Source organism: Manihot esculenta, chromosome 14 (genome assembly GCF_001659605.2).
Source record: "Manihot esculenta cultivar AM560-2 chromosome 14, M.esculenta_v8, whole genome shotgun sequence".
In the NCBI taxonomy this organism is placed as follows: Eukaryota; Viridiplantae; Streptophyta; class Magnoliopsida; order Malpighiales; family Euphorbiaceae; genus Manihot; species Manihot esculenta.
Window position 1 is genome coordinate 16432052 of NC_035174.2, and position 72089 is coordinate 16504140.

Below are 72089 nucleotides of genomic sequence, written 5' to 3' on the forward strand. Positions count from 1 at the left end.
ATAATTTAGTAAGTAGAGTTATGCAGATGTCGTCTGTTTGTGTTCTATGTCAGTAAGGCCCGAAAACATTAGAGCATGCTCTTTTGGTACCTTTATGCTCGAATATCATCATTTTTAAGCTCTTGTTTCTATAAACCTGAGGTTGTGGTGATAAAGGACTATTTAGACTTTGTCAGGAGTTTTAACTAATATTACTTTCGTTAAGACGAAATAAGAGAAAAGATAGACTAGAAGACGAAAAGTCTTATTGAAATTTCTCAAAAATTGAAAAGTGAGTTTCTAATAGTCAAGGAGGCTATTTATAATAGAAACAAAAACCTAATATGCAAAATTATGAAAATATCCAAAATATCCAAATAAAATAATTAAAATGCAAAATTGACCCCCTAAAGGATGGAATTTCCATATTGAACTTTGTGACAGGCCTATGGCCCTTGTCACAATTTTGAAAGTCGTGCGTCTCGAAATTCTCTTTTCGAAAAGCTATCGTGGGTCTCTATCGGACATCGACAACAAAACTTAGGGCCGGTCTAAATCTGCCATAAAGTCCAAGACTAGTTGCTCCATGTCATGTGGGCTTTTCTAGATTTAAGCTTTGATGGATGAATGTATGGTATTTCTTTAGTACTTTGCCACATTGTGAATCCATTATGGCAATGATCATTGTGACATTATGGTATATTTAGAAACAAAGGTATTTTTGAACATGTTCAATCGGATCCTGTGGTAACCATTAACCAAATCAATAAGTGGTCTTTTGGAACTGCAGTATTGTCGACGTGTTTTTTGCTGATATTTCTAAGCCTTATCCTCATCGTGTCTCTGACTTAGTTGAGTAGAGTTCCCTTTCAGTTGACATTATTAAACTTAATTGCGATGTAATTTGGATGAGCCTTTTTTTTTTTGCATTGCTCTAGTTGCAAGAAATTATCTTGGAAACATTCTCACTAGCTAGGTTTGCACTGGATTAGGATTTTTACAATATCATTTATAAGACAGATTCGTCCATTCTACATTCTGCCCTTCTTCATTTTTCTAGTCTAACTTCATGAGATATCCGAGTTCATGTGATTGACATATAAGAGTTGGGATCAATCAAGATTATATCTTTTAATCTGATTAGGCGATTTGTGAATATTATAGCAAACTTTGTGGCAAAAACGTGCTTCAAAAATAACTTTTTTAGGATCAATTTTATTTATTTATGAGTCATTATTTGTTTAGTGAATTTTTATACTTCAATTGCACTTGTGCAACCATGTAATGTATTATTATGTAGTTTAAAAAAAAGAGTTTTTACATGAGAATAAAAAGTAACTTTTTCTTCTTTTTAACCAACAATAAATAGTTTTAAATAAATAATAAAGGTCGAACCCATTATTTCTAATTTTTAATGTCTAACTTTTTTTTTAAAAGTAAAACCACTAGTTGTATTAATAAAATTGCATAATAGATTCTTTAGCAAAAGTATGAGCAGTTAGAGTGGCATGACGACGAACTCATTTAATAGAAATATTAGTTCTAAAGTCTAAAAAAAATTTACAATCATTCAAAATCAAACCTAGTTAAAAAATATCTAAATGTGTAGACGAAAGGGTTTGAACTACTTACAAACAGTCTATGAGAATGCAGTCATTAAAAGACTAAAATTCTGTCGCAAAAAGCAAACAGTGACACAAAGAGCTAAAGTTTCAACAATTATCGGCGTACCATCAGTTTCTAAGAAATCAGAGACACCACGTTTAAATATATGAGTATAAAGTTTTAAATACTAGGAAAATTTAATTTTTAAGCTCTAACCATTGGATTCTTATGTTTGATAAATATAATATTTAGAATTTAACCTTTTTCAAACATTAAAATTCAGTATTGACTATTGATAGTTGATATGTTATTTTTTCAAAAAAAAAAAATGGGTAGTTTATTCATACAAATAAAAAAAAAAGTAATGCATACTTTATTAATAAATAAATAATATTTGGTTTAAAGAATTAAAAATTTCTGTTTAGAGCTCATCTGAATAAAAAATAATTATATTTTTTACTATAATATATTTATTTTCATTATAACATTAATTATAATCATGATTAAATATAAAAAAATTTATTTTTATTTAAATTATTTTAAAAATTAACTAAAATCATAATAAAATTCTAGAAACAGGATTTGTTATATAATTAAAATTAAAAAATTAAACTATAATTGTAAATAAAAGTAAAGTATGGATATAACTAGTAATTCTGATATAATATAGAGATAAATGTAAATTAAATTATTGGATATGATAACTTTATATCACCTTTTTTTTTATAATGATTCATTTTATTAAAAAATAAAATTAATTTTTATAAAATTATGTATAATTTGGTTCTTTTTAAAAGTTAAAAAATATTCTAAATAATAGATTGATAAACAAAATTGAATAATTGCTATTAAGAATAAAATTCAAATGAATTTTTATAATTTTAATTTTTTAAATAATTTTTTGTAGTTAAAAAAATATTTTAAATAAAATTAATAAAAATGATTGATTACAATTTTTTTAAAATTCTTATTTCAAACATGGCTTCACCTATTTGTAATAAAAACACTAATATAAAGGGTATAATAATTAGAAGAAAAAAAAAGAGTGGAATTTTTTTTTAATTTAAAAATTAATAATATAAAGATAATTTATGTACTAACGGATTAATGGTTTAAATTGAAAAAATCGATCGAATTAAATTAATTTAGAAATTCGATTTAGTTTTTTATTTATTTTGGTTCAGCTCGGTTTTTAATTTTAAAAATTTGATTATTTCAGTTCGGTTTGGTTTTGATTTTTTTATTCATTTTGATTCGATTCGATTTTTAATTTAAAAAATTTAAGTTATTTCAGTTCGATTCGATTTTAATTATAAAAAATCAAAAAAATCAAATCGAACTTATTAATGATAATAGTATATTATTTTCAGTGATACAGAGAGATAAATCATATTAAAGTTAAAATATTTCAATTAAATTTTAAAATATTAAAAATAAAGTGTAAAAAAAATTATTAAAAATTCAATCCGATCGAATCGAACCGAATCAGATCGATTTGATTTTTAATCAAAATCAATTCGATTCTCAATTAAAATCAATTCGATTCGATTTTTATAAATACTAAAATTTTAATATTTAATTTATTCGATTTAATTTGATTTTAAACAAAACCAACAAAATGTTCACCCCTATTACTAGAATGATTTAGATATTTTTTCTATTAATTAAATATCTCGAATTTAAATTTTAAATATAAAATATTTTTAAAAATTTTGAAATAAAATATTTTATTTTTTTAATTGATTTATCGAATACAGATCTAAATAAATTAAATTAATAAATTTCAAATATTAAATAATTTATAAAAGAAAATAATTAAACATCATTCATTGGAGTGAGAGGTATTATTTTTATTATAAAAGTAAAAAAACTGTAAAGCCTTTATAGCTTTATAAACCCGTCAATCTCAACCAATTTTCTGCTTTGCACACGCGAAAGGAAAAGGCATCGCACGGCCTTCAGCTTTTAACGTTAGCAGGAAGGGAAAAAAAAACTTTTCACACTAAAAAACGATTTCTTCTTTCTCTCTCTAACTTTACAATGAATGGTTCACTTCATCCACTGCTATTAGGACGAATAGTTTCGTAGTCTTTTCACACTTGTGTGCAATTTGGAATTCGATCTTTATAAATATTTTTAAAATTTAAAAATAATATTTATTTTTTTATTTAAAGGAAAATTAATATTTATGTTTTTATAGTATAAAAAATTTTTATTTTTAAAAAATATATTAAAATATTTTTTAAAATTAAAAAATCTATTAAGAGTTAAGACCGTTGGACTGTCAAATTAATAATGTGATGTTTAATATTAAAAAATGAAAGAGAAAATTTTCTCTCAAAATTATCCTTCTATTTGATAAGTGAATAATTAAAATATATGGAAAGTATTTTAAAATTTTCGCTATTTTTAAATGATTAAAATTAATTAATAAATTTTTAAAAATTTTTAAGAATGTGTGATATATTTTTAAAAATTAATTAATAAATTTTTTCATATTATATAAACTAATTAATAATTTTTTTAAATGGAATGAATTTTTATTTAGAATTTTTTTAATAATTAAATTCATCATTTAGTCTAAGATAATTAGGTATAAATCAACCAAACCAAATTAAATAGTCATCACAACTTTTTCAATCTATCAAAATTTAAGTTTGACCGACTTCAAATTCCTGAATATTAATAAGACGACTGTAGCAAACAAACTAAAATGAATAGAATTTTTATAAATTTAAATCTTAAATAATTTTTAAATAACACGATTTATTTATAAGTTTAAAGAGTTATAGTTTAGAAATTATAAGTTTAAAATTAAATTATTTTAATTAAATGAGTATATTCATATTTTAATTTTAATGAGCAGAATATATACAAACCCAGCTTGATTCATTTAGTAAATAAAATTAAAAATTAAGATGGAGCTTAACTAAAAAAATAAAAAATTGAGCTAAACTCAAACTTTTATTAAATCAAGCCTCACATAGCACAGGGCAGATCATAGTTGTAATGATAATTTGTTAGTTGAGCACTAAATAAATTTTTAAAAAATTATAAAAATTAAAATTTAATTATATTTAGAGCTTATTTGATTAGTGGTAACTTAACTTAAAAACTTTAAATTCTCAGAAAATATCAAAATTTTGTTTATTTAGTTATAAATATTTTTGTGACTTTCTATAAAGTTTGATACGAACAATTAGTTTTAAAATTTTTTTTTGTGACTTTCTAGAAAGTTTGACACGAACAATTAGTTTTAAATTTTACGGCAGCTTAGATCAAACTTAATTTTTACCGCCGACGTCCGATGGAGACCTACGATAACTTTTTGAAAAAAGAATTTTGAGACGCACGACTTTTAAAAATATTATGAGAAGTGAAAATTTTACCGTTTAGAGATCAATTTTATATTTTATTTATTTTATTAAATATTTTTATAATTTTATATATTAAAATTTTTTGTTATTATAAATAATCTTACTTTTTATTCTTTAAAGAATTTCAATAAAACTTTTCGGTTTTTAGTCTATTATTTCTTTTATATCGTCTTAACCAAATATATTAGTTAAAACTCCAAACGGAGTTTAATCCATCTTTTATCAAAGTTAGATGACTTTCTTTCTTTAATTCAGAGGAAATAAGGTATGATGCAATTAAATTATTTTTCAAGAAATTCACTTCTCAATAAATAATTTTTTAAATCAAACGAAGTTTTAGCAATAAATTATAATAAATTATAGGTTAACTTTATTAGAAAATATACAAAGATTATTTATTTTGAATGCATTATATTAGTATGAAGAAATATAATATTTAAGATGTTAGTTCGGTTGGAGTGAATAGTTTAAGGATTATAAATTTTCAACGAAAACTTTTTTTTTATTTAATTTTTACTATTAAAATAATTTTTTGAAAAATATAATAATTTATTTCGCTTCACTTGTACAAGAAAAATAACTTATTTAAATGATTTTTAATAAGTTGTATTTTCTAATTAAATTTTATATATGAATTTTACTTATTTATAATTTAATTTATCATGCTTATTTTGTATACTAAATATATACATTTTTATCATATATTTTAAGAAGTAAATTGTCTAAAAGTATTGATGTTATACAGCAACTATTCAAAATTAAATCATAAACTACCATATCGGACATGTCAAGAATTTAATAAATTGATCATTAAATTCGATTTTTCGTCAAAACTCACTTTTTTTTTAAGCAGGACGAGATTTCACGAAAAGTTACTATTAACAGTGCAATAGATTTTCGTTATACTTATAATCACAAAATCTTTTATCTATTAACTGGTACTAGTTAAATTTTTTGAAAATTTGATAATCAATTTCATTTTTTTACAGTATAGAAATGGATGAATATAGAAATTAAGGTATGTATTTTTATATAATTATTTTTGAATTTTAAGCAATTTATTACATTTATCTAGTTTCCTATTTACCGGCATGTGTCGAAGTAACGGTCATAAACGCCAATTACCTCATATTTTTTTACAGATTAGTTAATTAAAATCCAGCTTTATTTTAACCATATTAAATATAATTTGTTGAGAAATACACTTTTTACGAAATGGAGAATTTTGAATCAAACAAGATTTAAAAGCTAATTTAATAAAACAATAATCATAATTAACTGCTTCTTATATTTTTATTCACATTTTAAGAATGAATACTCATTAATAAGATATTCAGTCATTTGGAATAAAAAAATTATAAAAATTTAATTCAATTATTCTTTTTCATCGATTCTCATATTTATAATAAAATTTTTATTTTTTTTAATTTAAAAAAATCATACATAATTCTATAAATATTAATTTAAATTTTTATCTTATAAAATGAATTATTCCTGAGGGATGAATCCAAATATTGTATAGTAATTTTTGATGTGGGACTACAAAGTCTTCTATGTCCCAAAGTCTCAAGAGCTCTTCATAAAAAATTGATCATAGATGGACTCATGTAGGGATAAAAAGGTAATAGGCTCTCTTAAAATTTAAAATTTTGTAAGACAAAAAAGTAATTTCTCAAAAATAATTCATACTCTCAAATTTTGATTTACATTTGATCCCTTTGAGTATTTTAAAAATATAAATTTATAAGTAATTTTTTTAAAAAAACTCAAAATTCTTTAATAAAAAAAATGATACTAATAGTTAAATACAAATCATCTTATAAAAAAAAAAAAAAAAATCTTCTCAACTCATTGCTACTGCTGGAATTACTCTATTCCAAAAATTTCTTTAAACTGGAGTTAAAAAGGTTTTATTTTTTCAATGAAAACATTAGAAATTAGAACTATGTCATTTATTTTTACTTAATATAAATCAAATATATACTTGTATTCTTATATTATTTAGAATTAATCTATTTAACACGTAAACTGTTATCTATTTAATATCTAAATTTATAAAAATTATAATAATTAAATAAAAATTAATTATATTATCAATAATTTATTAAAAATAAAAAATTAATTATAAATATATGTATGGTTAACTGTATTTTAAATCTTATTATTCTTTAAATTTAAATAAAATGATAAAATTAAATGTTTATAATTTTATCATATAAAAATTGAGAATTTAATTAGTAAAATTTTAAGTATAGTTAATAATGTATTAAATTATTTGTTCTATTTTTTTTATAAATTATTAATAATATTACTATATTTTAATATTTAAATAATAATATTTAATAATTTAACGATAATTTAAAATCGTTATAAAAAATTTATTTTTTTATTATATGTAAAATATATTGTAATAAAAAAATTTATTTTATATTAAACTTAGTAGTAAACAAACTCACAACAACCCAACACACATCAGAAGAAGCTGGAAAGTTCAATCTTGCATGTTGCCATTAGCGCCACTACTGTCAAGACTAGACAAGGAAGACATCACATATTCAAACTGCCTAATAACCTGCAACGCATCGAGAAACTGCGCAGGACTCAGCATGCAAATTGCTTAACCCAGAAAACAGCCTAGGTAGCAAAAATCAAATGACTCCACAAACCTAGTTGCTTCAAATCTAGAGAAAACACAAACTCATATGCACCCTCTGCTCTACTAAAGCTTTCAGCACTCACTATTGACATCCACCGGAGAGAAAAGTTGGCGCATAGAATTTTCAGTTTAGTATAGTCCTCAAGTTATAATTAAGAGCCATATTTTGCTTTGACATCAAATACATCTGCTTTCAGCACTTGTATTAATAGATTATGGTCTGATTTTATACAGACTTCGCCGGTATTCGATTTAAATTAAAAAAATTAGTTAAATTTAATTAATTTAAAATTTTACTTTAATTTTTTATTTATTTCGATTTGATTTAATTTTTAATTTTAAAAATTTCAGTTATTTCAATTCATTTTAATTTTAATAAAAAAAATCAAATTGAACTAAAAATAAAATATAAAAAAATAAAAATCTATTAAAAAAACTAAAAAATTAAATTAAATTAAATCAAATTAAATTAAATAAATTCAATTTAATTTAATTTCTATTTAAAATTAATATAATTTAATTTTTATAAATACTAAAATTTTTAATTTTTAATTTATTAAATTCAATTTCTAGCACACCCCAACCCCTAAGCTAGATAGTTCTCGAGTACCCTGCACAGAAACCACAAACTAAACAACCTCTCTAGAAAGAAGTAGATCTAGAACGCAAAACTGAACACCGGCAAGTGAAGAGGACAAAATAAAATCAAAGCCGCCTCCTCACGGGCTATCAAAACTGCGGCAAGAAAATCCCTGCTTCTATTCCCTTTTGCTTCACTTTCTCCTTCTCTTTCTTTTGGCTAATTCAAAATAACTCAACCCTCCAAAATGAGTAAGGTATAAAATTATTTCAAAAAATAAAATAATTCTTTTAATTATTTAAAGTATTTACAATTATATATATATAAGATTATTTAGATGTAATTAAAAGCAAAAATAAATAATAATAATAATAATAATCGTGACTTATCTGTAGTATTATCATTAAATAAATAAGTTTTGGCAGCAAAACTTAATTTGTTTGAAAAAATTGTTTTATTACAAATAACATAAAAGTTGGATTCATTCGTTTATTGCAATTTACATGATTTTACATATAATTTCAGTATTATATAATCTAAATTCAATTTAATGTTAATTCAATTAGTAATTAAATATTTCAGTCACTCCATGAGGACTTACAGCTTTAAATTAAATAATAATAAAATCTTCTTAGAATTATAAGTCTCAAATTCAATTTCTAATTGGTTTTCATTAGAAAATTAAAAAAAATCAATTAAAAAATTTATTACTTAGTCATATAGAGTATATTTTAATTAATTTTTTTTTATACTACGTAAAGATTAAAATTAATTGAACTCATTAATAGAGTTTTTAAAATGTTTTGACATTTTAATGTATTTTTTAAAATTAAAAAATTAAAAAATTAAAAAATAAATTATTTTATAAAAATTAAATAATAAATAAATATATATATATAATTAATTCATAAATTTGGTAAAATTAAAATTAATAATTTTAATTATAATTAAAAAAATAAATTTAATTATAAAAATATGAAAATAAAAACAATAAAAAATAAGTACTTTATTTTGAAAAGTGGAAGGGAATCAACTATGGTGGATACATGGAAGTATGTAATGAAGAATGATTGGCAGTGATTGTTTTTTTTTTAAAAAAAAAAAAAAAGAAAGAAAATCGTGGCCTTCAAGTAAAGAAAACCACAATGTGAATTAATGAGTGAATCAACTGACCATCAATGCATCTTTTTGTCATCTCAAGATTCATTTTTTCATTTTTCTAATTTTCTTTTGTTCTTCAACTTTTGATTGATCAATGAATTGAAGGAGTTTGATTGATTAATAAATGATTTTTTTTTCTACAAAATAAAAGAAACTCGTAAAATTTTAAATTAAAAAAATATTTAAATTGATTATTTAATCAACTTTACACTTTATTTTATAATAATTTATTATTATTTCTGTCTCATAATAATATCTAATTTAAAAAATTTATTATTAATTATTATTTTCACATATATCCTTTTTTTTAAGTCATTTAATACTTAATATATATAAAAAAACATAATCATTTAAAGGTAATTTTAGATAAATTAATATAGTTTTTTTTAAATTAAGACTATTAATTAGTCTTATTGATTAGAAAAAAATTTAAACATAATCTATTAGTGATAATAATATATTATTTTTTATAATATTGAGAGATTAGTAATAATAGTATATTATTTTTTATTAAAAAATAGTGATAATAGTATATTATTTTTGATAATATATAGAGATTAGATCATAATTAAAGTTTAAATATTTTAATTAAATTCTAGCATATTAAAAATAAAGTGTAAAAAATAAAAAAATCAATTTAAAAAATTCAACCGATCAAATCGAACCGAATTGAATCCAATCGAATCAGACCAATTCAATTTAGTTTGATTTCTGTCTAAAATTAGTTCGATTTGATTTTTATAAATATAGAATTTCAGTTTTTAATTTATTCAGTTCAATTCAATTTTGAACTAAACCGACTGAATGTTCACCCCTGTCGCGAACAAAAAACCAAGAACAAGAAAATAAAATAGAAGTACTAAGAAGGCAATTCCGAATGATGAGTTCAAGAGAATTAAAGGGACATTTTGAGGCACATAGATGCTTATACACCTGAAGACTGTCTGAAATCATAGATTCTTATACACGAGAAGATGGTCAGTATATGGAATCACTCTTTCAAAACATAAATCCTTAGCTAAGTGGAAACCAAATGTAAAATCCATAACCTCTAAAACAATTATGCACTAAGCTCATTGGATCATTTTAGTTGCTGCCGCTAACACATGCCTATGAGCATCTCAAAAGACAATCCCTAAGCTAATCAAATCATGTCCTATGATTCCTACATTAGCATTTAATTTTACCATCCCATGCATAGGCCTCTCCCACATATCCCTCAACATTCCATATCAATTGAACAAAATTTTTTGAGTTCCTTCATAAATCTATTTATACTTATCAAAAGTGAGGAGTTTTACAAGTTAGTCAATAAGCAGATATAGCTAGGATTGTCTACACATATGTTCTGATAGTATAAATGAAAGTGACACAAGTATTTTTGTAGAAAGTGGCACAAAAATATTATTAGAACTCAAAATTGATGAAAACAACGTGAATAGTTCAACAAAGAAAAAAATGGCGAGTTTTGATTTATGATAGAAGAATCCTCTGATATAGAATTGAATTATGTCTACCGGATAACATAGGATTAAAGGGAGATATTATAAGAGAAGCTCATAATGCAAAGCACAATATTCATCCTAGAGCTACCAAGATGAATCAGGATATGAAAAATGTGTATTGATGGCCCTTCATAAAGAGAAATATTACATAATTGTGTTTGCTTGTAAAGTGTATCAAAGGGAGAAGTTAGAATATCAAAAGCCAATTAGGATTCTTAACTCATTATTGATTCTAGAATAGAAATAAGAGCATGTGGCAATGAATTTTGTAGCTAGATTACTAACAGCTTCTAATAGGTATGACTCAATAAGGGTGATATAATAGATATATTGAATAAGACAACTCACTTTATCCCTATTAGAAGCGACTACTTTAGAGATAAAATGATACAAATTTACATGGAGGAGATCATTAAGTTTTGTGGAGCTCTAATGTCTATAATATCATATAGGAGACTCCAATTCATCTCTAGCTTTTGAAGAGTCTATAGAATGCTATCGGCATAAGGTTAGATTTCAACATTGCTTTCCATTCCCAAACTATGGACAACAAAAAAGGACTATCTAGACCATAAAGGATATGTTGAAAATATATATGCTAGATTTTGATGGCTCTTGAAAGTGATAACTAACACTAGTAGAGTTTACTTACAACAATATTTATCATGTCAGCACTGGGATTGCACCTAATAAAGTTTTATATGAAAGGAAATGTAGAGCACTTATATATATTAAGAGGAGGCAGGTGAAAAGACCTTAGCAGGGCCAAAGATAATAGAAATCACTAATATAGTAGTGCCTATAATCAAAGATAGGCTAAAAATAGTAACCATTAGACAAAAAAATTATGCAAATGTTCACATGAGAGAAATAGTTTTCCGAAAGAGACAAGGTATTTCTTAAGGTTATTATAATGAGAAGAGTAAATCCTCTTGAAAAGAAAAATAAATTAGCTTCAAGATATATAGGATCCTTTAAGATCTTGCAAAAGTTTAGGAATATATCTTACAAGCTAAATTTAGATGCTTAAATGAAAAGGATCCATTCAGCTTTTCATGTTGAGAAAGTTCATATTTGATCCAATCAAAATTCATAAGAAACCTGATGTGGAAATCTTGGAAGATCTTACTTATATAGAATAAATAATATGGATTTTAGATGACCATATTAACAGATTGAGGAATAAAAAAATCCCGATAAAGTTTTTATGAACAATCACTATGATTTGAAAGATTGTAACCTAGGAAACCAAGGAATTCATAAATTAAGCAATAGCCTCATCTACTTTGAGTTACATTTGTTACACTGCTAATTTGGTATATGGTGTGTCCACGTGTGCAACCATATGTTAATGTGAATACTATGCTATATGTTTTTTTTTCTATTTTTGATCGAACATTTTAGAATGAATATTCTAAAGGGAGAAAGAATGAAATACCCATCTAAATTTTAGTATCGAAATTTTAAATTTTCAACAAAATCTTTGTTGAAATAATTGAGACTGAAGATTTTAGAAAAAAGTAAAATCATTTTTTTTTAGAAAATACTTTCATTAAAAAAAAAGAGATAATTACAAAAAAGCTTACCCTGTGGTTTCATACCATTTTCAAATAAGGTCTTATAATTTAATTTGTTGTAAAAAAATCATGTGGTTTTATTTTATTAGCAAAATAAAATTTTATGAATAATATCGATGTGGCATTAAAAATTAATTAAAAATAATTTTTAATTATAGTAAATTATATTTTAACCTTTAAAATTTTTATAAAATATATAATGTAGTCCATATATTTCTAAATTTAGTTATAAAATTTTATTTTATAATAATATAGTCTCTTTAGTTATGGTTCATCTCTATATCTTACAAAGTTATCCCTAAATATTATAATTACTTACAAATAAGTACTTAGAATTTTTTACAAACTAATCTCCTATGTTTATTAAATTTAATATCTTACAATTGGCAAAAAATAATAAAATAGAAATTAAATTAAGCATCTCTGTACCATATACATATATTCAAGGCTAAAAAAAATTTTTTTACTCCAACTTTTCCTTTCTTAATAATTTATTTTTTATTTGATTAGGACAAAAAAAGAAATAACAATTTATTTATTTATTTTATTTTATTGTTTTTGACATATAAGATATTAAAGTTTAATAAATAGAAAGATTAATTTGTAAATATAAGGACATATTAGTAATTATAATATTTAAGAGCCAAATTATAGAAATTATATGAATTAATTTTAATTAAAAATGTAAAATTTAAATTAAGGGATTATTAAATAAAAGTTAAAGAACTTAAAAAATACATGGACTAAAATATAGCTTTTACTAAATTAGTATAGTAAACTAATAATATTTAACGGTATTAGAGAAGTCCCATTTTACTAACGGCATGAAAATATATGAGTCTTTTATTACAAATTAAAGTGCATGACCCTTCTTCAAAATGCGTTAAAACTATTGGGTAACTTTTCATAATTATTCATAGAAATGTATTAAATATAAAAAATGATATTCGACTAGGGGCACCTTAGGCTACTAAATGTAATTTGCCCAGTGAGGTATAAATAGAGTTAGAAAATGAAAAATAATTGCTCTCCATCTCGTATCAAAGGGTAAAAATCACTTTTGTTTCAGTGGTATTTACTCTATAACCATGATTCACATATGTTTAAAGGTTTTCATCTTTATTTTAAAGTTTTTAAACTTTGTTTTTATGGCATCCTTGGTTTGAAGATTTTCCTATCAACACCACTAAGCTCCAAGAGGTAATTCTCCCAATATTTGAAATGTTATTTGAGTTTAATGCAAGCTTATTCTTAAAATATGCTAGTGCAACTGTTAAGGGCGGGTGACCTTAAAATGATAACATGTGAAGAAATGCCCTAAGTTGGATGTGTGTTGAATAGGTACCTTGGGTTTTAGAATGGGTTTGGTTAAATCTTGTCTGTATGTGCTTGATCTTTGCTTTTATAAATTGCACGTATGATTTTGTAAGGTTTTTTAGTTGCTCACATATTGGTCATAGTTTTATGATGTTCAAGATGTGTTTAGGTGAGCGATGAGCTTGTTTTGAGGTTGAACAAAACATAGCAGAATCAGGTTCAACAGCCGAAGGTATTTCTAGCCGCCAAACTTGCATTTCTCAAGACCGATTTTGGCAGCTTAATATGCTTTTGAAACTATATCCTTTGGCTTTATTAGAAGTCTTTAGATCGTCGAAAGTACTGTCGAAAGTTTATTGTCTAACCTTTTTTAACTTTTCTTTTGTGTACTTGCTATGATATTTTTAAGGACTTATTGGGGTAGTTTTAGAAATATTAAAAGTTATTTTGGCTCTTCATTTAAATTCATTATTTTACGATCGAACTTAGAAAATCAAGAAGGCCAATAGTGAGACAATTGCATAGTACTTATCTAATTATAATTTAGGTAAATAGAACTAAACTTGTAATTAAATATAAAATTTAATCAACATGCTCATGTATTATGAATGTTATATTATATTTGGGTGTGTGTGTTTAGAATCACAAATATTTTGCATTATATTTTATTAACTTCTTGCGAATGATGTATATTGAATAACCTATGAGCACTTTTTACAATGGTGTAACACCCCTTACCCTGTCAAGGTGTAGACAGAGTAAAAAATTGTCATAAACTATATTTTTTTAGATATTTCAAAACTAAACCATTTCTTTTATGTGTAATTACTAAGTTATTAAGTAGTTCTTGTAAATTTCATATTGTGAGTAAAGTAAATGTGAGATTTTAAACCAAAATTTTGGAAGAGTTTCCTCTGTTTTATCAACATTTCAACTTGTAATACATTTGAAAAATATATTTATAATTATCAACTGTCATTTGATATCTTACTATTATCTAATTTGGCACACATTTTATAATAATATCATTTCTTATTTTTCTATGAATTTCATCACATGCAAACTTTAGCTCTCTTTTTTTATTCATATATGATTACATTATTTTAACTTAAATAACGTTCATAATCTATTCTATTTAAATGTATATGTCAAAATATAATTGTATAATGACTCAGAGACTCAAAATAACTAGTTATGATAATGGTCTTGATGTCCAATGTTGATCTCTGACGACCTCTGCAATTATTACTTTATCTACAATCCGCGTGAGGTAAAAACCAGCACGCTGAGCTAATACTCAATGGATGATTGCAAACAAATAATAAAATAGAGCAAATATATTCATGTATATAGATAATCAGGTAAATGATTACAAGTATGTCAAATGTAGTCAACATGATATAAATCATACTTGTCAAACTTCTTGGTATAAGATAGAAGTGCAATATATATCCTTATACACGCCAAAAATTTCCTTCAGATTCAATAAAATATCTTCTTTTACTACTATTGCACATTTTATATTTATAGCAAATCACCTTAGCTTAGTGCATGCAATAGATGCAAACATGTTAATATCCACTGATAATTTCATAAAAATCGAGCATCAATCTTAATTAGGTTCTCAACCCTTATAAACACATAGTAGGGTCGACTAGATAGATAAGAAGTTATAACAGTGGACACATGGTGTCAAACGGTAGGCTCAAAGGCCAAAACTATAACAGCAGGGCTTTGTAGCCATACTTATGAGGTACCTAATATGTAACTTCAAATATAGATCATGTATCGGTAGCAGTACTGCGAACTTTGTATGTTTATATGGCATGTCATATCCTTAAGCTAACCTCAACTCCTATTAAGTTTATCAGGGCCAAGTATCATTAATTCAATGTATCAATTGTTAAACGTAAATGCATGTCATTTGAAACTATTTAAAATCATTTTCAAAGTATATATATTATATGCCAAGGTTAACAAGATGAGAAATTCATGGCAAATAGTGCAAAACTTTGTCGATTTAGCATTCCAATATTGTGTCAAGTCAATCCACTTCTTATATTTCATATCACAAACAAGTAAAGAATGGTAAGTTTTATTCAAATCATCATGCATAAATAAGTTTTATTATCAAGCAAGGATGTGTGAAAATCAAGTACGACAAGCAAGCACGTGTATAATTTTTATCGATTAAGCAAGTATGTCAATTTTTATGCATTTCAATTCAAGAGAGCTGCATTCTGCTAAATTTTGTATAAACGTTGAAGCACTTTAAAGTTACAATTTGACTTAAGTTTCTTCATAACAAATGTGTATTTATGTTTTATCTTTCTAACACGGTATAAGTCATGCGAATCTGATCACTTTAACTTAAGTTATGAAATTTTTTTTAGAAGCTACTCAATAAGGTCTTAATCAGTCCAATATTGATACTTGTTTATAGTATTACAAAACATATCAAATGCATGTATTTTTATAGAAATTCAAGCCTTTAAAGTTACAATTTGACTTAAGTTTCTTCATAACAAATGTGTATTTATGTTTTATCTTTCTAACACGGTATAAGTCATGCGAATCTGATCACTTTAACTTAAGTTATGAAATTTTTTTTAGAAGCTACTCAATAAGGTCTTAATCAGTCCAATATTGATACTTGTTTATAGTATTACAAAACATATCAAATGCATGTATTTTTATAGAAATTCAAGCCTAAGTGTCTTGTAAAATTGGCACTAGCCTTGACTAATTTTATTGAGTACATAATTAGTTATAGTATAATTAATCACTACAAGAATCTTTAAAATCACTAACGAATTTCACTAACGGAATCCAGTCCGTTAGTAATATTAACAGACCTTGTTACGGATATTAGAAAATATTTTTTTCTCTAACGGATCAATAGAGACGTTAGTGTTTCCGTTAGTGACTAGTATGATTACTAACGGAAATTTGTTTCCGTTAATGATCCGTTAGTGATATACTAACAGATTATTGTTCCGTTAAAAAACCGTTGATGGAGTAATTATTTTTATATCTTATATTTTTTACTAAAGGACATAATTTTCCGTTAGTGATTATTAAACTTACGACCCAGTTACGAATGTCATCCCTAACTCATATTCCCAAATTTGCAAATTAAATCCCTAATCCATCTGCGAACTCTCTCTGACACACTGCTTGCCATCGCCTGTAGCCAATTCTCTGCGACACATTGTTTGGAAGGCACCTGTAAGCCATCGCCTGTAGCCAACTCGCCTGTAAGCATTCGCCTGTACACTACTGGCCACTTTCTTCTTCTCTCACGAGTCACGCTTCAGGAGCCAAATGTCTGAGCTACAGTTACACGAGTGGATAAAGAATTATATTGTGACAAGTTCTTCTGAGATTTTTAGGTAATCCATCCTGTAAATTCTTTATGGATGTAGGTTTCAATATCATTAATCATATGGCTAGCCCCAGAGGTTAGTAGTGTAACCCTTGATCACCATTTTCCTAATTAATATTGCTGAAAAGATGTAGGTTGAGCATGAGTATATAATTGATGGAGTTCACTTTGCAGTGAGTAGAAAGTCATCAGTTCAGACTGCTTTATGCATTGTCATGTTAACTTAGTCTTGAAGCACATTGAACATACTTGGTTTGGTTTTGCATGCCAATAGGAAAAAAGTGTGGTTGCTTTCATACATTTGAAATGAGATTGGCTTTTGTCTTAAATTCTACCATTTCTACGATGGAATAATCTTTCTTTGCTTTCTTTTTGCATAAATTGCCCCATGGAAAACTTTTCTCGTCGTCTGCTTACTGTTATGTGGACTATGGTTAGGAGCATTTTGGCTTTTTAGTGTTGTTATTAAAAGTTAGACTCTATATAGAAGTTACATCTTTCGGGTAACTAGATTGGGGGAGAATATTGGAACACCACCTTGTCATGCACCAAACCAATCATAAAAACTAACCACTAAATCCACATCACTACTAGTTAAAAGAATAAAATTTAATTAAATTATTGTAATTTCATTAGGTCGAAGTACCACTCATCATGGTGTACCTAATAATTTTATTAGGTCGAAGTACCACTTTGCGGGTTCGACCACTGCTGTAGGCGGCACACAGTCATTCTGACAGACCATTTCACTCATTAATAATAAGTAATAGTTAATTATTTCTTAATTACTATTAATTTCAATGTTTCCCTATATTAACTCACTGTTGTTCATGTAGTTTATATCTATCGGAGTTGTGTAGTCGTAGGATCACTCTGATAATAAAAGAAAGATTGGTCGTGGAAGGACACTATTGGAAGACAGTACCGAAAGACACGAAGGAGCTTTATTGGCAAGAATTCAAGGTGAATCATAATTCTTAAAGTATATTTAGCTATAATATGAAATGTATAATTACTAATTACTCATATATTTTAGTCTTTTTGCAGAAATACTTCTTATGGGACCAAGCAATTGACAGCTTAGTTAAAATTGCATGGCAGAAAAAGGCTGCTGAGAGATACAGGGGCCTTATGTGTTAAATCAGAAAAGGGAAGACAAAGAATCTAGCTACACCAAATTCTATTTTGAGGAAGTGGCAGGAAACTTGGAACACTTTTGAATATAAAGAGAAGTGTGACAAGTTTTCTGCCAATAGGCGCAGTAAGGCTGGAGGGGCAGGATCTGGCATTTCCAGGCACGCTTGCGGATCAGTTTCACAGTATACCCTCCAGCAGAGGATGGTATTAATAATCCCTTTAATATTTATTTTGTTATAAATATTTTATTGCGATGCTAATTATTATCCTTCTTATACTTGGTAAAAGAGAGAAAGACTAGGAAGAGAACCACATCCTTATGAGCTTTTCGAGGTCACACATAAGAGAAAGGGGACGGAATAGTTTGTTGATGCTAGGTCAAAAGCTATTTATGTAAGTTGATAATAAATGTGGTTATAAATAATTTTGATGTACTTAAATCGTATTACTAATAAGTTATTTAAAATTTATAATGCAGGATAAATACATACAACTAAAGGAGGCAGTAACACAGCAACAGGAAAAAAGCAATGAGCCGACACCCATAAATGAGGCCTAGCTTTACTACGAAGCGGTTGGCTGACAGAAAAAGAGTCGAGTTTATGGATTAGGGTCCCAAGCTTCTGCATATTTTCATGAATCATCTCATTGTTCTGCTTCATACACGTCTGCACCCTGAGTGGATCCTCCTACCATTGAAGTAATAAACAGGATGCAAAATAAAATTGATCGGCTAGAGACAGAGAATGGTGGACTTAACACAGTGGTGGAGGAGTTGCAGGCGTTTATGCATAGGATGATGGCACAACAGGGTGTTGGGACATCCACTCAAACATCTGCTCCTCCGGCACCTCCAGCTCCGTCTCCACAGCAGCAGCATGATGATGCCCCTATCATTGGTAATCATCATACAGACAGTGATGATGATACAGATGATGAGCTTACTAGTTTAGTATGTATCTTTTGTTCTGACTAGTTGATAATTTTATTTTTAATTTATAATTGTTGTACAAAATTAGTATATGTAATATAATTATGAAATCTTTAAGTTTTAAATATATTTTAATGATTAATTTAGTTTTTTACGTATATAGTTGAATTGAATAATGTACAGGATGATGATGGATGTATATGAATGTACAGGGTACAGGTACAGGTTGAGGGTATATTTGATAATGTTTGAAAATATAGAGATGATTTTGTAATTATATGATTTACCAACGGATTACCAACGAAATTTTCGTTAGTATTACAAACGGATCCATATCCGTCGTAAAGGAAAACAACACCATTTTATATTCACTAATGGATTACTAACGCAAATTCCATTAGTAATACCGTTAGTGAAGTATATGTAAAAAATTTATTCTAATCACTAACGGACATGGTATTCGTTAGTGACACCAACAGACAAATCCGTTGGTGATACGCTAGTGACACTAACGGAATGAAAAACCGTTGGTGAATGATTTACCAACGAGGTTTTTTACAACGGAATTAATCCGTCACAAATTCGTTAGTAAAATATTTTACTAACGTCATATCATTGTTTACTAACGGAAATTTCCGTTAGTATTTTTAAAAATTCTTGTAGTGAATACAATTTGTTTCAGATGCTCTATTACTGTGACCAGTTTAGATTCACTTGTAATTTATATTATATTATCTACGGATTCAAAATTTGGTCAATTATGAAAGTTTTAGCTCTTTATCTCAGCTTTTATTTGATATATCTTAGGCCTAATTTTGATAATTATACAAGGAGTTATGAAGCAGCCAATACAATCTGCCCTGTTAAAATCTATTCTGCCAGATTTACACTTTTAGATTTCATCTTAAATTTATTTGCTTTAAGCCTTTAAAATACTATTCCAACATTCATATTACATAATTGTATAATCAAAGTAACATTTTGATGGGTTAGAAAGCAAAATCAATTCCTAATTTCACATATTCATGGAAAAATTAAAGGAAAACAGAAAATCATACAAACACCAAATCTTTCTTGAATATCTCTTTCTTTTCCACTCTTACTCTTTAAATATCTCCTTTTCCTTTGATGTTCTTTCACCTAGATAAATTTATATCTTAAGGAAGGATTGAATAATTGAAAATTAAAGCTTTATAATTTAAATTCATGCATGATGAAATGAGAAGATGATATTTCTTACACATTTCTATGCTCACCTTTGATTTTCAAGTTTGGTACATATGGAACCTTAAATTTTTCTTCTTCAATTCTTTCAATATATAGCTCTTTCTTTAGTTCTTGATCTTAGAGTGAATTTTGGTTAAAGAAAGAAGTTGATTTGGTGAGAGATTGGGTTGGATTTGGTAGAAGAAAGAAAAAACAAGATTTTAGTTTTTCAATGGTATAAGCTACGGCCATAAGGATGGTGGAAGAAAATAACTCTTTTTTTTTTATTTGCTTTGTCATTTCTTTCATACTTAGTTAGGTGTTACATGGAGGGTTTAGGTGAAGAGGTGAAAAAATGAAGGATTAAAATTAAATTTTGCCTTTAAACTTTTCATATTCACATTTTAACTTACTAAACTTTTTATCATATTTCAATTTAATTTTTGAACTTTCAATATTCATAGATTGACTAACTAAATTATGTTTTTAGCTTTTAGAAGTCCATTTTACTTAGGTAAGCATGTCGTATTTTAATAAGCACCTCAAGTGAGTACGTCGGGAAACCCTAAGTACCTCCCAAAAGTGACTTGTTTCCTACTCACTAATCACACTGTCTATTTTATTTCTGAATATGTCTGTTTCTTTATTTGAGTTTTCTATAATTTAGTTATTAGCAGTTTAGAGTTATGTTAGCACCTCCCCTAAGTAGTTAGGAGTAAGCTATCACCTCCCTTAATGCCACTTGCTCTAATAATAAAATAGCCTAACTCATACCTAGTGATGTCACTATTCTTAACTATGGGTTTGAGGATGTTACAATAAGACTAGACTGAGACACGTTCTAGCTCCTAACACTATGTTAAGAGCAAAGACTAGGTTTAGCTCATTCTACACTCTGATACTATGGAACTATGTCTGTTTTAAGAGGAAATCCGGAGATTAAAGCTCCCATTAAGTGTTGGAAACATTAGATATTTGAAAGATTATTGATGACAAATCCACCATGATATGAATTATTTATGTTATACAATATCTATTTATGATTGAGACTACAACTTAAAATGTAATGTCTTTTCTACTCAATAAACTCTATCAAATAGCCTATCCCTCTGCCCTAATTTCTAGGTTTGAAGGTTCAAGAGCACAAGACTAAGAGCTCAACATGATGGTAAATTATTTTATGTATTAGTTTCTAAACTATTAGTGGACATATAATCGTGTATGGTTTAAAATATTGTGCTTATCTCAATTGGTAATAGTTAAATTGTTAATCTCTTAACTGAAAACCATGTATGTCAAATGTTATGAAGCATTTGATAAGAACTCCCGATATTACGAATACTAGAGTTTAACTTTTTATGTAAATATTTTGAGGTTATTAGAATTTAATTATATAAGGAGAATATATATTAGATTTGCTACTGGTTTTGACAACTTTTAAGTTGATTTAATTTTTTGTGTCAATTGCAATATCGAATTAAATCATTATATATTTGGTCGAAGAAATATTCGAATTTCATCGAGCTTTTTGGTTTCATCCTTTAAAATGATTTCAGTTTTACCCTAGAGGGAGGTTTTCCTTTTCCCCGTAAAATATTTTTCATAAGGGTATTTATATCAAAATTATTTAATTAGCCCTTAAAAACTTCTTTTTATTTTCTTTTTCTTTAATCTTTGTTTTTTTCTTATTTTAGTTTTAAATTTATATTTTTAATTAATAATTATTCTTTACAAAAATTATTTTAATTTAATATGGACTATTATTACTTAATACATTTATAATTAATATTAAAAATTTTATTATATTATTTTATTAATTTAAAAAATAATTTTTATATTTTTAATGGTAAAAAATTATATAAAATTCAAATTTTAAATGTTATAAAAATATTAACGATAATTTTTTAATAAATGTGATACAAATGACTGTTATTTATAAAAACAAATATTTATATTTAGTTTAAAAATAATAAAAATAATGAATAAAATAAATTAATTTAAATTTATTATTAATCTATTTAATATAAAAGAATTCAATTGAATTCTATTATATTTAAATTGATTTCAAATAAAAAATTTTAATAAAAATAAATTAAATTTTATTAATAGAATTTAATTTTTTTTCAGAAAAAAATACCTCCTAAATCAGAGCTAAATGATGAAAATATATTTTTAGAACGGTAATTACACACATAACCTTTGTGAAATTATATATAACAGTTCACACAAAGTATGCACATATGATAAATTAACAATGGTTAATTTATTTAGGGTCTCAACGTGGGAAGTTCCCAAAAGGTCCATTATCAATTATTATATTAATTAATAATTAAAATCAGATAAGATTGAAAAATATTTTACGTAAAAGTTACTTTTTTGGGATTTCTAAAATAACACAATTTTTAATTATGAAGCAAAAATCATAACCATCATATTCTCCTTTTTAACCTTTTTGTAACGCACGCCCTCCCTTCCCTTTTACGTGTTTCTCAAAGCTCTCTTTTTCTTAGTACTGCCTTTTTTTACAAACTCGCCTTTTCACACTTCTGTTACCACGCGCTCAAAAAATAACCTTTTTTTTTCCCCATAAAATAAGATTTACTTTATATCCCTTTTATGTTATTGTATTCAAAATTAAAATATAGTCAATCGAATTATTAAAACTAATAATTTTTTTTATTTTTCAATTATTTTAATTTAAATAAATATATATTAATAAATAAATAAAGTGTATTTTGATAATATTTAATGAATAATAAATAATACATAGTAATCTTCCAATCAGAATAATAGAATTAAAAAATTTATTTATTATCATTTCAGAAAATCAGATGGAATGATGATATTAAAAAATCAGATTGAATAATTTAGATTATCAAATCGGACTATTATTCTAGAAAATTAGGTTGGATGATCACTCTAAATAATTAAATCAAATAATTATTTTATATGATTAAATTTAGCGGTTATTCTAAACAATCAGGTCGAATAATATTTTATCTTCGTCAACTATATAAGATAATAATTTTTTTTTAATTTATATATTTTATAAATTTACTTTTTTCAACTTATATATTTTATGACCGGAAAGAGGTAAGGAGGGGAAGCCTTATAAGGGCAAGCCCCAAGAGACCATAGTGGACGCGTTTTGGGAAGAAAGGGTAACCAATCCCTTGACCTGGAAACAAAACCGTGAGGGAAGAAAGGGTGTCAATCCCTTAACCCAAAGCGGACAATATTCACTGGTGTGGGTCCAGAGAATGTTACAATTGGTATCAGAGTCTGGGCCTCATGAGTATAGTGTGCTGAGCGAGGACGCTCAGGCCTTATGGGGGAAGGAACCCCATGAGGTGGATTAAAAGTATCCCACATCGGAAAGAGGTAAGGAGGGGAAGCCTTATAAGGGCAAGCCCCAAGAGACCCTAGTGGACGCGTTTTGGGAAGAAAGAGTAACCAATCCCTTGATCTGGAAACAAAACCGTGAGAGAAGAAAGGGTGCCAATCCCTTGACTCAAAACGGACAATATTCACTGGTGTGGGTTCAGAGGATGTTACATCGTCTTATAATTAAGAAAATGAATCTTAACGAATTAAACTAAATTGAGATCAATTTAAAACATGTGAATTTTTTTTAAATAAAATCGAGTATCATCTCTTCCAATCTTATGTAATATCAAAAGTACTAACTTTTAATTTTATTCCTTTTATGATCATGAGCTTTTTCGCAGATAAGAATCTTTTCCTACTAGAGTCATTTAAGCTAAAATATAAAAATTTAATTTTAAATTAAGTTCAATTTTCTTTTATTAGTATATTTGAAAAACTATTTTTTTAACATGTCCTAATATTATTTATATATATATACATTGATCAGGCTTTAATTTAAAAAATTCTGATATTTAAATTTCATAGTTATTAATTTATTAAGGATTTTTTTCTCAGAATTATGTCAAAAACAAAATACATGACACTTGAGTTTTCAAAATTAAATTTAATCCTTATATTTAGACTTTATAAAATTGAAAGTTTTCTCATCTATATCTAAAAACAAAACACCTTCATTTAGTATGAATAAGTTTGTAAGAAAAAATTTAAATAAATTTTTGTAAAATTATTTATTATTTGAAAAAATTTTCAGTTAAAAATTTTTAAATTTTTTTATTTTAAACAAAAATTTTATAAAAAAATTAAATTAAAAGTAATTGTAATAAAAAAGAAATTATAATGCTGAAACTAATTTTTAAAAGTAATAATAATAAAAAAAAAATCTTATGTACTATAGCATGGGATGATTTGAAAAGTCATAATTAGCAAATAAAAAAATCCTCAGAATAACTAATACAATAATGATTTTAATTTGAGTTCAAATTTCAATTATTCAGTGGGCCCATTTTTCGTAGATAGATAGATCGAATGGGTAGAATAATTTTGTCTCCACACGGGCACTGGCACAGTGATATAATCATAGCCGTTAATCTCTCTAAGAAAAAGTCAAAAATAGTCCTCCAAAATATCACGATAAATTGAAGCTGCCGTCATGAGAAATAATAATAACAATAAAACAGATTTACGCGTGTAAAGTAGGAATTTAGTTCTTTCCTTTTCAGGTGACCCGCGAGAAAATGCAAGTTTGAAAAAGGTTGAGAGAGACTTTCAACCGTGTCCGTTTGTTACTCTTCCCGTCTTCTTCACGTATATGTCTTACCAAACTAGCCAATCCGGTTTAAATCATGAATCGAGTGGATCATATTTGAGACGGAAATCATTTGACAGATTTTACTTTATGAATCGAATTATAACTGTTTATTATGTAGGTAAAGTATGTTCTTTTTAAATTAAAATTTGAATTAGATGGCTCAAACGGTTGATTTTGAATGGATGGATTCGATTTAATTTTTTTTTATTTTATAAAAATAAAATTATATTAATTGATTTGATTTTTTTTTATTTTTACTATTAAAATTAAATAAATAATATATAATTTAAACCTTACAAATTTATAATGTACAAAATTTTAATATTATTATAGCTTTTAAAAAAATTAATATTATTATAAAAGATTATTTATTTATAATGGTCTCTCTCTCCATTGATGGGAGCAGGTGAGCCTCATTCCCTTGTTCTAGAAGTAGGTCTTTCTTCATCTTCTTCTATATGAAGTATTTGTGAATAAAAATATTTATCTGTACTTTTGAGATAGATGAGAGATTATTGGAAGATGGTTTTAATTGATCTATCATTTTTGTGTTTTTTATTTTTTCTTTTTTATATAATTGAACAAGTACAATTATGGTTTTCTCTTTGAAGGAGTTGCGTGAACCAAAGTCAATAATGACAATCCGCGTTGGCCATAGACCCAAGACTTTGCTGAATGTCTTGCCTGCTTTTCATTTTTCAAATTTTCGATTTCCCATGCATGTCATGGTTGGTGACTTAGGAACGATGGGTGAAATTTATTTTTCTTCTTCTAGTCCAATAAGGGGTGACAACTTTTTTTTTTTGGTCTAGATCTACAGTGTCCTATGCTGATTGAGACTTTTTGACCCCTTGTTCATAGAGTTGTGAATATTTTTATTATGAATTTTAGTATATTTCTATGACCTTTATGATTACTATTTAGAGACTCTTCTCAAAACCTCTGTATAGGCCTTTTTTCTTAGACGAAGATTCCAAGAGAGCAAGACAATGGCAGATGATTTATTATTGAGTGTTAGCCTCAAGTTGAGACTTCTTTGTTAAGTTGTTTTTGAGTCACTAAGTCTATGGTTCCTAGCTAGGTTTCCTGATTTCTCTCTATTTTGTTTAGCTTTAGATTTTCTAATAGGCTTTATCTCATTTATGATTTCTCTCTATTTTGTTTAGCTTTAGATTTTCTAATAGTTTTTATCTCATTTGTAAGTTTTGGGAGAGTATTACTATATTATTCTTTTTAACAAAATAAAATTAAATGAAATTAAAACTATTTCAATTGTAGCCATTTCTATTTTTCCACCGAATTGCTTTTTTCTTCTCTCTTTCCGAGTTTTCTAAATTCTTTAGTTTTATTATTTTGCTTTTTTTTTTTTATCACAAATACATTACATTACAGGGATGCCAAAACATAGTAGAGTTTTATAAGAACTCTTAGAGAAAAAATAAAATTTATGATATTCAAGATGGCGACAACACAATTGATCTTTTAAATATATTTTTATCATTATATTTGTCTAAACATTAATTAATATATCGAAAAATATACTTTAAAAAAATATATTAAAAATATAAGTGAATTCTTAAAAGAGATATCACAAATGCATAAAATTTACATGACATAATATATATATAATTTTGGATAGCATCCACTAAAACATCAGGATCATCTTTACATTCGATTTACAAACGATCAACAACAACTATCAACTTAATCTTTTCTATAAGAGCTCGTGCCTCACCTGCAGCAACGGACAAACGCCAAGCTTTCTAGCTATTTACCCATACATTTTCTTATACTTTTGAACTTTTTCCAGTAATCTCTCAAAATTATGCTCACTTTGGATTTTGCAATATCTCGACTTGATTTTCTGCTGCATTTTATAAAGGGATAAATTAATTTTATTTTTATATTTCAAAATTAGATAAAACGTTTTTAAATTTCAATTTCATTATACATTTTCATGTATTTTAGTTGTTTTTTATTCTATTTAATTATTAACTAATAGATTAAAAGATGATCAATAAAAAAATAGATCTTAATAATATTAAAATGTAAGGAAATGAAATAATAATTTGTTTACAAGAATATTAGGATATGTTATTTTTTTAATAACAATAATTAAGAAAATAAATAAATTGAAAAAATTTTATAATTAAATAAAACTTAGATATATTTATCTATTTTTAAATGTATAAATATAAGTGTCATTTTTATAATAGAAAAATATAAAAGAAAATGTGGCTGCTATCTTTTGAAGTTAAGGAATGTAATTATTATCGGCAATAATTACTTAGAAAGAGAAAAATGTGTAAAGAATCAAATATAGACTTACACATCACATTAATTTGGTCAAATAATACCATCAAATGGAAAATTTGCTTCCTCTATGTTTTGCATAGAGAAAAAGTTTGTAAAAACAAGTTAACATGAAAAATATTTTGTAAAAAATTATTTAAAAAAAATATATTTCTACTTGGTAAAAATAATATGACGGAAAAGAAACTGTATTATTATTGGTCAGTCTGTAATAAAGAGAATGCGAGGTAATTAGTAATATAACAACTAGCTATTTCGATATTCAAATTAATAAATTAAAAAAAATAACGAGCGTAATAAATTACTTAAAATTCAAAAATAATCGTGTAAAAATGCATCGACTTTTATACTATATAAGGGTGGAGTTGATTATTAAATCTACTGAAAATTCGATTGGTATCAATTAGTAAATAAGAGATCTCGCGATTATAAGTGTAATGAGAATTTATTAAATTGTATCCGTTAATGATAACTTTTTGTAAAATCTCATTATGCTAAGAAGATTGCGAGTTTTGACGAATAATCGATACAACAGTATTCAGATCTTCTTTTTACGAGTGAAACTGTATATCAATTTATCATACTTTTGACACGTAGCCTTTATGACTCATAAACGGTTGTTACATTGCATCAAAAAACCATTGTTATGTTGCATCAAAAAATCATCAATATTAATAAAATATAGAAATTTTAGAAAATAAATTTTTATTTTGACAGTAGGAAATTATCTTCTTTTTCCAAAAAAGTTTAATTATTGATTAACAAAATATTTGGTACTGAATAATTCTCATATGCACAAGTACTATAAACATGAAAATATATTTTTGAAGAATATTTTCCCAAATTACGTTTTCTACAAAACACATTTCAAATTCTTTTTTCCTGAAAGGAACAGATTTTTCAAAGAAAAACTCATCTAGAATGTCAAGAATAGTCAATAGGAGGCAGAACTGCTTGCCACTTTTGACACCATAATGGCAAGGTTGGTTTATTCTTGTAAATTTTATAAAAATACTTTTTAATTCACAAATAATAATTATTACTTTTCTTTTTACCAGATAATTACTACATCAACTTTAAAGTTTAACGAAAATTAGCGCTGTAATTATAGACTTTCTCTAAAAGGGAAAAAAAAATAGAGAAATTAATGTAAAACTTTGTTCACTTGAATTAAACGGGAATATAAAAGAATGAAGGAAAAATAATTATATTTTCATAAGTTGAAAATGAAAAAAAATTAAAATTACTAAAAAAAGCAATACAATCGAAAATAACACAAAATATCAAATTTATATAATTTTGTATTGATTAAAAATTATAAAACAAATTATAACATAATATGTATCACATAATTAATGATTTTTGTTATATAATTATTATTCTTTTAAAAAATAAACTAGCCAATATCAAATTATTACATTAGGTTATTGCAATAGCTTCATAAAATTAAAAAGAAAAAAATAATACAAATCCTAAACATATATAATAATAAAATAAGAGAAATTTTGAAGATAAGATATACTTATACATTGAATTTCATGAAAAATTTATTAAATTATTGATACGGAATGATTAATTTTAAATTTTACGATAAATTTGAATCGAATTTAATTTTTATTGTTTATATTTGATAGAGATTTATGATAACTTTTGTAAAGTAAATTTTGAGACGCACGACTTTCAAAAGTGTAACAATGAGTTGTCATAAAATTCGAAACAAAAATTTTATCGTTTAGGAGTTAATTTTATATTTTAATTATTTTTTAGATATTTTTATAATTTTACGTACTAAAATTTTTTTTTTCTATTATAAACAATCTTTTTTTTATTCACTTTTCAATTTTTAAAAAATTTCAATAAAATTTTTTAACTTTTATTCTATTATTTTTTTTATATCTTTCTTATATTATCTAAATGATATTGATTAAAATTTATAACCGAATCTAATCAATCCGTCATCAATTATGACTATTGACTATAAACAGTTATCTATTGAAAATTATTGATGAAATAAATAGACTTTTGATTTCGATTGCATCCAATAATATTAAAAGGTAGCTCTTTAACGTATGTACATAATGAGACGATAAGACTTTTAACAGAAATAAAGGCAAGTTGAGTTGGTTTTCATATTTAATAGTGTCAAACTCAAATTGGGTAAAGCTTACTAAATTCAACTGACCTAATTTTCAAAGAATTAATGCTTTGTTTTAAGGGTTGTTGGCCAAAAAATTTAATGCTGTTCATTTTTTTTTAATATTTATAGTCTTACTTTCTAATTTTATATCATAAAATTTGATATTTTTAATTTTTTATAATTATAATCAAAATTGATTTTAGTCAATTTAATTTGAATATAATTAACAATCTCACAATCACAATATGCAATAACTAGAAAGTTAAAAACATCAAATGTACTATACGTAGCAGAACCATCTGCATCTGCACTGTGAACTACATTATTTGCAATAATATCATTTATAGCAGCTCATTTAAATGTATTATTTGTTAGATTATTATAAAATGATTTTAGATTTTAAAAAATTTTGTAGTCGTTAAAAATTTTATTTATGAGATTTTTCTACTCTTGCAAGTTTGATATTTAAATTTAATATTAAATCTGGTCATTATAATTTTATTATTTTATCTCAAAATTTTTATAACTGCTTATTATGGCTATTTTTTTCACTGTAAATAGCCTGTATCTTTATACAAAAAAGACACTCCCATTTTTTACTTTATTTCTTCTCTTTTTAATACTTTCTGCTGGATTACAAATTAAAAACTAAAATTTATTGTCCTAATCCTAAAAATTAAATTACAGAAGGATATGTTGAATCTTGAGAATTGCAAAATAAATTGTTAAGAATATTATCTAACACGACTCATATTTTTTCAAAAATTTTAAGGATTTATTCTCTTTTAATGGTATGAGAAAATCTTATCCTTCAAATGGTGAAAGAAAATCTTATTTTTCAATGATGGGAAAGAATCTTATTGAAAGAAAAATAATTAAAGAATTCTACTCTAAAATCTGGATTATTGAAAATTGTTGCTGACAATGAAATCATGTTATTATTATTTATTTATTTTTTGTCTTCCTTCATCTACTCTAGAGAATAGATATAGATTAAATATTAAATTTGTGAACTCAATTTAAAAATGAATTAAATAAATGTGTTAAATCAATCTTTTCTCATTTTGATCTTAGAGCAACGAGCTATAATTGACAGTATTCTTGTATTGTACATTTTTCAACCAATTGAGTATAAATGAAAATGACTATTTCTTGTTTTTGATTTACTTTTTTTTTTTTTTGTTATTTGTTATATATGCTGGATTACGTTTCCATGAACCGAAAGAGTAAATTTTGTAATTTAATTTTTTTTTTCAATTTACTAGGCTATATAGTTACTTTTACGGATGATATTTATTTTGACTATAGACTTAAATTTATTTATTTATTTATTATTTTTATTAATAGTAAGAGTATTAATAAAAAAATGGAAGTAATTTATATATATATAAAATGCAAAGTCCCTTGAATTATGAAAAAGATAATAAATTTGTATAAATTATTTAAAAGTGTGGGGCATCTTTTTAAAAATATGCTTCCTGACCAAAATAATAAAAAAGGAGAGAATTTTTTTTTAATACTGAATATTTGAATAAGGGCATATGAGTTTCTTAGTATCAATATTTTTTTTTCATTTTTTCTTTTTTAATCTTATGGTTATTCCTATTAGTCGTAAAATACCAAACTATTTTCTTAGTTAATTGATATACCTACTTAGCTAGAAATCTATGAATCGAAAAAATAGATTTTGCGGTCTTATCTTTGTATGACTTGTCAAGCCCAATGACTACTTTTTATATACTATTATTTTGAAAGATAGACTTGCATTTATTTATTTTTATTTTTATTCATAATAATATTAAGAGTACTTTAATAGAAGAAAATAAAATATATTTTTTAATTCATAAGACTCCTATAAATTATGAAAAAATTATAAGTTTGAGCTAAAATATTTAAAAGTGCGAGGTGTTTTTGCTAAAACTATGTCTATTTACCCTTATAAAAAAAAGGTTCAAATTTTAATTGTTTTAGTTTCATTGTATAAAATTTTATTTACTAATTGGATTTTTATTTTTTGGAGATTTGAAAGAAAAAGTTTATGTGGTACAACTTGAGGAAAGAATAAAATAAATTTTACAAAATTCTTGAATCTTTATATGCTTTGAAACAAGTAGAGTAGCGTGAGAAATTTGATCAAATTTTGATTAGGGTTATTATTTTTTCTATTGAAGTTGATAAGTACATATTTACAAAGTTTATAAATTATAAATGGGTGGTTACTTGTTATATGTGGTCATATGCTTATATTTAATTCAAATTATAATATATCATATATAAAGGGAGCAAATGTGATTTGAAGTATTAAAATTGAAATGATAGTATAATTATATCGCAAAAGTATTAATATTGAGTTTTTTTAAAAAAAGTTTAGACATCTCAATGTTTTGACCAAATTTTGATTAGGGTTATTATTTTTTCTATTGAAGTTGATGAGTATATATTTACAAAACCTTCTTGCTTTTTGGCCAAATTTTCCTCTGTGGTTCCTTTGTGACTCGATACTCTCGCATTTTCCTCTTCTTAAACCTAACATCTTTTTTCCCTTCCACATGGAAAACGATTTGCATCAATTGACTATCGAAACGGCTCATCCCGTCAAAGGTCAAGATAGCCGAAAGCAATGATCATCCTGTGTTGGAACTGCCGAGAACTCGGCAATTCTCGGACAGTTAATGCATTGAAGGATTTGGTTACTAGTTACAAGCCGGACATTTTATTTTTGATGGAAACAAAAACTCTTAGTTCTCGTATGAAATTTTTTCATAGTTTTTTATATTTTGATGGTTGCTTCTCAATTAATAGACAAGGATTGGGAGGAGGCCTTTCATTAATGTGGAAGAGTCATGTGTCTGTTTCTGTAATTGGCTTTTCTTCAAATTTTATTGATTTGGTTGTGTCGCAAGGTAATGTCCAATGGAGGTTTACTGGTTATTATGAGTTTTCAAAATCGCAACACGATGACGTCAGTCTTGGAACCCTATTCGAGCTTTATCTCGTAGAAGCTCTCTTTTGTGGCTTTGTTCGGGAGACTTTAATGATTTATGCTCGAGAGATGAGAAAGAAGGAGGAACAACTTTGCCAAATTATCTTATGCAGGGGTTTAGACAGGCACTTGAGGACAATAATCTTGTTAAAATACCCACTGTTGGCTCTTTCTTCACATGGAAGAAGGGCAGGGAGTCGAATAATCTGGTTAGAGAGAAGCTTGATAGAGCCCTTGCTACTGAGGACTGGGCTCATAAATTTACTAATGTTGTCTACTCGATTGTTTATGTTCCTAGATCGGATCACAAACCGTTGGTGATTAATTCAGCTCCTAAGGATAATAGGGGAGATAGAAGGAGATTTCGATTTGATAATGCATGGTTAGGTGATGAGGTTCTGGCTGAGGTTGTTAAAGGAGCTTGGGTTAATTCTATACCACGCAACCTTTTGATGAAACGTGATGATTTAGTTTCTGCTCTTTCGTTGTGGGGTAGGATTAGAAATAGAGAGTTTTGGCAAAAGAAGAAGACTATACAGAGATCATTGGATAATGGGTCAAGTACTGTTTCTCACGCCTTTTTAAAGGAAGATTGGAATCGTCTCCTTGAGCAGGAAGAAGCTAGACTTAAACAGCAGGCGAAGTGCTTTTGGCTTAAAAATGGGGACCGAAATACAAAAATTTTTCATGCACAAATTAATGGTAGACGAAGAATGAACCGTATTACTAAATTAAAGGAGTCGTCGGGTACCTGGATTGAGGATGAGCAGGAAATTAAAAATCATGTTCTACATTATTTTCAGTTTATTTTTTATGGCAGTTCTGTGGATTGTGAATGGGTTTTTGAGTTGGTGCCGCCCTTGATTAGTGATGCAGATAATGCTAATCTTTGTGCTCCCTTTTCAAATGAGGAATTTAGAGCTGCTCTTTTTCAGATGCATCCAAATAAGGCACCTGCATTTTACCAGAGATTTTGGCACTTGATTGGCAATGATGTTTTCGATGGTTGTCGCCTATGGCTTCAACAAGGTACTTTTCCTTGTTCTCTTACTGAAACATTGATTGTTTTGATCCCTAAAGTGGATAGCCCTGAAACTGTTAAAGACTTTCCTCCAATTGCGTTATGTAATGTGTTATATAAGATTGTGGCTAAAGTTTTGGCAAACAGATTTAAAAGGGTCCTTCCTATGATTATCTCTGAGAATCAGTCTGCCTTTATTCCTCATCGGCTGATTACCGATAATGTTATGGTTGCGTTTGAAATGATACACAATATGAAAATTAATAAGGGCATAAATAATGGTAACTGTGCACTTAAAATTGATATTTCTAAGGCTTATGATATGGTAGAGTGGGAGTTTCTAAAAGGCATGCTGAAACGATTTGGTTTTTCTACTCAATGGATTAGGTGGTTGACTATGTGCTTTTCGGAAGTCCCTTACAATATCAATTTTAATGGTGATTGGATTGGTCCTATTGTGCCTGGTAGAGGTCTTCGACAGGGGGATTCTATTTCTCCATATCTCTATCTGGTGTTTGCGGAAGGTTTATCGTTACTACTTAAAGATGCTAAATCTAGGGGCTAGCTGCAGGGCTGTAGGGCAGGTGCTAGATGCCCAAAGATCTCATATTTATTTTTTGCAGATGATTTTCTGCTATTTTTTAATGCTAGACTGGATGAAGCAGATAATATTAAATCTATTCTCAATACCTATGCGGCTGCTTCTGGACAAGTAGTGAACTTCAACAAATCTTGCATTTTCTTCAGTCCCAATGTGGTCTCCTCTGTAAGGTCTAATATCAGTAATATCCTGGATGTTCATTCACCATTGAGTCATAATGCCTATCTGGGGTTACCTTCTCTTATTGGGAGGAACAAAAAAGCAATTTTTGATTTTCTGAAAGAAAGAATGTGGAAGAGGATTAATTCATGGAGTAGCAGATTCCTATCTCTAAAGCAGACAGGGAGGTTCTCATAAAATCTGTGTTGCAGGCTATTCTTGCATATTACATGAATATCTTTTTGATTCCTATTACTATTTTGAATGAATTGTATAGAATGGTCAATGACTTTTGGTGGGGGGTAAAAGAGAAGGGCAGAGGGGTATTAATTGGCTAGCATGGGAGACGATGTGTAGTAGAAAGAAGGAGGGGGGTATGGGGTTTTGGGACTTTAGGAGTTTTAATTTGTCTTTACTTGGCAAATAACTATGGAGGTTCTTAACAAATCCTAATACTCTTTTGTATAGAGTGTTTAAAGCAAAGTACTTCCCAATAGTGATTTATTTTCCGCCAATGTAAGTAATGGTGCTAGCTTTGTTTGAAAAAGTGTGATGGCATCAAGGGAGTTGATTCGAAGGGGTAAAAGGTGGAGGGTGGGTAATGGAGAGAAGATTTTAGTGGCTTCAACTCCCTGGATTCCTAAGGAGGATATTTTTTTTGGGGATGATGGCCCCAATTTTATTGAACCACATTTGCGTGTTTGTAATCTTTTTTAAGGCAATGGGAGGGTTTGGAACATTACTCTTTTAATGGAACTTTTTTCTTCAAGAGATATCAGGGCTATTATTAGTATTCCTATTAGTATTACCAATAAGGAAGATTCCTTCTTGTGGCACTTTGATAAAAGAGGTGTGTATACGGAGAAGTCCGCATACTTTGTGTGTATGGACTTGCTAGGAAGATTATCTTTTAATGTGGGGGTGAGTTATGGACTAGTCTGTGGAATGTTTCGATCCCTCCAAAAGTGAAGGATTTCTGTTGGAGAGCTTGTAAAAATATATTGCATTAGGGGGAGTGAGAGTTTGGAGTGAGTTTGTTGTCAATTTATTAGGCATAATCGTCTTTCTGTTTGGGATGATATCCTTTTTTGTTTTATGAAATTTTATTAATGGGGGATTGGGGATTGGGGGGAGTAGAATCTGAAACCTCTCAGATTTACTCAATGCACTTATCACCAGACTAAGCCTGTGAGTACCAAAGAATAAAACTTTAAATAGTAAAAATAGACATATTTGTCTAAGACATGATATGGTTGAGCAACTACTGAAAAATTAAATTATATCCATTAATCATGTATAGTGGATTTGGCTAATCCTCTAACTAAATCTTTTTAAAAAGAAGTTAATAAATGAAACATCGAGGGGAATGAGACTTAGCCAATCTAAAATTAATAGTGATAGAAACCTAACTTTTGTAATTGGAGATCCCATGAAAAATATTCATATGGATAATAACAAATCATTTGTTAGTTCTGTTAGCACTATTTAACATTATTCCTTTATATATTGAGAAAAGTGCTAAAAGTGCTAGACTGCATAAATGAGATGATGAGTTGAGAGTTCTTAATGATATTTATATCCCTTATGGGTATTGTATAAATTGAAGTATACACTTGATGATATCACCTATATAAGTGTAGAATGAGGCCGCTTCTATGGGATTGTAGCATAATCTCTAGAGCACTTATAAATTAACATGCGTGCGCATAATCTCTAGAGTACTTATAAATTACCATGCGTGCGCATAACCTATTAGCGCAAAACAGCATTAACAATATTAAATCTGTGAAGTGTTATGAGACTGATGGGATATTAACATAAAAAAAGAGTTATTGGGACATAGAAATAAAAGTTTCACTAATTACAAATTTTATTAGTATAGGTCTGGTTCATAGTTCAAAATATACTAGATTCGAAATATATACATTAAATTTTTAAACCTAACCATGAAAAATCTTTTGAAATATGCAGAAATTATTGTACAATGAATTTAGATTTCAAAAGATTTTGTGGTCGTTCAAGATTTTATTTATGAGATTTTTCCATTGTCGTAAGTTTAATATTTAAATCTAATATTAAATCTAATCGTTATAATTTTATTATATTATTTCAAGTTTTTTATGACCATTTATAATAACTATTTTTTCATTTAAATAGTCTGTATCTTTATAAAAAAAGACACTTTCGGTTTCTACTTTATTTCTTTTTTTTTTATATATACTTTCTGCTTAGATTACAAAATAAATTTTGGAATTGCAAAATAAATTTTTAAGGACAATCCAACACGATTTAAATTTTATTATTCTATTCTATTTTTTTCAACAAGATAAATGTATAAAAGTCAAATCAATTAGACAATTTTATGGTTCGTCTATGAGTGAAAAAATTAGAAAGTCAGGTTTATGAGTGTGAAAAAACCTAAAGTATTGGACTTTTTTATCTAATATATTTTTATATTTATTGGAGAAATTTAATGTAGTTTTTTTAAAAATTTTATTTTTATATTAATTTAAAATTTCAATTTAAACTCAATTATTCCAAAAATTAAAAATATAAAAAATTGATTTTTTTTTATTTTCTGACTAAATAATTTTATAAAATCTTTATAAATTTCAGCTTTTTAATTTTTTTTACTAAATTAATTGAGCTTGTATGAAATTCTTAGGCTAAATTAAAAAAGTAAAATAAACTAAACTAAACATTGTTAATTAATAAATACAAAAATTAAAATAAATATTTACTCATTTTTTTAATGTAATATTAATAAACATTGTTAATTAATTAAATAAACATTGTTAATTAATAAATACAAAATTAAAATAAATATTTACTCATTTTTTTAATGTATTAATCAATATTAATAGAGTAGAAATTACTTATACTTAGGTTCAAAAGGCCTATGCTAGGGCAATAATTAAAGCATTACAGACTTGACTTAATGATTTCTTTTTTTAAATCCAAAAATTTCAAATGTCAACAGATAAATTAATTTGCTTGGCTTTATTATTTGCATGAGAGAGAAATTGTTTGACTTTTATAATTACCTAATAGCTTTTTTTTTTTTTTTTCATAATTGGAATGATCATGATCAACTCTTGATGTTAAAGAGTGTGATGTAGTTTAATCTTAATTTTTTTTCAAATGGCTATTAAAGGTTTGTAATGATTAAAATCATCATTATCTATGGATGTCAACTACTTTTTTTATAAATATTACGTAATAATACAATGTAATTTAGTGATAATTTCTTATTATTGAGTTAATTTCATTTTCAATAAAAAATTGATTAAATTCGTTACGAATTTTGATTAATTTTGTGGCGAGTTTTAATAATTATTATTTAATTAAAATGATATAAAAAAATAAAAGATTAAAATTTTTTATTAAAATTATTGTAGATTAAAAAAAAGTAAATTTTTGATTAATAAATATTATTTATACTAAAAAAAATTGTAATATATAAAATTATAAAAGTATTTAAAAAATAATTAAAATAGTTCGTCTCGAACTTTATAATAAATTTATTGGACTTTGTCACACTTTTAAAAATCGTACATTTCAAAATTTTCTTTTTTATAAAATTATTGTCAATATCTATCGGACGTCGACAATAAAAATTAAGTCCGATTTAAATTTATTGTAAAACCTAAAACTAGTTATTCTATATCAGCGACCTTTTAGACGGTCGTAATCTGATAAAAATAAAAAAATAACGGTCGTAATATGATAAAAATAAAAAAATACACTATAAATCAGTATTAATTTTATAATAATTTTAGGTGAATTTAAAAATTATCTCAAACTATTAAGGATTCACGTTACAATTAAATTAGCTCATCCATTCACAACATGGTTGAGTTGATACTAAAAATAGTCTAAATTTTATATAATCGGACTTTTTTAATAACTTTGTTTAATGCTTCAAATTATAAAAGAATTTTATTCAATAAAAATCATTGCAATACTAATTATTTTCATTAAGACAACAAATGCAAATTGATATTATATATATTTAAATTATAAATATAAATTACAGAAAATAATTTAAAAATCACCACATATGCATTGACTGATATTGCTTAAAATAATAATTTATCATCTATTTACTTTTTTATAATGTATAAAAATTATTATTAAAAATTTACTTTTTAGTCCTTTGAGTATAACATAATTAACGAATTTGTCCTTCTATTTTTAGAATCCAATAATTTCATCTTATATAATTTCAAAAATACTATTATCAATAATATAATGAAAAAATTATTATTTAATTTTTATGGTAGGAAAAAACTCACTATTTAATCTTTTAATTTTAAAAAGTATATTAAAATATTTTTGATATTTTAAAAAGTTTACTAGTTAGTTTCTTTATTAATTTTATCACTAAATATTTTACTATTTAATCCTTATAATTTATAAAAAATTATTAGTTGATCTCTCAAATTATTAAAAAATTTATTAATTAGTACCTCCGTTAATTATATTATATCTTAAAAACTAAAAAATAATTTTTTCTTTTATTAAATATAAAGAGATCCCAAAATATATATGAATTGAATAGGGAGATTGAGGTTATGAGACTAGAAATTCAGTTTACCAAATGAGGGATATGCTTTAAAGTAAGTCAGGTTAGCAAAATATATTATAATATGTAATAAAAAATTAATGTTTCTTGCAATAATTATAAACAAAGTGATAAAATATTGTTTTAATAGTGTTAAGATGATAATTATATTTTTTAAATTAATATAAATATATTTTTTATTTATTATAAAAATAATATATCTCAAAGTAGATAAATGAGATAATTAAATCTAAACTTAAAATAATAATATTAATATTTAAAAAGGTGCATTTTCTTTCAATAATTCCTTTATTCCGTAATTCTGAAGTATCATTTAAAAAAAAAATTAACGGTTTCTTAATGGAATTCAATAAAAGAAAAAATATATAAAGAGATAATGATAAAAAAAAAAATTCTCAAACTATTTACATTTTAATTGATATTCTTTAAACCGCAAAAATTAATTAATAAAAAAATACTAAATTCAATTTAATTTATTACTATAATTTATATTTTATTTAATGATTTAGCTATTTTAAAAATCTAATGATTTAGCTATTTTAAATTTATTAAATTAATTATTGATTTTTGACTTAATTAGTGTGAATATAATAAATATAAATTATTTTTCAAGAAAGGAAAATTATACTCCTTGAGTTATTGAAGTTAATATTATCACAACGTTAATAATTTATAACTATGTTAAAAATTACATTTGTTGATGAAAAAAATTAAGAAACAAGTTATTGGTTCTTTAAAATATGTGATTCAAAATTATAAATAAATTGAATTAAAATTAAAAATTAAATCAAATTGAAAAATTAATTTAAAATATATTTATTAAAATAAAAATTTAGAGTATAATTATTGAAATTCATAAAATTCTAATTAGAATTTTTTTAATAATTATTAATTATGTTAAAATATTAATTTTTAGTACACATGATATTTTTATTAAATTTAATGGTTAAATTTAACTATAAATATAAATAAATTTAAATGGTTAATTTAGAATATATTAATTATTTTTTATAATTTAATTATATCTGTTAAAATATAAATAATTTAATTTTTTTCATTATTCTTTATATATATATTTATGAAGTATTATATTATTTTTATTATTTTATATTTAATGATATTAATTAATAAATAGAAAAAATAATATTAATTAAATAATATTACTATATTTAAAAAAACTATCCAAATAATTAATAGTACTGAGTTGAATGTTAAAAAATATTTCATATAGTTTTTAAAAGTTGAGTCGTTGTTTCGAAAGATTTATAAACCAAATGGATGAGTATGTATTAAAGAGAGATTTTTTTTTCCCTCATAAAATGCACATAAAAAATGAATAGCTTTTTTATATATAATTATTATTATTAAAAATATAGTTTAAGAAAATAGAAATGTGATATATTATTTATGTATTTTCCTTGTTTTGAAATGACTAATTTTAAAAAATTTAAATGATCTCAGATAATATATATTACATATAAAATTCAAATTTTATTTTTGAACTCATTATAAATATTAATTTTTAAAATTTAAATAAATTTTAAATTTAATTATATATATATATATATATATTTTTAAATAAAATAAAAATTTAAGAGAATAGAAAATCTGAAATCTCTCAAATCTATTTAGATGCATTTATCAGACTAATTCTGTAATGCAATTATATATTATTTAAATTTATTCTAATTAGATTTGATTGAAATGGATATCTTGTTATCATCTATAGGTTCATACCACTTTGTATTTACTCTAAAATCACTTGTTTTATCGTATAATCTATTTTCCCAACTAAATTTGAAGATATTTTTAGCATAATATAAGGTTGAAATTGGGAAAGGTGAAATTGAACAAGTTCTAATTGTCGGTATGCAGGAAAGGGAAGTGAGCGTAAATTCCAACTAATGGACGTAATTATCAATTCAAAATGTGAGACTAAGAACTAAGGCATGGCAATGTTGGTGTTAGTACATGCACAATCAATGCCATATCAAATCACCGTTTCCCGATTTTAAATAAAAAAAATTTATTATTTAATTTTTAGATATTATTATTATTAATAAATTAATTTTTTAATTTTAAATCTTTTTTATTTTTTAATAAAATAATACTTTCATTCAATTTTATTTATTTTTATTATTAAAAATATAATAAAAAATTAAATTTTCTTTTATTTTTTTTAAATAATAAAAATTTTTTTTTAAAAAGATAAAAAAATTATTTTATTAATAAAAAATAAATATTTTAATAAATTTTTAAAAAATATAAAGATTGATTTGTTAATAATAATAATAATATATAAAGATTAAATAAGTAAATTTATCGAGGGTAAATGAGTTTTAAAATTTGTTTTTTAATTTTTTATTTATTTTTAATAAAAAAATGGTGAAATAATTATTTTTATTAATGAAAATAAAAAATAAAAATATTTTAATAAATTTTTAAAAATATAAAAATTAATTTATTAATAATAAAAATATTAAAAAATTAAATAATAAATTTCCCTTTTAAATATATATATATTACGACTAATTGCTTCATAAATTTACTGTGCGACGCAATTTAAAATTGTTGAATCCTTTTAAAAATTACTATGTGGAGTTTAGGTATTATTATGTGGAGTTTGTATTTCTTTAATATTTAAGTTTTATTTAGTTTAAATATATTATTTTTTGAAAAATTACTTTTCAAAAAATTAAAAAATTCTTAATTTTTTTAAAAAAATTGTAAAAAAAACAATCAAATAAAAATTATTTTCATATTTTCCGATAATTTTAAATTTTTTAATTGAGTTACTCCAATCAAATAAATTATTTTTTAATTCGCTACAAGCATTAGTGGAGAATCAATGTAAATATTAATTATAATGGTTAAAAGAGTAGATAATGTAAAAAGAAAAATTTTGCTTTCAAAAAAAAATTTGTAAAAAGAAAAATTTAGATGGTTGGCTTCTGCAATGTATGGACTAATAAAAAAAACTTATTTAATTTTATTACTCAATATTTTATTTTTTTAATTATATAAGGTATATTTAAAATTAATTTATATTAAATTATAATTAATTAAAAAGTAACAACATATATAATTTTTATGGATGGACATGGATATAAAATTTACTAGAATTAATTGGAATTAAAACGAAATTATCAAAATTATAATATCCACTAATTTTTATAATTCTGTAAAATTTTCTTAATATTAAAATGATTTTGCTTATGATACTGCTACGAATATTTAATTAATATAATAGTGTTATATTAATATATACATATTTTAAAATATATATATTAATATATTTATTTTATTTTTTCTAATTTTGTAAAATATATAAATATATATTTTTATTTTTATTATCTTTATGCCTTTTAGATTGTTAATTTTATTTTATAAAATAACATTAATATTATTAAATAAAATTTCAATATTCTCTTTAATATATGAATATTGTATAAAACATTTTAAGTTTTTACACTGATGAAAATAATCATATAATTTACCTAGAATTATTATATATATTTAAATAATATTATGTATTTAAATTATATTTAATATAATTTTTTTCATTAAAAATCATAGAAATAAAATATTTAATCAACATAATAAGTAATAAAAACAGGTAATTAATAATAAGTTTAAAAATTATTTAATGTTTATATAACTAAATTAAAAAGATAAAAATTATTTAGTAAAATTATTATGAACTATGTCTGAAAATACATACATTTTCCTAGTTAATACATATATTCCTTTACGTTTAGGACATTTGTTGCTGATCCTAAAGATAAGCAAGGGTAAATAGTATTTAATTTAAAAAAATATCAAATTAAATTAATTTAAAATTTTAATTTGATTTTTTTAGTTAATTTTGATTTTTATTTTTAAAAATTTTATTTATTTAAATTTAATTTAATTTAATTTTAATAAAAAATTAATAAAATTGAATCGAATTAATTAATAAATATTAATATATTTAAAATTAAAGTATTTTAATTGAATTTTAAAATATTAAAAATAACGTATATAAAATGAAAAGTAAACGGATTAATGAGATTGATTCAATTCAAATTAAATTTTTATTTAAAATTATTAAATTTAATTTTTTTAAAATAATAAAATTTAAATTTAAATTTATTTAATTTAATTTAATTTTAAATCGAGAAGAATGAATATAGACCCTAAAGACAAGTAGGCTGCCGTAGCAAAAAAGAAAAGCAAACGTTGCATTCTTGAAAATATGAGGAAAGGAATGATATAAAAGAGAGAGAAAGAAAGAAAGGAGAGAGCAATAAGAGAGAGATAAGGTTAATTTAAAAAACTGAAATTTTTATTTTTTCTGTATTATTAAAATCAGAGGTAAACTGTATTTTAATTTTTAAATTTAAGTATAATTAATGAATTGCTCTTAATATTTATAGTACTTTTATTTATAATTCTATTAATTTTTTATTAATCGAAAGTAAAAACTTACCCATTATTTATAACCATAAGTCGTGACCACAACATTACTCTATGATCAATAATACTCGCGATATTGGTATTTTAGCTATCGATATTAGCATTTTAGCTGTGATTGTAAAATTATTATTTTAATACTCAGAAAACAATAATTTGATTAGCAGTTTAAATAATATTTAATTTTTTTATTACATATAATAATATATTTTAATAAAAAATATTTTATATTTAATAAAATAATAAGTTTAGTTATGTTTTTTATCCGTTATTAAAAAATAAATAAATGACTACTATATATTTAACAGAAAAAGTAACTGCAACGACCGTTGTTATTGACTTTTGATTACGGTTAAAATATATAAGATAACAAATAAACCGCTACTATATATTTAACAGAAAAAGTAACTGCAACGGATTTTAAACTGTTGCTATTGACTTTTGATTACGGTTAAAATATATAAGACAACAATTTATTATACTGTCTTATACCTATATTTGTAGCAGTGAATATTGATTAAAAACTAAATCCACTTAGTCACATTATCATAAAACACTATAAACTCATCCTTACATCTTCATTGACTCTAATACTCAAACCATATTCACATCGAGACTTGTCAATAGCTTCAGTTTCAACCCTGCTCTCACTAATAGAACTAGCTTCCAAATCTAAAGCGCAAAATCTACCTACTTCATCTTTGTTTCATGTTCGTGCTCTTTATGTTTGTTTTGTGATCCTCTCTCAAATTGAAATAGTTTAGAAATTTATTTGCTGTAATTTATCATTGGAGATTAAAATGGATATTAAATTTAATGTTTCGTGTTTGAAATGAGTCAGGTTATTAAATCTTGTTGCTTATGAGAAGTATATTGAATTTGGTTGCTTTTATGTAAGCATTGATGTTTAGGACATGAGTAATTGTGGTTTTTCACTTTAGAAATGATATTCTTTTAAAAAATATATATATTTTCAAGTGTTAAATTACACGTGTTCTTTTGACTTTATAGTTCTATTGAATATGAGGATTATTTATTAAATGGATTGAATATAGAAATTTAAGTCACTACAAGATTTATCCGGATTAATAACGGATTTTTTCATTATTAATTTGTAAAAAATTCGTTACTAATATTTTTAGTAATGGATTTGCATTCATTACTAATCCATTACTAATTTAATAAAATAATATATATATATATATATATATATTTTAAAATTATATTTCATTATTAAATTCGTTATTAATTTTTAAATTATATTTTAAAAATTATGTTAAGCTATTATTTTTTATTATATTTTATATTAAATATTAATTTAATTATGATAAATTATTAGTTTTGTCATTAGAATTTACATTAAATATTAACTTTGGTGACTTAAAAAAAAATAAATATTAACGTTGGTATTTTAAATGTTATTAATTTTATGAGAAAATTATTATAAAATTACATGAAAAAAATTTAAGAAAATGAAAAAAATGAGAGAATGGAAAAAATGAGATATAAAAGAGAAATAAGAAAAAAAAAAGAAAATAGAAGAAAATAATGATAAAAATGAAGAGAAAATAAGAAAAAAATAAAGAAAATGAAAAAAGAAAAAAAAAAGAAAGGAAAAAAAAAGAAAATGAAAGAAAATGAGTGAAAGATGAAAAATAAAGAAAAATAAAAGAGGAAATGAAGAAAATAGGATAAAATAAAAAAGAATGAAACATAGAAGTTAGAGAATATGAGAGAAAATAAAGTAAATAAAAGAATAATGAAAAAAAAAAGAAGGAAAATGATATAAAGTAGAAGAGAAAATGAAAGAAAAAAGAAAAGAATATGAGAGAAAATAAAGAAAATAAAATAAAATTAAGAGATAAAAAGAAGAATAATGAAAAGAAATGAAAGAAAGAAAAATAGAGAATGAGATAAAAAATGAAAAGAGATAAGATAAGAAAAAAAAATCAAAGATTTGAGGAGAGAAAAAGAAAAAAAAATAAATGAAATGATAAAAGGGAATAAAGTGGGAAAGTATATAAATATAAAAATTACTAATAGATTTAGTAATAATTCAATCTGTTATTAAATTTAAAAAAAAAATATAGGCGGATAAAAATAAAAAAATAATATTATTAGTTAAATTTTAATAATAATTCTCTAATTTTTTATTAATTTTTATATTAATAACGAATTTATTAATAAAATATTTCGTTATTAAATTAAAAAAAATTATAAAATAAAAGTGTAGATAAGAAGAAATTAAATCCATTATTAACGGTAATAGTTTGCATTTACTTATTAAATTTATTATTATTTTATATCTTTCGTATTTAAATAATTTATTTAATAATCGATTTAACAAGAAATTTAATAATGGATTGAGATCTATTATTAATTTTTTATAAATTTAATAACAAAAATTTAAATTTATTATTAAATTTATAAACAATCTTATTAATAAATTTAGTATTGAATTATTTAATTTATTATTAAATTATAAAAAATAGTAACGAATTATAAAATTTGTTATTAATCTGTAATAAATTTAAATTCATTATTAACATCTGTTATTATTGTAATAATTTTTTATAGTGAATATTTATTTAAAAAGTATAAAAATTAATCTATTAATTATATTAACAAAAGTGTAATTTACTTTATAATTAGTTAAACCGACAGCTATTATTAAATGTAGGATATCTAATTTAGACGTTGGAATAAAAATTAAGGATTAAATCTTTCAGACTTTTCAAAAAAAAAAAAAATTTCATTATCATTAATTAAATTTAGGAATGGAATTGTAATTTTCGATTTATTCGGAAAATATTTTTTTTAAAATATATTTTTCAATCTTTTCTTATATATGTGACATTTAAAAATTTTGGTTAGTAAAAATATTTCTTATCAAAGTAAAAATTAAATTATTACCACTTTTTTAAAGCAAAAGTCATTTTCTAATATTTAAAAATTTTATTAATATTATTATATATAAATTTATTAATATATTTTATTTTTTAAAATAAAAATTAATTTTAAAAAAAAGTTATTTAGATAAAAAATATTTTTTAAATATAAATTTTTTTCTATATAAATAAATGGTGACTTAATTTAATAGTTATTAAACTTTTCAATCACACTACAAAAAGTATAATAAAATATAATGTTTTAGTTAGTATAAATTATTTATATTTAAAAAAATTTAATAATTATTCATCCACTTTTATATCGTTTAATGTTTTAATAGGATGATTATTTAAATTGTAGTAAAATAATTTTTAATTTAACTAAATTACTCCAATTTCTATAATTTTCTTTTATTATCCATTAATAGAAAAAATAAATGATAAGATATATTTTAGGACATTGTAAAAATAATTATAATATTTAGTAGAAATAAGGTTAAAATTAGAAAAAAAATAATTGATATTTTATAAATAAAATTTAAATAAATTAAAAAAATTTAAAAGTAACATAATAATATTAAATTCATTAGAAAAAGGGTAAAAGAAATAGCAAGTGGGGTTTTGGAAATTAATGGGTGAAAATAATTAATATGGGTAGACAGACTGCCGTCCCAATAAATGATGAGTGGAACATTAGGTGGTTTCCATTAATTCTCCAAAACTTCTCTAAGGAGATTTGGAAAATAATTTTGAAAAGAAAGGATCTCATAATTAAATAAAAATAAAATGGAAAGAGCAATTTTTTCCTTAACAACAAACTCCTTGCTTTTCCCTTAGGCATAGCCACATCTTAAGCATGATGCCCTAATAATTACTTCCACTTTAGGAAGACTTCTTGTGAGCTCAATCCCCTTTCAAAAGGGGATAAAAGGAAATTATATATATATATATATATATATATATAACTTTTTTCATGGATTTCTTTTCATCATTTCTCACTTGCTTTCTTAGTATTTGAATTGAAAAATTACACACACTCTAAAAATATTATGCCTATATTTAGAAGTTAACAGTATTTGGTTCAAATTAAAAAAAATTAATTAAATTGAATCAATTCAAAAATTTAGTTTGATTTTTATTTTTAAAAATTTAATTTATTTCAGTTTGATTTAATTTTAATAAAAAAAATCAATAAAATTGAACCGATCTTATTAGTGATAATAATATATTATTTTTTATAATATAAAAATATTAGATCATAATCAAAATTAAAATATTTTAATTAAATTTTAGAATACTAAAAATAAGATATTGAAAATAAAAAGTCCAATAGATCAAACCGAACCGGATGAAATTAAATCAGATCAATTCGATTAAAATCGATTTTTGCTCAAAATCGATTCGATTTTCATAAACTTTAAATTTTTAATTTTTAATTTTTTTTTTGATTTTAAATCGAATTAACCGAATACGCAGCTCTAATTATATTCAACAATAATTTCAAAAATAATATTTATTATTTTAAAATATTAGTATTTAGTAATTAAAAAAATATATTATAAAAAATTATATTTTATAACTTTTAATTAATCACTATTAAAATAATGAGTACTCACAGATTTAATCTAATAGTAAGTGTATCGAATAAATATAAAAAGATATCAGCTTTACTCACCAATTTCCGATCTCCATTTGAAAAAAAAACTATTAAAACAATATTACTGAAAAAGGCAGTGTTGCTTTAAAGTTGGTTCCTTAACAAGAAAAAAGTTATATATCCCACTCCATCAAATATGCCTTTTTTCACAATTCCCTTTCCACCCCACCAATAATAGAGAAACCATGATTTAATTTAATTTGAAAAGAAATAAAAATAAAATTAGACCCACACTAACTTCTTTTTTTTTCCTCTAAGTGAGGATTGCTAATATCAACCAATGACCAATTAGCAAGGATACCAAAAGTATTTTTCCTTTCATGCAAGGTATAATTGCAAAAATGTCATTATATTTGACACATTAGAACCCAAAAGGGACCATTCTCTTTTTTTCTTAAGTTCAAATGGTAATTGATTAGCTTATAGATGAAATCATGCATGGATATTAAAGCTTAGCCTTTCTCCTTATCTCTCACAAGACTAATTGATGGTATATCATGAGACAAAAGGGACCCATAACTCTTTTCACTTGTGCAAGCCAAACCCCACCAAGCTAGCTAAGCCTTTTTACATAATTTCTATATATATTTTTCAAAAAAATAAATATCATGTATGACAATCATGTCATTAAAGGTCAAACTTTAAGCAAACACATAGCAACAAATCAGTCACAACTAGGGAGAATTGAGAACCACCCACTTTATAAAGTTTTTGGTAGCTTCTTGCATTCAAAGCAATTAGACTTTTTCAAGCCCTACCACCCCATCCTCTTTTTTTTCTGCCTTTACTCTCTCTATAGTTTGGAATATAAAGGAAAGTAATCTTGCTTTTTTAAGAGATGAAATTGGGGATGAGAAAGCACCAATCAAGCAAAAGGTGACCATGTATTGGTTCCTTTTTTTTTCAAAAAAAAAAAAAGAAAAAGAAAAGTTAGAATCTGATGTTAGTTGCTTTTTTACTGAATTTAATTAAACATATTTTTATCAAATTAATTTAATTTTTAATTAATTTAATTTAATTTCAAATGAAACAGAGAGGATATACTGGACTCAATCAAGGAATAGTGAAGGTTAATGAATAATGAAAAGTGAGCACCGCCCAATTAAAGAAACTCTTTGTTTTATTTTGGGCATTTTATTTTTATCAGTAGGAACAATTGGAAAGTGCCAAATTCCCACCTAAAAAGCTTGGCTTGAAACAACAAGGCATCTTCTTCCTTTACCTTTTTTTTTAACAAAACTTTTAATTTTTGTTCAAGTATGTTTGTGTTTGAATCTTTAAAAAGTGATAAAAGACTAATTAGATTTCGTCAAAAATTTTAATAAATATCATTTGACTAAAACGTTATAAGAGAAAAGATAGGTTAAAAAATGAAAAGTTTTATTAAAATTTTTTAAAAATTAAAAAGTAAGTTTCTAATAGTTAAGACAAACTATTTATAATAAAAACAAAAATTATGAAAATATTTAAAATATCCAAAAATAATAATAAAAATGTAAAATTGACACATAAACGATAAAATTTCTATATTGGATTTTGTGACAGACCTGCGGCTCTCGTCATATTTTTGAAAGTCGTGCGTTTTAAAATTTCTTTTTAAAAAGTTATCGTGAGTCTCTATCGAACGTTAATAGCAAAAATTAAATCCGGTTCAAGTCTACTGTAAAATTTAAAATTAGTTGTTTCATGTCAAAAAGTTTAAAAGAAAATATTTTTAATTAATATTTTTTATACGAATTTAAATTAATTAAATTAATAAATTTTAAAAAATAAATATTCTATATATATATATAAATTGTAAGCAAGTTTCCCATAAGAGAGGGCAAAAAAAAAAAGCCACTTTTTTTCTCCTATAATGGTGTGAAAATTGGGGTTTGATAAGTACAAATCCCTTAAACACTTTACCTACAAGCATTAAACTTTCTAAAGAAAAAAGAAGAAAAGGAAAAATTGGAAAAAGAAAAAGGAAAGGCTTCCAAGAATGATTTTAACTTTTTGGAAACACATGTGAGAGACACTTTAGAGCCTTTCATCAGCATGAGCATGTTCAATTAACCCTTAAAAGTTGGTTTTCAAAAGCTGTGACAATAGTTTCTTTAAAATTTGGCTGTTTGACCTTACAAATAAAATTAGAATGAGTGTGAGGATTAATTTCATGATAAATTCAATTGGGATATTTTTTATAAAAAAAATCTTACATACCAAAATTAATTAAAATATAATTTTAAAATATATTCTCATAATCCATACTCCTTTCAAAAAATAGTAAAAAAAAGGGTTTAATACTTGCCTTGCTTTGCTTTTACTATGAAGTAAATATGAAGGAATGGGAATTGGGCAACTGCAAGGATGGCAATGCTTCTGTGTATAATTTTCTAATTTCTGCCCAGTGAAGCTGAGACAAATTCCATTAGGTTAGCAGCATTCAGTTCAAATAAAAAAATCGATCAAATTAAATTAATTTGAAATTTTAGTTGATTTTTTATTCATTTCATTTCGGTTTGATTCGATTTTTAATTTTAAAATTTTTGATTATTTCGGTTCGGTTCAATTTTGATCAGAAAAAATTAAAAAAACTAAATTAAACCGATTAGTGATAATAATATATTATTTTCAATCATATAGAGAGATTAAATCATATTAAAACTAAAATATTCTAATTAAATTTTAAAATATTAAAAATAAAGCATAAGTAATAAGTAAAAAATAAAAAATAAAAAATTTATTAAAAATTTAAATCAATTAAACTGAATTAAATCAGATTGATTCGATTTAATTTCTGACTAAAATCAATTCAATTTGATTTTTATAAATACTAAAATTTTAATTTTTAGTATGTTTAATTTTAAATACTCAGTATTTCATTTAAATTAATTTTTTTTAAGAAAAAAACATTTAAAACTCAATTTATTCTCAACTACTTTCAACTACAATTTTAAATGCACTATGCAATAATAATAATAATTATTATTGACTAATTCAAGAAATCAAACAATTTGGTGGCAGATTCAATGCAAGGGGAGCTTGAGAAATACTAATAAGGTACTTTTTTTGCTAGTGCTAAGCTTCTCCTTAACTTTTGTCTTTATGTGTACATTCCCATATGATTTCTCATTTATTTATTTATTATTTTTTTCAACTGCCTTATGCTTTAATCAACACTTACCAACTCCACATTCTTTAATCAACCCTAGATAATTAACATGGTTTTAAAAAAAAATCTCTGAAATAAATTATTAGAAGTAAATTAATTTCTGAATTTTATAATATGCATTTTTTACATATAAAGAGAGAAAAGTTTGATTTCCAAATCCATGAGAAAGACAATTAATTTAAAAAAAATAATAAAAGAAAAATAATTTTAGTGAGTAACATGTGAAGGAAGGTGATGAAAAGAAGAAACAGTAGGGATGGATGCATGGGAGACAAAGCTTGTCTTTGTTGTGAAGGATTCTGAATAAAGAAAGTTTCAGAGTTTGGTTATGTTGGTTTTATTTAAAAAGAGAATAATGTAAAGTGATTTGGTAGCTATTTGGTTGGACTGTCACCTTCTTCTCATCCTCTCTCTGTGGTCCTATGAGAATCCAATCTTTCTTCTCATATCAATTTTACCATGTGATTATCTAATCTTAAAGCAATTAATTATTATATCAATTAATTTTATCATAATCTTCCCTGTACATATTAAGAAGATACTTAAGAGAATGCATAAAGATCTTTTTTAGAATTCAAATAATAATATGTCAGTATCATTTTAATATTATTAAAATAAGAATTTTACTATAATTTAAAATTGTTATAAATAAAATTTAATTTTTTATTATATATAAAATATATTTTAATAAATAATTTATTTTATATTTAATAATATTTGTTGTTTTCTTCAACTCTTTTGAAAAAGCTGAGTTAATTATCCAAATTGCTCTCATTTTCCTTTCAGGGCATGGGTAGTTTTCTGGGTAATTTTTTTCTTATTGTTTGTTTGTTTTCCTGGATTATTTTCTTCACTCTAGAATGGTTTCAATAACTTTAAATATGTGCTTTGTCTTTCGTATAACTTGGGATTTTGGCTAAAGTTTGTAGAGATTTGGTAATGTTGTGGTTTGATTGGACAACTTTGGTGAGTTTTTCATAGATCTATCACTAGCTATGCAAGAATTTTGAAAGCCGAAAAAACAACCTTGAAGAGTTTAAATTTTGTATGTTAAAATTTTTTTGAATTTAAATTCGACTCATTTTCGGTTTAGATATTAATAAATTTAAATTTTATTTATTTAATAAATAAAAAAATAAATTAAATTTTAATAGAGATAAATTTTTAATAGTTCATAAATAATTTAATTAATTTATAATTTTAATTTAAAATTATATAATTTTAATCCAACAAATATATTCAAAATAAATTCTTGAGTATTAATTAATCGAATATCTACATGCTAAGTGAAACTGCAGATTCTCCTCAAGCAGAGAGGGAAAAAGCCAAAACACAGAAAAGGAAACAAAAAATCTATGATTAATAAATTAAATAATTAATTACTGTTTGTTGCAATACGAGCAATTCTATGAAGCCGAAGCAACTAAAAATCCCTAATGATTTGTCCAAAAATAAAAAACTGAGCTATTGAATTTTTTTTATTGATTTATGTAAATTTTAATATAATATTTAAAATTTATTCAACATTAAAAATTTTGAAATTTAGATATCTGTGTAATTTATACATTTTTGAAATTCAGTAATTTAATAGAAATATGGTTAAGTCAATATTGATGTGTTATTCATTCAAATCGTTATTTTATATTCTTATATTAAGACTCCGTTTATTTTTTAAAAAATATTTTAATAAAATAATTTTCAAATTAATAAAGTTAAAATACGAGAAGTAAACTATTAAATTTTAAAAATAGAAAAATATATATATTAATGTTGACTTATCTGAATTTTTTAGAAATTAATTATTTTTTCCCTTGTAAGCACACACAAGGAAAGCGAAATCAATGGAGTTGGGGTAAAAAATAAAAAGGAAAGTAATAATAAAAATATGAGAAAAACACATCCATTTAATGCTAAAAGTTAGAGCTGTTTGCTTGTCCGATCCCATGAAACTCCCGAGATTGGCATCCAATTTTCTAGCTAGAGACTTGAATATTTATTTATTTTTAAAAGAATTTCCTTTTATATATATAAATTAAAAGAAAATTTATTTTTATATGATATTAAAATTAATATATATATATATATTCTTTTTTTTTAAAAGTTAATATTTCGAATTTTTATATTTTAACTCCGTGAGACAAAAATTTAGCGTAAAATTTGTTTTAATTTAAAATATATTGAATTAAACTATTTATTATTTTAAAAAATCTGAGAGATATAAATATTAATTTTTATATAATTCAATTATTAAAATATACTATATATTTAAAAATATTTTAGTTATTTGAAAAATAATTAATAAAAAATTAAATAAAAGGATTTTTAAGATTGAATCAAAATAATATATTTATATCATATTATTATTTTTAAAATGTGTATTAAATGTAAAATATATTAGAAAATTAATAAATAAATTATTTCAAAAAGGAAAGTTACATTTAATTTAGAGCGGATAAAAATATAAAAATAAATCACTTTTTATAAGGAAGGAAAGTATTAAAATGATAATTTAAAAAAAAAAAATTTTAATTATATTATTCATTTAAAATCATGAACGTGGGTCGATTATATGTGAACAACCCTAATCACATCGTGGAATCGAAGTTCAATCATTACTCTTTAACTTTTGGGAAGAAGTGAAAAATCATGAGTTGAAGAAGAAACGAACTTGAAATGATGAGATGTGAAACTCTTTAAAAAGTCTAATTTTGCATATGAAAACAGCTATGCCTCTTCATTTGAATTTCCCAATTTTGAATTTGTATTGGCTCTTTGGTGCCACCGTTCATCTATTCAATTATAAACCTGTGGAAAATAAATATAATTTTTTATTTTTTATTTAGAAAGGAGGAAAAATAAAAAGAGTATGAAAATATATTTTATTTTTTCCTTATTATTTTTTTCGCATAAAATTATAAAGTAATTATAATTTTATTTTCTTTTTATTTTCTATGTTTTCAAATAAGATAAAAATTAATTTTGTTTTAATTTATCCTTTTTTTTTGCTTCTATTTAAATAAAAATAAAGAGAGAATTTTTTTTAAATTTTTATATTTATTTTTCTTCCTCCCAACAAATTTTCCCAAACAGGATATAAAACAACTTCAGTTTTTCAGGAGAAAGGGATAAAAAAAATAATAAAAGAAAAAAATATATATTTTCCATTTTTATAGTTTATTAATAGCTTTCACTCTCCTCGTGCTTTCATTTTCTCTCTAAAATAATAAGAGAATATTTAAAGGAAAATTTTAAATATTTTTCTTATTCCCTTTACATTTCTCTCTTATCTTTGTTATTTTTAGAAAGTGATTGTTCTTTTTTCTTTTTTTTTTTTTTTTTTTTTTCTTTTCTCTCCTCTTTTCCCATCTATCCAAACAAACAGGTATAATTGATGGGCCAGTGAGAATTAGGCTCATCCTTTCTCTGTGTTGCGTTGATTTTCGGAGAACTCAAACTAATTTACTGGGCCAACAACACAGTCCAAATTGTAAATGTAATGGGCTGAAGTCAGAGGCCGCAATCGAATCTAATGAATCAAAAAAAGTTCAATCATTTTAAGTTTTTATAATTATATTTAATTATTTTAATTTTAAAATCTGTACCCAAAATTTAAAAGATTTATTGTAAATTTATCAATGATAAGACTCGAGATTTTTCCTGATATCTTTTTTTTTATTTGCTGGAGAGTTTAAGAAAATTGTGCATTGTGCTGAATGTTGCGATTACTAGGCAGTACATTCCTAAATCGAACTGAAATAAAAAAATATAATATATATATTTTTTGTAAATTAAATTAAATTGAAAATAAATATTTAATTAAACTGAATCAAGTGAAAAAATATTAATTTAATTTGGTTCGATTTACATTAAATTAGAAGTTCTTGCTCTTAAAATTGTTAAAAGACTTGACATGCGAATAAAATTGAATTCGTGAATCAAATGCTCCATTCAATATTGAAGGCATTCTCTAAAACAAGTATGGAAACCAAAATTATGAATATATCCCTAATCATTTTTCTTAGAATAGTAAATTTTTTTGAGTTAATCTTTCACCATTTTAAGATATCAAAATCCTCCTTGACATCTCGAAGTGCCTCACTAAGATATACTTCCAACTCTGTTTTTGAATCAAAACTATCAGTTTCCTCCAACTTTTGCTTCTTATAATGACACCTCAAGAAATATTTAAATTTAGGATTTATTAAACTATTGATAGTACAACTTGCACTTTTGAGTGTTGTGAACTCTCACTTGATTGCTTAATATCAGGAGAGTACTTATATTCATTAAACAAGTCGATCAAACAAGTAATCACTTTATCGAAGAGATCCATACCCTTTTTTCATTACCATACATTTGATAAAATGAATATTTTATATACTCAAATTTGTCATGGAGTCAAGAACAATAACAAAATAAATAAGTTTGTTCATTTTTTCTACATCTCCCTAATACTTGTCAAATTTCACTCTCATTCTTTCTCTCAAAGATTTAACATTAAGCTCATTGCTACTAATCCATTGGTTTAAGATAAAGGCCAAGTCACTTATCTCATCGAAAAATATGCTTAATATAACATACTTAGAATCTGAAATACTTAAAGTCAATTCAGAAAAATGGCTTAATATATCTACCATTTTCCTTACTCGAGACCAATAATAAGAATCAGGTATGCTATCCTCTCCCAAGTCAATCTTGAACATAGGATCTTATGATTCGTACTTTTTAAATGTCCTTTCATATTTCTGAGCTATATTTAACATTAAGTAAGTTGGGTTCTACCTAGTATGTACATCCAAACATAGTGAAGACTTGCTCTCAATTTTTTCATGTAGTACACACTTCTTAAATTTTTTTCAACCGAGCTCTTAATATATTTAATGCATCCCTTACTTTCACTGTTGAATCATTAATATCTTTCAAACCATCCTGCAAAACTAAATTGATAAACTGACATTGTCTATTATTATAGTGAATATCTTATCTATCCCCATTCTAGTAAACAAATTTCAATTATTCTACTAACGGTTTCACCCTTATGACGTGAAGATTGGATAAAAATTAATTATTCTCTTATGCAACTTCCAATTGTTATCAATAAAATAAGAAATGATACACATGTAATTAATTCTTTGTAATGATGTCCATGAATCAGTGGTAAGACTCACTCTTCGATAATTTTTCTTGAAAAAAGACTTCAACTGGATCTCTCATTGATAAATAAATAATAGCAATCATGTGAAATTGTCCAATGAGAGGGAATCCTAAATCTAGGAAAAACAGCTCTCATGAATTTTTTAAATCCTTCTCCTTCAACAAATTTAAAAGGCAATTCATCTAGGATAATCATGTAAATAAGAGCCTTCCTAATTGCATTTTCATCATACTTCTAAGAAGTAAGTGATCCTGTATTCCCTTCACTATCATCACTTGCAATCCGTTGCAAAGATAATTGTGTTTGCCTAGTCTCAATAGCGTGTAGGTGTTTTTTGCATATATTAATGTCATTCCTAAGTGCAGTGATTCCATTTCTTTTAGGACCACAATAGAATTCTTTTTTACAGTAGTTGCACTAACCTTTTCACCTTCTTCATTTTTTAATTTTGTAAAGTGATCACACACTTGTGTGTAACGACCCGGAAACCGGACCGCTACCGGTAGGGCTGAGCAATTCTCGGTCTAAACCGAAAAACCGAACCGAACCGATTAAATTCGGTTTATCGGTTCGGTTAGTCGGAAAGATCGATTTGGTTCGGTTAGTAGATTTAAAATTATTCGGTTTTCGGTTCGGTTCGGTTTAAACATGTTAAATAACCGATCAAACCGAAAAACCGAACCCAACCCAACCCAGGGGGTTGGGGTGCTGGCCTATCGTACCCAACCCAACCCAACCCAGCAGGCCAGCACCCCCAACCCCCTCCATACCTTTCGCCGAACCCCTCCATCCCATTTTCCACATTCTCCAGTGAAACAGAGGAAGGTGTAGAATCTAAAGAGGAAGAGGAAGAAGAAGATGGCGACGGGGACGACGACGGTGACGAAGATGACGACGGCGAAGACGACGAAGACGATGATGAGGGGGGCGAGGACGACAAAGACGACGAGGTTCAGGTCTTACAATCCTCCAGAGGGCCACCGGTTCAGTCGGCGGATGACGACGAGAACGACGACAACGAGGATGACGATGAAGATGACGATGGTGAAGGCGGAGACGACGATGACGATGACGATGACGATGACGACGACGACGAGGAGGAAAATGATGACGAGGATGAAGACGGTGAAGAAGAGCTGAAGAAGTAATATATATCCAAATTTATACAATTTTCCGCATATACTTCATTTCTCTCATCTGGGTTGCGAGTTTCTCTCATCTGGGTTTTGATTCATATCTCTGTGGGTGGCCGTGGTTTTTAATAGAATGTTTATTAAATTATTTTGTTGAAATTAGAAATAAAAAATTAAAAAAAAATACAGATTTCGGTTTGAACCGAACCGAACCGAACCGAACCGATTTTTATCGGTTCGGTTCGGTTCGGTTATACCTTCATAATCGGTTTTTTCGGTTTTATAAATTTTAACAAATCGGTTTTCGGTTTTATCGGTTCGGTTCGGTTCGGAACCGAACCGACCGATTGCACAGCCCTAGCTACCGGTGCTAGGATCCAAATCGACTTAAGGTCGCCGGGACCCGTAGCAAGCCTACTATACATCTTGTGTACTTGATAAAATCCCACACATGATCAACATTTCATAACAACTTTAAACTTTTTATACACCAAACTTGACCTGTGCATGCACCATAACTGTAAACATAAAACCCCACACTAGAGCCCTCATCAAATGCTCTAGCGGGGTAACATATCGTATGTCAAGCCTGGTTCAACATAACTCGTCATTAAACATTAACATAAGATCATGTACAAAAAGGGATTTACCATACATTAGGGCCAAGCACAATACTAAACCATTAAACATTCTTTACATTACATTACATCATACCCTTTTTACATTTCATGTCCACTACTAATCTATTACACTTAAAACAACCTTCAACCTTGACGACTTCCCTGTCTATCCTGAACCTGCAAACCTGGGGGTTAGAGGAAAGGGGTGAGCTACAAAAGCCCAGTGAGCAGAATAATAAAAACAGTTTATAAACATATGTCATAATGAAAGGCATCACAACACACATAAGTCACCTCAAGATGGTATTGTCACCAATAGCCCTCTACAGATCCAATAAATGCCTGGCCCTCGACGGAGCTCCTCAAGACTTCCTCTTAAACATAACATAACATGTCTAACTGTGCTAGGGGTGTAGAATGGGCAACCTTGGTCTTTCTGTACCATATCATATCATATCATATCATATCATATCATATCAAGGACTAATGGATCATCCAATAACCATCCACATCAACAATAATTAATGCAATGCATCATATTCGTGAATTCTAATGCAACAACCTATAAACATGGCAATCGTGATGCATGAATATGTTTAAATTTTGGTTGCTTTGAAATAAAATAGAGTTGTGTTCTACTCACCTCTGGCTGACTCTGGACTAACTCTGAAGCAGCTAACACTGCTGGCCACCTCGGTTCCTCGAGTCCGATCCTACACAGGTGGACTCAAATGAGGGACTAAACATACTCTAACATGACTTTAAACATCTCCTCAAAAACCTCTAAAACATCATAAAACATTCATATAAAACATGCAAAGGAAGGCTGGACAAGGCACTTTCGGCGGCAGGTTCGGCGGCCGAAAGTCCCTCTAGAGCCAAAAGTCAAGCACTTTCGGAGGCAGGGTTCGGCGGCCGAAAGTCCTTCCAGAGCCGAAAGTCACCCACTTTCGGGGGCAGGTTCGGCGGCCGAAACTCTCCTCCAGAGCCGAAAGTCCAAACTTTCGGGGGCGAGTTTAGGCGGCCTAAACTGCCTTCCCTGGTAGGTTTGGCGGCCGAACCTTGCTTCGGCGGCCGAACTTGGATCCTTCTAAGTGGCAGAACCCGATTCTGCCATCCCACATTCAGCCATCCCAACTTCCCAACATGCAATCAACTATTCTAAAACATGCATAAACACTTATTCAAGCATATAGGGGCATAAAACTAGCCTATACCCCAACAAACATCACATTAAGCATACATTTATCACTTAACTAACATAAACCCTAACATTTTACATCTACTCTAAACATGCATTAAACACCCTCAAAACTTACTTAAAACATAAAAGAAGGTGAGGATCTACGCTTACCTCTTGAAGATCGAGAGGAAAGGTGATCCAAACTTGGAGGTTGGGAGAAATCGAGCTCCAGGGTCTCCAAGCTTCAAAAACTTGATCTTAGCTTAAAAATCTTCAAAACAAAGTAAAAACTCATCAAAACTTGAAGGGATTGAAGAAAAACAACAAATTGACCATGGAAGGGCGAAATCTCACCTATGCCCGAAAATAGAGAGAGAAAACTCGCCCATTTTCGGACAAGAGGCCTTTTATAGGTGGCTGGCCAGACCACCTTTGGGGGCTAAAGGTGCTTCCGCAAACTCCCCATGTTCGGCGGCCGAACCTGGGTTTTCTTCCTTGGTCTTTTTCTTTCAAAAACTCATTTTCTTCTTTATTAAAACCATAAACACATAAAAACATTTTAGAAAACCATATTTTACCCTTCTAGAGGGTTCCGACATCCGAGATTCCGCCGGAAAGTGGGAATTCTGATGCCGGAGTGTAGCCGGGTATTACATTCTTCCCCCCTTAAGAACATTCGTCCCCGAATGTTCAACAAACAAGCATAGCATGGCATAACACACATACCAACAAGGAAGCACACATAAAAACACAAAACACTAACCTTAGAAGAGATAGGGGTATTGCTGGAGCATAGACTCTCGTATCTCCCAGGTACATTCTTCTATGTTGTGATGATTCCAAAGGACTTTCACCATCGGGATTTCCTTGTTTCTCAGCTTTCTGATCTGCGTGTCTATGATCCGCACTGGCTGCTCAACATAGGTGAGATCTCCTAGGATCTCCACATCAGGCTCGTTAAGAACCTTGCCCGGATCTGATACGAACTTTCGTAACATGGAAACATGGAAAACCGGATGTATTCTCTCCATTGAAGCAGGCAAATTCAGCTTGTACGATACACTCCCAATCTTCTGCAAGATTTCAAAGGGTCCGATGTACCGTGGAGCTAGCTTACCTTTCTTCCCAAAACGAATCACCCCTTTCATAGGAGACACCTTGAGCAACACCATATCTCCCTCTTGGAACTCTACAAGCTTCCTGCGGACATCTGCATAACTTTTCTGCCGACTCACAGCAGTCTTTATCCTTTCTCTGATAATGGGCACTACTCTGCTGGTGATCTCTGTAACGACCCGGAAACCGGACCGCTACCGGCGCTAGGATCCAGATCGGCTTAAGGCCGCCGGGACCCGTAGCAAGCAAAACATTCATCCTGTAAACCTGTTTAATCCCATACATGATCAACAATTATATAAAAATTTTAAAACTTTGTCATTGGTCATTCATTCACTCATTCATTCATTCTATCATTCCTTCATTCATTCTTTCCTTCACCAAGCTTAACCTGTGTATGCACAAATCATAACATACATTAAGCTTGGTTTACAATAATCATCATTAAATATTTAAGATCATGTACTAGAAAGGGATTAACAATCATACTATGGTCAAGCACAACTCTAAACTTCCATAAACATCATTACATTACATTTCTATACTATACTTTTACATTACATCATATTCATGTCCACATCTAGCTATTACAATAACATAACTCTACTCCTGCTGACCTCCTGGTCTACCCTGTACCTGCAAACCTGGGGGTTAAGGGAGAGGGGTGAGCTATAAAGCCCAGTGAGCAGAATAGTAAAACATTCAATTTATATTTCATGCTTTTATGAAATGCAACACATCACAAACAAATCACATCGAGGATGAACTTGTCACCAATAGTCCTCTACATAGTCCAATCATGCCAAGGGTATAGAATGGGCCTCACTGGTTTTTCTCTTAACATAACATAACATAGAATAACATTCCATAGTGCCAGGGGCGTAGAATGGGCCTCACTGGTCTTTCTCTTAACATAGTGCCAGGGGCGTAGAATGGGCCTCACTGGTCTTCCATACCGTATCATCATCATACCATAACATATGAGGACTAAAGGATCATTCGACATCCATCCACATCATCATCAAGTTATGCAATGCAACATATTCGTGAATTCTAATGCAAACAACCTAGTATATCTTATGGCATATGTGATGCATGTATCATGCTCAAAATCTATTTATTTGCTTTGAAACGTAAAGAGTTATTTCACTCACCTCTGGCTGAAGCTCTAATGACTCTGAAGCAACTATCTCACTGCTGAGGTCATCGGTTCCTCGGGTCCGAACCTACACAGGTGGACTCAAATGAGGGACCAAACATCCATGAACATGACTCTAAAATACTCCCCAAAAACCCCCTAAAACACCTTAAAATAATCATAGAAATCATGCAAAGGAGGGCCGAACAGGGCACTTTTGGTGTCAGGTTCGGCGGCCGAAAGTCATGCACCTTTGGCGGCACTTTCGGCGGCCGAAGGTTCCCTCCAGAGACGAAACTCATGCATGTTCGGCGGCACCTTCGGCGGCCGAAACTCCCTTTCAGAGCCGAAAGTCCTGTTTCGGGGGCAGGGTTAGGCAGCCGATACATGCTACCACAGGCAGGTTCGGTGGTCGAAAGAGTCTTCGGCTGCCGAACCTGAGTTCTTCCCAAAGGGCAGAAACTCAGCTCCAACATGCACAAAAGCCTCCCAACTCATTCACACATGCATTTTCCTATTCTACAACATGCATACTCAAGCATATAAGCTCCTAGGGGCTTCAAACTATCCTAAACCCCAACTACCACACATCAAACATGCATATTCAATATCAAACATGCATATTCAACATACATTGTTCATAAACACACATTTAACCAAAAACTCATCATAAACCTACACATGCATTTCTACCCCAAGAAACTTCATAAAACTTGCTTAAAACATGAAATGAACTATGGATCTACTCTTACCTCTTGAAGAACGAGAGGGGAGACGATCCTAGCTCGGAGATGGGGAGAAATCAACTCTTTGGTCTCCAAGCTTCAAAACTTGCTCTTTTGTTCAAATATCTTAAAATCAACATAAAGCTTGTTAAAACGTGAAAGATCGGAGGAAAAACATCAAAGATCAACCATGGGAGAGCATGAACTCACCGTGGCTGAAAATGGGGAGAAAACTCGCCCGTTTCGGCCATTGAGCCCTTTTATAGGGGCTGCCAGACCATCTTTCGGCAGCCTAAAGTGCCTCCAAAACTTATGCAAGTTCGGCGGCCGAACTGAGGTTCGGCCGCCAAACCTTTGAAACTTTCGGAAGCCTAACTTGCCCCCCTAAACTATCCAATGTTCGGCGGCCGAACTTGGGGTTCGGCGGCCGAACCTGGAAATGCCTCCTTGGTCTTTTCATTCAAAACTCAATTTCCTTTCTTGCTTAAAACCATAAAATACATTAAAACATTTTCTGAAAACATGGTTTTTCCCTTCTAGAGGTTTTCGACATCCGAGATTCCACCGGGCAGTAGGAATTCCGATACCGGAGTCTAGCCGAGTATTACATTCTTCCCCCCTTAAGAACATTCGTCCCCGAATATTCACCAAACAAACATAGCATGGCATAAAACATAAACATTCACATAAAACACATAACACTTACTTTAAAAGAGATGAGGATATTGCTGGAGCATGGACTCCTGTGTCTCCCAGGTACACTCTTCGATGTTGTGGTGATTCCAAAAGGACTTTCACCATCGGGATTTCCTTATTTCTCAACTTTCTAATCTGGGTGTCTATGATCCGCACTGGCTGCTCAACATAGGTGAGATCTTCTTGGATCTCCACATCAGGTTCACTAAGAACCTTGCTCGAATCTGACACGAACTTTCTTAACATGGAAACATGGAAAACCGGATGGATTCTCTCCATAGAAGCAGGTAAGTCCAACTTATACGATACATTCCCGATCTTTTGCAAGATTTCAAAGGGTCCGATGTACCGTGGAGCTAGCTTACCTTTCTTTCCGAACCGAATCACCCCTTTCATTGGAGACACCTTGAGCAATACCAAATCCCCCTCTTGAAACTCTACTTGCCTTCTGCGGATATCTGCATAACTCTTTTGCCTGCTTGCAGCAGTCTTGATCCTTTCTCTGATTATGGGCACCACTCTGCTGGTGATCTCTACTAGCTCTGGCCCTGCTAAGGCCTTTTCCCCAACTTCTTCCCAGCAAACAAGTGACCTGCACTTCCTTCCATACAAAGCTTCATATGGAGCCATCCCTATGCTAGCATGATGGCTGTTATTGTAGGCAAACTCCACCAGAGATAGATGCTGCCTCCAAGAACCGCCAAAATCTAGCACACACATTCTGAGTATATCTTCAATTGTTTGGATGGTCCTCTCTGACTGTCCGTCAGTCTGTGGATGGAAAGCAGTGCTAAAATCCAACCTGGTACCCATAGCATTCTGCAGACTTCGCTAAAACCTGGAGGTGAACTGGAGCCCTCTATCAGACACTATTGAAATAGGAACCCCATGCAGCCTAACAACCTCATCTACATACACCTGCACCAACTTGTCCACAGAATAGCCACTCCTGACAGGGATGAAGTGAGCAGATTTGGTGAGTCTGTCCACAATCACCCATATGGAGTCCAATCTGTTGGACGCCGCCGGTAGCCCCACCACGAAGTCGATAGCTATATTCTCCCATTTCCACTCTGGAATAGGTAGTGGGTTAAGTATTCCAGCCGGCTTTCCAGCCGGCTTCTGATGTTCCAGCTTCACCCTCTGACATATTTCGCAGGTTGACACAAACTGTGCCACTTCTCTCTTCATAGCTGGCCACCAATACACTCTCTTCAGATCTTGATACATTTTGGTGGCTCCAGGGTGAACACTGTATCTGGCATTATGAGCTTCCCTCATAATGTCTCCCTTCAATCCCACGTCATCTGGTACACACAATCTATTCCCATAGCGGAGGATCCCCTTACTGTCAAATCTGAACTCTTCGTTCTTGCCTAACTGAACAGTCCTGGCAATCTTGACTAACTCTGGGTCCTCGTGCTGTTTCTGAGCCACTTGCTCCAGAAACATGGGTACCACTTTCATCTGGGCTATCAAAGCACCTGCACCAGACAACTCCAACTGTAGACCTTCATTGATGAGCTCGAAGAACTCCCTCACTACTGGCCTCCTTTCTGCGGAAATATGGGACAAACTGCTAAGTGATTTCCGGCTTAAGGCGTCTGCCACAACATTCGCCTTACCCGGATGGTACTGGATCTTGCAATCATAGTCACTGAGCAGTTCTACCCATCTTCTCTGCCTCAAATTCAGCTCTCTCTGACTCAGGATGTACTGCAGGCTTTTATGATCTGTGAAGATCTCACATTTTACCCCATAAAGGTAATGCCTCCACATCTTGAGTGCAAAGATTACCGCTGCCATCTCTAGGTCATGTGTAGGGTAATTCAACTCGTGCTTCTTCAGTTGCCTAGAAGCATAAGCAATCACCCTTTCATTCTGCATCAGTACACAACCTAGTCCCACACGGGATGCATCACAATACACTGAGAAGTCTTCATTACTTGTTGGCAGAGCTAACACTAGTGCTGAAGTCAATCTCTTCTTGAGCTCCTCAAAGCTTTCCTCACACTGGTCAGTCCACACAAATCTCTGGTTCTTCTTAGTCAATCTGGTCATAGGGGCTGCAATCTTAGAGAAGTCCTGGACGAACCTCCTGTAGTAACCTGCCAAACCCAAGAAACTTTTGATCTATGTCACTGTAGTGGGTCTAGGCCAGTTAGCTACAGCTTCCACTTTCTTGGGGTCTACCTCGATTCCATTTTCTGATACAACGTGCCCCAAGAATGAAATGCTCCTCAGCCAGAACTCACACTTGGAGAACTTGGCATACAAGCCGTGTTCCCTCAAGGTCTGCAGAACTAACCTCAGATGATGGGCATGCTCCTCTGCATTCCTGGAATACACTAGGATATCATCTATGAAGACAATAACAAAGTGATCCAGGTACTGACTAAATACTCTATTCATGAGATCCATGAATGCTGCAGGGGCATTGGTTAACCCGAACGGCATCACAAGGAACTCATAGTGCCCATATTTGGTCCTGAATGCTGTCTTCGGCACATCCCCTTCTCTTATCCTCAGCTGATGATACCCCGATCTCAGATCTATTTTGGAGAAACAACCTGCTCCTGCTAGCTAGTCGAATAGATCGTCGATCCTTGGCAACAGGTACTTATTCTTGGTAGTGACCTTGTTCAACTGCCTGTAGTCGATATAAAGTCTGATAAATCCATCCTTCTTTTTTACAAATAGCACTGGAGCACCCATAGGCGAGGTACTCGGTCGGATGAATCCTCTATCTACCAACTCTTGCAACTGCTCCTTAAGCTCCTTCAATTCTGCTGGTGCCATCCTGTAGGGAGGAATAGAGATCGGTCTGGTTCCAGGCATCAATTCAATTTCGAACTCTATTTCCCTAGCAGGTGGTAAACCTAGCAGCTCGTCTGGGAAAACGTCTAAGAACTCACTGACCACTGGCACTGAGGCGGGCTCTCTGACATGACTATCCAGCTCTCTCACATGAGCTAGAAAACCCTGACAACCCCTCCTGAGCAGCCTACGAGCCTGTAGGGCTGATATCAAACCTCTAGGTGTACTCCCCCTGTCTCCTCTGAAGACAACCTCTGACCCATTCTGACATCTGAACTTGACTACCTTGTCTCTGCAGTCCAAGGTAGCACCATGGGTAGATAGCCAATCCATCCCTAGAATGATGTCAAAATCTGTCAAATCTAGAACCACAAGGTAGGCAGAAAGGCATCTTCCCTCAATAAAAACTGGACTACACTGGCAGACTGACTCTGCCACTGACGGGTCACACTTGGTTCCACTGACCCATAGGGGACACTCTAACCCAAAGACCATCAATCCCAACCTCTCAACGGCCCTCGGAGCAATGAAAGAATGAGATGCACCAGGGTCCATTAAGGCATAAACATCAGAACAACCAATGATGAGATTACCTGACACCACTGTGTTTGATGCATTTGCCTCCTGCTGTGTCATGGTGAAGATCCGTGCTGGGGCTGATGGACCTTCACCCCTGAAACCCGCTGAAGAAGAGGCTGCCCCTCTCCCTCTGCCTCTGCCACTAGCTTGAGTCGCGGCTGGAGCTGCTGGTTGAGCCACACTACTAGAAGCTGTCTGCTGAGACTGCGCCACAAAAGCTGCTCTAGGACACTCCCGAGCCATGTGTCCCTCCTGCCCACACCTAAAGCAGGCTGTCGTCCCAACCAGACATATGCCCTTGTGCGGCTTCCCACACTTCCTACATACTGCATTATCTGCACCTGAGCTCGAGCCACTTCCCAATCCCAGACCTGACTTGATCTTGCTCCAGAACTTATTTTTCTTTGACTTCTTGGTGGTACTGCTCCACCTCTTACTAGCTGAACTCAGAGAAGAAGGATCCAATTTGCCCCCACCAGGGGTCTTGGAACCAGAAGGCTGTGCCACTGACTGATTAACTTTCCCTTCGATGATTGCACTAGCCTCCATCCTCCGAGCCATATCTAGGGGTGAGCAGAATCCGGTTCGAACCGAAAAAACCGATCGAACCGAACCGATTTGAAAATTTGGTTCGGTTTTTTATACATTTCGGTTCAGTTCGGTTTTAAATTTCAGAAATTTTGGTTATTTCGGTTCGGTTCGATTTTGATCAGAAAAAAACCGAAAAAATCGAACCGAACCGATTAGGAATAATAATATGTTTTTTCAATAATATAGAGAAATTAAATTATATTAAAATTAAAATATTTTAATTAAATTTTAAAATACTAAAAATAAAGTGTAAAAAATTAAAAAAATATTAAAAATCGAAACCGATCAAACCGAACCGAATCGAACCGAATCAGACCGGTTCGGTTCGATTCGGTTTCTGACCAAAATCGGTTCGGTTCGGTTTTCATAAAATCTAAAATTTCGGTTTTCGGTTTATTCGGTTCGGTTCGATTTTGAACCGAACCGACCGAATGCTCACCCCTAGCCATATCCACTATGGCATGGAAACTCTCCCTCTCTGCTGACTGAATCAAGGATGAATACCTGGAATGGAGCCTCATGATATACCTCCTTGACTTCTTTTGATATGTGTCCAGATTCTGCCCAGCAAACGGCAACAGCTCCAAGAATCTGTCTGTATACTCATCCACACTCATCTCATCTGACTGCCTCAACCGCTCAAATTCAATCATCTTCAATTCCCTTGAACTGTCAGGGAAAGCCCATCCTGCAAACTCATTTGCAAACTCCTCCCATGATAGGCTATCCAACCTCGGGTTCACATAGTTTTTAAACCACTCTCGGGCCTTCTTGCATTTTAGTGTGAACCCCGCCATCTGAATGGCTCTACTGTCATCAGCTCCTATCTCATCTGTAATCATTCTGACCCTCTCAAGATACACAAACAGATCATCACCGGTTTCATACTGGGGAGCACCCAGCTTCATGTAGTCGGTCATCTTGACCTTGCTCCCTCCAGATGAGCTAGGTTTAGGCAATTGGGTTTCTAGGACAGTAGGTGCTGCTGATGGTGGAGGAGGTGCAGCATCCCCTGGGGTAGGGTTTGTTGTACCTGGGTAGAAAGATGGGGGTGGGTACATAGGATACTATGGGTATAGTGGGTAGAAAGGTGGGTATGGCATATGTGAGTGGTAAGGGCTAAAGCTGGGGTAATCCGATGTACCTCCCATCGAATACCCGGGATTCTGAGAAAAGGGTGGGTACTAGGGTGGCTGAACAAATCCCGAGGCCTGAGTGCCTCCTTGGGACTCTCCCATACCCTCCTCTGACATACTCACTCCAAGACTGCCATCCCTCCTCTGATCCACATCCATATCATCCCCTACATCCTCTGACATTCCTCCTTGAACTGTTTCCCTCACTGATCTACTTCTGTTCATATCCAAAGACCTTCTAGGGTCTCTCACTGCTCTTTCCCTGCTAGACCTGCTAGACATTGCCCTTGGCAATGCAGGGGGACGGGCACTCATGCCCTCATCCTCCGGTGGTACTCCAGTCAATCATGCAGATCGACGAGTTTCTCTCATCCTGTTTACTGAAAAACAGCACACAGCACATAAACATTAGCATCAAATGGTTCATGTGCAAACACATGAACCCGCATCACATACATCACATACATAGCATATCATTAATGCACATGCATATAATCATGGCATTTTACATCATCATTCAAGACAGGACTCTACATCCTATCCTAGTGGACATGATTTTCCTATTGTGCTTGACCTTCTAGAACATCTATGAGCCCGACACTCTAGGTCCGACCATATGAACCTAGGACTCTGATACCAATCTGTAACGACCTGAAAACCGGACCGCTACCGGCGCTAGGATCCAGATCGGCTTAAGGCCGCCGGGACCCATAGCAAGCCAAACATTCATCCTGTAAACCTATTTAATCCCATACATGATCAACAATTACATAAAAATTTTAAAACTTTATCATTGGTCATTCATTCACTCATTCATTCATTCTTTCATTCATTCTATCATTCTTTCATTCATTCTTTCCTTCACCAAGCTTAACTTGTGCATGCACAAATCATAACATACATTAAGCTTGGTTTACAATAATCATCATTAAACATTTAAGATCATGTACTAGAAAGGGATTAACAATCATACTATGGTCAAGCACAACTCTAAACTTTCATAAACATCATTACATTACATTTCTATACTATAATTTTACATTACATCATATTCATGTCCACATCTAGCTATTACAATAACATAACTCTACTCCTGCTGACCTCCTGGTCTACCCTGTACCTGCAAACCTGGGGGTTAAGGGAGAAGGGTGAGCTATAAAGCCCAGTGAGTAGAATAGTAAAACATTCAATTTATATTTCAGGCTTTCATGAAATGCAACACATCACAAACAAATCACATCAAGGATGGACTTGTCACCAATAGTCCTCTACATAGTCCAATCATGCCAGGGGCATAGAATGGGCCTCACTGGTCTTTCTCTTAACATAACATAACATAGCATAACATTCCATAGTGCCAGGGGCGTAGAATGGGCCTCACTAGTCTTTCTCTTAACATAGTGCCAGGGGCGTAGAATGGGCCTTACTGGTCTTCCATACCGTATCATCATCATACCATAACATATGAGGACTAAAGGATCATTCGACATCCATCCACATCATCATCATGTTATGTAATGCAACATATTCGTGAATTCTAATGCAAACAACCTAGTATATCTCATGGCATACGTGATGCATGTATCATGCTCAAAATCTATTTATTTGCTTTGAAACGTAAAGAGTTATTCCACTCACCTCTGGCTGAAGCTCTAATGACTCTGAAGCAGCTATCTCACTGCTGAGGTCCTCGGTTCCTCGGGTCCGAACCTACACAGGTGGACTCAAATGAGGGACCAAACATCCATGAACATGACTCTAAAATACTCCCCAAAAACTCCCTAAAACACCTTAAAATAATCATAGAAATCATGCAAAGGAGGGCCGAACAGGGCACTTTCGGCGGCAGGTTCGGCGGCCGAAAGGCCCTCCAGAGCCGAAAGTCATGCACCTTCGGCGGCACTTTTGGCGGCCGAAGGTTCCCTCCAGAGACGAAACTCATGCATGTTCGGCGGCACCTTCGGCGGCCGAAACTCCCTTTTAGAGCCGAAAGTCCTCTTTCGGGGGCAGGGTTCGGCAGCCGATACATGCTACCACAGGCAGGTTCGACGGCCGAAAGAGTCTTCGGCTGCCGAACCTGAGTTCTTCCCAAAGGGCAGAAACTCAGCTCCAACATGCACAGAAGCCTCCCAACTCATTCACACATGCATTTTCCTATTCTACAACATGCATACTCAAGCATATAAGCTCCTAGGGGCTTCAAACTATCCTAAACCCTAACTACCACACATCAAACATGCATATTCAACATACATTGTTCATAAACACACATTTAACCAAAAACTCATCATAAATCTACTCATGCATTTCTACCCCAAGAAACTTCATAAAACTTGCTTAAAACATGAAATGAACTATGGATCTACTCTTACCTCTTGAAGAACGAGAGGGGAGACGATCCTAGCTTGGAGATGGGGAGAAATCAACTTTTTGGTCTCCAAGCTTCAAAACTTGCTCTTTTGTTCAAATATCTTCAAATCAACATAAAGCTTGTTAAAACGTGAAAGATCAGAGGAAAAACATCAAAGATTAACCATGGGAGAGCAGGAACTCACCGTGGCCGAAAATGGGGAGAAAACTCGCCCGTTTCGGCCATGGAGCCCTTTTATAGGGGCTGCCAGACCACCTTTCGGCAGCCTAAAGTGCCTCCAAAACTCATGCAAGTTCGGCGGCCGAACATGAGGTTCGGCGGCCGAACCTTTGAAACTTTCGGAAGCCTGACTTGCCCCCCTAAACTATCCAATGTTCGGCGGCCGAACCTGGAAATGCCTCCTTGGTCTTTTCATTCAAAACTCAATTTCCTTTCTTGCTTCAAACCATAAAATACATTAAAACATTTTATGAAAACATGGTTTTTCCCTTCTAGAGGTTTTCGACATCCGAAATTCCACTGGGCGGTAGGAATTCCGATACCGGAGTCTAGCCGGGTATTACATTCTACTAACTCAGGCCCTATTAAGGCCTTTCTCCAACTTCTTTCTAGTAGACAGGTGACCTGCACTTCCTTCCATACAAAGCTTCATATGGAGCCATCCCTATGCTAGCATGATAGCTGTTATTGTAGGCAAACTCCACCAATGGTAGATGCTGCCTCCAAGAACTGCCAAAATCTAGCACACACATTCTGAGCATATCTTCTATGGTCTGGATGGTCCTCTCTGACTGTCCATCAGTCTGTGGATGGAAAGCAGTGCCAAAATCTAGCCTGGTACCCATAGCGTTCTGCAGACTCCGCCAAAACTTGGAGGTGAACTGGGGTCCCCTATCTGACACTATTGAAATAGGAGCCCCATGCAACCTGACCACTTCTTCAACATATACCTGCGCCAACTTGTCCACAGAATAGCCACTCCTGACAGGGATGAAGTGAGCAGATTTGGTCAGTCTGTCCACAATCACCCATATGGAGTCCAACCTGTTGGATGTTGCCGGTATCCCCACCACAAAATCCATAGCTATATTCTCCCATTTCCACTCTGGAATTGGTAGTGGGTTAAGCATTCCAGCCGGCTTCTGATGTTCCAGCTTCACCCTCTGACATACTTTGCAGGCGGACACGAACTGTGCCACTTCTCTTTTCATAGCTGGCCACCAATAAACTCTTTTCAGATCCTGGTACATTTTGGTGGCTCCAGGGTGAACATTGTATCTGGCATTATGAGCTTCCCTCATAATGTCTCCCTTCAGACTCACGTCATCTGGTACACATAACCTGTTCCCATAGCGGAGGATCCCCTTGCTGTCAAATCTGAACTCTTCATTCTTGCCTGACTGAACAGTCCTGGCAATTTTCACTAACTCTGGGTCCTCATGCTGTTTCTGAGCCACCTGCTCCAGAAACACTGATGTCTCTCTCATCTGAGCTACCAAAACACCTGTACCAGACAACTCCAACTGCAGCCCTTCACCAATGAGCTTATAGAATTCCCTCACCACCGGTCTTCTCTCTGTTGTAATATGAGATAGACTGCCAAGTGATTTTCGGCTTAGGGTATCTGCCACAACATTTGCCTTACCCGGATGGTACTGAATTTTGCAATCATAGTCACTAAGCAGTTCTACCCATCTCCTCTGCCTCAGATTTAACTCTCTTTGACTCAAGATGTACTGCAAGCTCTTATAATCTGTGAAGATCTCA

At 28.7% G+C, this 72089-nt stretch overlaps 1 protein-coding gene across 1 annotated transcript; it reads left to right on the forward strand.

The window, feature by feature from the left end:
• Window positions 1-18991: 18991 nt before the first annotated feature.
• LOC110600538 lies at window positions 18992-57365 on the forward strand. The gene is made up of 5 exons (XM_043950716.1): window positions 18992-19231; window positions 32659-33188; window positions 33366-34090; window positions 34190-34514; window positions 57029-57365. Exons 1-5 carry the CDS (start codon window positions 18992-18994, stop codon window positions 57363-57365), a joined length of 2157 nt encoding a protein of 718 aa, XP_043806651.1.
• The last annotated feature ends 14724 nt before the right edge of the window (window positions 57366-72089 follow it).

What these genes read in the sequence shown, in the direction of transcription:
- LOC110600538 (XM_043950716.1), top strand. Translation starts at nt 18,992, where the DNA reads ATGCAAAATAAAATTGATCGGCTAGAGACAGAGAATGGTGGACTTAAC. An exon ending in AGACTTAAACAGCAGGCGAA is followed by an intron (nt 33,189 to 33,365) that starts GTGCTTTTGGCT and finishes TTTTTATGGCAG; the next exon opens with TTCTGTGGATTGTGAATGGG. An exon ending in TCTCTAAAGCAGACAGGGAG is followed by an intron (nt 34,515 to 57,028) that starts GTTCTCATAAAA and finishes CACATTCTCCAG; the next exon opens with TGAAACAGAGGAAGGTGTAG.